Here is a 72089-nt window from a genome sequence, read left to right as displayed (position 1 = left end):
TTTACTAAAATATGATTTTTTTACAATAATATGCTCATCTTTTTGCCTTTTACCTCTCGTACTGACCATTTCAACATTTTAAAGAACTAATCTCAAACAACCAAAAAATAAACAACTTGGTAATTAAATCATTAGTATTTTAGACTTAAGAAGCAATAAAATAACAAAAAAACAACAAAGAAAATGAATTACATGTTGTTCTAGGATTAAAACAATAATATCTGGAGAGTGAATTAGGTGTTCCACTAATAATGTCAAATAATACAAATAGTCACACTAAGCATATATAACATAATAACCAACAATGTAATTAAAATGCTTGAAGTAAAAAGATAAGGACATAGAGATTGCAAACTCGGTTTTTAATATGGTTCGACAAGCCTTCATTCACACCTCAAGTACTAACCGCACTTGAGTCTTATATTTTTTTACTAATCCAAGTGAAAGACACAATGCCTTTGATAAATCCACACCAAGCAATTTCTCCATTTGAAGATGTCCTCTCTTCAAGATTTTTTTCTTGGTGACAATACCTCACCAATTGCCAATAGTTTATTCAAACTCTCAAGTATTTACAATTATGATTTGTTTATAACAAGATGCATTCTCTTAAATAGTAGATTATGCAATTAAAAATTATAATCTCTATAGCTCACTTAATAGCAATAAGGATGATTAAAGGAGGTGTGCAAGTGTAATAAGGGTGAGATTGTATACTCTTGTGCTAAAATATGGAGATTTAATTTAGCACCACTTAAATTATCTTATGATTGATGATTTTTAGTAGGTTTTTCTTTTGGAATAAATTCTATATCATGTATGTTTATGTTCATAATCTAGCTTTTATTTTGCATAAAAGAGAGCTATATGTATGTGTGTGTGTTTCCAAAAGAAACTAGCCTTATGAATGTCTCTAACAGCTAAAGCGATCTACAAATCCATATCATTTGGTTGATCAATTCCTTTAAAATTCCCAGATGTTCATCACTAATGAACAACAGTTGACCAATTCACCTGGTATGCTCAAACGGTTGATTAGTTTAGCTTAAAAACCAGTTTTGACAGTTTGAAACCTAATGAAACTTGAACCGTTTAAAAGGCATATCAATCATATTTATGCATGCAATGTGAAGTATATGAGTTCATTTTAGTTTGCTATTGTGTAAGATATAAAGATTTAACAATAAACTCTAAAATAAATCTTTATTAGCTAAGACTTCACTTACTTTGCATCTTGGACTCGTTGATAGATTTTTTCATTCAATTCCATGTACTTGTTGATGTGATCTTCATATAAAACCCGTTTAAACTTAATCTCATCCTAGCATATCATTACTCCAGCTTCCATTTAATTGTTATAAAAAAAATACAAGATATTATAAATAATAGTACGTGACTTATACATCAACAATTCCTCCTTTTGTATGATGACAAATAATGTATACTTATAGATATAAAAATATATATATATATATCTCCCTTTATATTTTGCAATAAAGTCCCTTAAAGACTTAAACAATAATATTCAATCTATAAATATATCTCTCCCTCTTAATTATGTAAACATGTGTTTATAGATATAAAGATATGTATCTCCCCCTATATCTATTTTTAGATTTAATGTATATCTATTTTATATTTTCTTATGTTCTCTCTTTCTTTGTCATTAATAAAAAGTAAATAGGGAAAGTTAAAAATATTAGAGAAATGAGACATAAAAACATAACATAATGTTTAAAATACAACATTCATTACACACAAGAAAAGAAAGTAAAATGAAAAGCACGAAAAACATGAGAAGTTGATGGTACAATCATCTAGGATGGTGGATAGCAAGAGAGTAAGCTAGCCATCATATCCTTGATATCTCGTAGCTCGCCAACTATATGCTCTTGATTAGAGAGGATGTGCGCTTATGATTCTTAAAGATAACTCACATCAGTCTTAATATAAGCTAGACGATCATCCATCCTAGATCTCTATAAGCTAGTAACAACATCTTCAGGAGAGGAAGCTGGAGGTGGTGTCTCAAACACATCAGCAAGCTTAGCATCACCACCAATATTTTGCTATTCTTCCTTATCATGCTTTTCTTTAGCTTGAGCACCAATTTGGTCTTTAGACATCCAAGTACCATAATTGGTCATAATATACCGTATCTTATTAAGTGTCCCAATATCTATTTCCATTCCATTTGAGGATGGATTCTTGTTTGTACCCGTGAGCAAGATATCAAAATACTAAAAAATAATAGATATGCATTGACTATATGGTAGAGATTTTTATTTTTGATCATGTGCCATAATGATATTCTTTATCATAATATAGAGGAGACTGATGCAACATTCTTTAATCATACATTCTATCAAATACATATCCATAAAAGTGACCTCATTATAATGCTCCTTTTTTGGTAGAATATTATATGCTCTTATACGGTGAAGAATCCTAGAACGTAAAAGCAAATCCTGGATTTTTTTTTTTGATCAAATGTAAGAAATTTATAGATCAAAAATGTTTGCAAGACAAGCTTGCGGTACAAGCTGGAACCCAGCAAAACAGAACATAGATCATAGGAAAGTGCCAGGGAACACACTCCCTAGCACTGGCCAGAACAAGAACAAAGATACATAAACATGGACAACCCCCATGTGGGCAACACATAAATACAGAAAGGGAATAAACTTCCCATAAACAGAAACTGAAAATCAGCGGAATACATGCTGAAAACAGCAGGCCTAATCCTAACAACTCCCCCGGCCAGACCAGCTAACCGAGGGAGAGAATTGACAGCATAGCAGCGAAACAAGCACTGCATCAGCACCCATGCAAAAACAGCAGAAGCTGCGTGAAGCAGCACCCAGCCAACCCTAAAGGCCATAACAAAGCTCTTCTGTAGCATACCGGAAGAGCATACACTAATACAATCCTACGCCAGCTCAAAAGATGGAGTAGGCCACCCAGCTGCAGCTTAAAGAGGCGCAACAAACAACCTGCATATAGCAGCAACAAACTAACAAACCTCTTAAGACAGAGGTTGATAGAGCAAAGGAACAGGCAATGAGAAGACATCATCATCGGCAATGAATCTACCCAATGCAAGCCAGAGAGGAATCCCCGCTGTCCATGTGAACGAAGGTAAGCTCAGGCTGCATAAAGCAGCAACAAACAATCCACAGTAGACAAAGAAATCCTCAGCAAGCAGGACTCCACTCATATCCAAAGCCACATCCACTGCGGTACACAAGTAGAGCACACAGAACCGCCAGATGGGCCAACTAGAGACGATAGGGGCATTCAAGCAGACTAAACTGACAGCATCAGCCGGAGCAACAGGATGAAGAAACCAAACGGTGGCTTACCAACATCCCAACATAAGGCTCCCTGGTCCACTAAGTAGCACGTTTATCTCCAGCGGCTAACAGCAGTTCAGATAAGCAGCAGTAGACATGAAGGAAGATAAGCTGAGTCACCAACCACTTCAACCTAGCAGAAAAGCCAGGGAAGTACACATCAAGGGCTCAAAGAGACCCAGCATATCAGGCTACATAAAGTAGCAATAAGCTAAACATCCATTCAGCCTAATCTACAAAGCAATGCACCCAGCCAAAATTACCGAGCCGGGAGGTAGATGAAACCCTACCGTAGTCAGGCGTTGATGAAATCAACCCATATACCAAGAGAATAAAAAACCCTAACCCCTTTAGTGCTAATGGAGAAGGCATCACCGATGGCTGAACAGAACAAAGAAAAACAGGAGACCCTATCGGGTCCCACAAGAAACAGATCTGGAATAATAAGAAAGTGGAGAGAAAGAATCAAACCTCCATCTATTTCAGAGCCACCAAATCATAAATAAAATCCCTTTCAGCAGAGACAGGAGCCCGATCTCTCCATGGTGTGATTGACTAGCGAAATCCCTATCATCAGGAAATTCAAGCCGTACACCCAGTTGACCATTATGCTGTGCTATGACCTTATCATACATAAAATCTCCAATGGTTGGTATGCTTTTAACTTCATAAACCCTAAGACCTTCATTGTTTACACCCAAAATATTTTCTAAAGTATCACGATCAAATTCAATTCGTTTATTTTGCAAATGATTGACTATTCTAGGCTCCATATTGATTCACATATTTACTAAAAGCTATTCTAATAAGCTTAGGATATATGGATTTTTCAAATGAAAAAGATTTTGCTAACCTATATAATCAAATATTGTATCTATCCTAAAATCACTTAGCATGCTTCCTAAACCTCTTTCAACAGCTATGGATTGATTAGTAAAAGAATTCGTTAACTTCTCTACATTATGACTTAAAGGGATATTATGATCATTTACCTTTTGTCTCATTGATTTTATATTTCTAGTACGTGTCTTAGGCGTTATGTAGAATTTGAGTGATTTGAAAGATGGGTTTCAGTTTAGGGTTAGGATTCTTCAATTTAAGGATTTTAAGAGTTTTTGCAAAGTGACAATAGTATTTATATTGATAAGCAACTAGTCAGCCAATTGCCTTAATTTGTTACACTAGTCAATTAGTTTAACCTAAACCTTGAATTTTTCTATAATTTCTTTTGATCCTTCCATATAGTTAAAATAAATTCTTTTGATGTAAAAAAATTGTCTAAAACATAAATAAATAAGAGAGTCAAACATTTAAAATTTAGGCAATAACAAAGGTTTTGCCTTATGTTTCAATCGGTCAGCTAGTTGTCCCAGATGTATGAACTAGTTGACCGGTTCACACAAATTATATATTTTTAGTTTTGATCAAAACAAATGTCTTATAAGACTAAAAGAATATTTTTTTTCCAACTTGTAGTCTCAAAAACCAAACCCATCTGAAACTTCAAAAAACTATTGTTCATCCAATACCTAACTCTTTGTTTCTCTGTTTCAACTGGTCGACTAATTTAATTTGTATAACAAACCGGTTGATTGGTTCATCCTAAATTTGCATCTAAAACAGTTTTGTACTAGAACAAATTTTTCATGCAAATATAGTATACATTTCATCATTTAAACATTCAACTTATCTCCAATAATATATACACAAAAAAAAATGCCTCAAATATCCTTAACATAAATAAAGCCTAAATTTCTTCATATTTCGTAAAAGCAATCTTTACCTAATAGATTTGTAAAAAAAATTGCAAGTTAATGTTCTATGTTAACAAACGCAAGTACAATGTCACCTTTCATCATGTGATCTCTTAGTAAGTGATTTCTTACTTCAATATACTTTGTACGTGAGTGTTGTATATGATTTTTAGATAGACTTATAGCACTTGTGTTATCACACATAATAGAGACATGCTCAAAATTAAGTCTAAAGTCTTTTAAGGTTTGTTTCATCCATAAGATTTTAGCACAATAACTACCCACTGCAATATATTTCACTTCAGTTGTTGATATGGCTAACAAGTTTTGTTTTTTGCTAGTCCAAGACATTAGAGACGATCCTAGAAAGCAACATGTTCCACTAATATTTTTTCTATCAGCTTTACATCCCGCAAAATCCATATCCAAACAACTAATTAAGTTCAACTTGTATCCTTTTATTTACCACAACCCTAAGTTGATTGTACCATACAAATATGAAAAATATGTTTTACAACACTCACATGAGATTCTTTTGCATATGCTTGAAAACATGCACATAGACAAACACTAAAAAAGATGCTTTCAACCAATCATACCTCAATATTTTTTGATGTTGATATTCTTACCATTTTCATCCATATCAAGCTTTGTTGATGTCGCCATAGGTGTGTCGGCTTTCTTTACTTGTTCCATCCCAAATCTTTTTAGTAAATCCTTAATGTACTTGTCTTGGTTGATGAGGATGCCATCTTTTATTTGCTTGATTTACAATCCAAGGAAGAATTTTAATTCTCCCATTATACTCATTTCAAATTCATCTTGCATGCATTTTGCAAAATCCTTACAAAGAGATTCATTAATAGCATCAAATATAATATCATTAACATATATTTGTACAATCAATATATCTTTATATTTTTTCTTTGTAAAGATGATGGTGTCAATTTTGCCAATATTGAAACCATTTTAAATGAGAAAAGACTTTAATTTAGCATACCAAGCTATAGTAGATTGTTTTAAACCATATAAAGTATTTTTGAGTTTGAAAACATAATCGGGAAAATGAAAGTTTTCAAAACCTTAAGGTTGTTCAACATATACCTTTTCCATGATAAAGTCATTTAAGAAAGTGCTTTTGACATCCATTTGAAAAAGTGTAAGGTCAACATGATATGCAAAAGGCTAAAAACATTCTAACAGATTCTAGTCTAGCCACGAGTGCAGAGGTTTCTTCAGAATCAATACCTTATTCTTAATTAAAACCTTTGGTGACTAGTCTAGCTTTGTTTATTATTATTATTATTATTATGGTCCCATGGTTATCTATTTTGTTCCTAAAAATCCATTTTATTCCTATAATGGATTGCTTTTTAGGTTTAGGGACTAGTTCCCAAATATTATTTTTTTCAAATTGGTTTTGCTTATTTTGCATGGCTAAGATCCCATTTGCACCCTTTTTGGCTTTTAGAAAGGATTTGGGATCTATATGTGAAGCAAATGCACAATGCTCATTGATGTTTCTAAGAGATGCTCTAGTCTTAGTTCCTTTAAATGGTTTACCAATAATTAACTTAGGAGGATGAGATCTTACATACCTTAGTTCTTTTAGTTGCACAAAAGATTTACTTGCAATATCTTGTTGATGACTTGTGTTTGGTTCATTCTTGATCATCTCTTTATTATTGTCCTTCATAGGTGTCCTATCATTAAGACTCAAATGTTGAACACTTTCATTTATATCATCTAGAATGTCATTAATTTTGTCTTTATGAGTTTCCTCAAGGACGATATGTATTGATTCTTCAAGATAAAATGTTATATTATTATAAACTATATAAACTTTGTTAGAGGAGGAATATCTAAGAAAAATACCAACATCGGATCTTGATTCAAACTTTTCCAAATTGTCTTTGGTGTTAAGAATAAAACATTTTGAGCCAAAAACTTTAAAATACAAGATATTGGGTTTCCTACCTCTCCAAAGCTCATAGGGAGTCTTTTTGAACTCTGGTCTCAAGATAACAAGGTTTAGAACATAACAAGAAGTGTTTACGACTTCTACCCATAAACATTTAGGAGTATTAAATTCATTTAACATTGTTCTTGCCATTTCTGGAAGAGATTGATTTTTCCTTTCTGCAACCCCATTTTATTAAGGAGTTCTAAGTATTGAAAAGTTATGGTGATATCTTTTTTCTTCATAAAACATTTCAAACAAATCACATATTAATTTACCACCATGATTGCTCCTTATGTTTATAATGGAAAACCTTTTTTTATTTTTAACTTTCTTTGAAAACTTTACAAATTCATAAATAGTTTCATCTTTTGATTTCAAAAACAAAACTCATGTGTATCTTGTAAAGTGATCTACAATCACAAACACATATCTAAAGGTTTTCCAGTAGAAATGTGATTTTTGCTTTTAAAGATGTGTTCACTTGTTTACCTATTCGGTAAGCATCACATAACTTATCCTTTTTGAATGCATTATGAGGAGTCTTTTAACAAACTTTTTTTTTATATATGTTTAAAAAGAATGTCCATACTTATATGACATAATTTTCTATGCCAAAGAAAACTATCATTAATGCTAGCAATAAAGTAACTTTTTATCCTCATGTATGCATCAATTTTAATCTTATAAATATTTTCTTTTCTATTACCAACAAGTAAAACTTTGTCATTTTCAAGGAGTAAGCAACATGCAATGTCAAACATGATTTTGTAGCCCTTATCACATAATTGAATAATACTTAGCAAATTATGTTTTAGATTATTTACAAGAAACATGTTTTCTATTAAGGGAGAATATTTACCTCCAATATTACTAACTCTAATGATCTTTTCTTTTGAGTTATCTCTAAATATGACTTTTCCACCTTAGATCTTGGTTATACTTGAAAATAATGAATTATTTCCGGTCATGTATCCTGAGCAAACACTATCCAAGAACCATTCCCTATATTCCCTTGATTTTTATACACACAAAATTAAGATGAGGTTTTTGGTAACCATACATTCTTAAGTCCTTTTTGATTAATGATGGTTCCTTTTGGAACATAAGTTGTGTTGCCAACTTTTTCCTTCTTCATAGGACATGCATAAATCAAATGACTCTTTTTCAATGAAATATATTTATGACCTAGCCTTTTAAACTCATCATACAATGATTCAAAGGTATCATGTAGTTCATCATAATAGAGGTCAGATTCATCATCGAAGAAGATACCTAATTATCGCTTTTTATTTCCATGAAACACATGTTTGTAACATGTTGTTCATCATTATTTAAGCTAGAGTCTGAGTCATCACTCTATGTTGCTTTCATTGCTTGCTTGTGATGAAAAATCTTCTTATTGTTTTGAAGGAGAGGGAAATTAACCTTAATATGTCCTGTCTTGTTGCACTTGTAGCATCTAAGTGCATTTTTACTAGATTCTTCCTTATTTCCATCATTTTAAAAGTTCACAAACTTTTTACCCTTTACTTTTTTTTTTCTTAAATATTTTTAGAATTTTGTTGTTATAAGTGCAATATCCTCCTTAATTTCTTCATTATCATCACCACTATCAATATAGTGTACAGTTTTGAATGTCGAATTCTTTTTTGGCTTCTCTTTAAGTTTTTGCTTTTTCATTTTGATTTCATGAGTTATTAGTGACCCAATGGGCTTTTCTAATATAAGTTTAGTGAGATCCTTAGCTTCCTAGATTGCCATTACCTTTGCTTCTCAAGACTTTGGCAATGACCTGAGAGTTTTGCTCAGAATATCGATATTAGTACAAGTCTTACTAAGAACATCCAAACATTATTGATAGTTGTCATTCTAGTAAACATACTAGTTATGAATTCATTTGGAATCATTTTGAATAACTTATATTAATATACAATCACATCAATTTTGGTTTTTTTAACTTGATTAGTACCTTCATGAGATTCTAAACATTTTTACTAGATGATATTATATTAAACTCATTTATATTCAAGGAACAATACAAAGTGTTTATAGGTTTAACATCCATAAAAAAATAACTTCTTATCATCATTGATACACTCACTTCTAGGTTTAGGAATTATTATATCATTTTAAATCTTAATAGGCTTGTGGGGTCCATTTTCAATTGAAAACCATAAATCATAATCAATGGATTGGAGATAGATAACCATCATAACTTTCTAATAAACATAATCATTGCCATCAAAGAAAGATGACCTAAAGGTAGATGCTCATTCATTTTGAATATTATAGTTAATGATTGTCATTTTACTCAAGTTTAAGCATACTTATATATATATATATATATATATATATATGAGAACTAAGATTTGATACCAATTGTTGTTATATGATTAAAGCAATAATAACACTTAGAGGGTGAATTAAGTGTTTCACTAATAATGCTAAATAATGTAGATAATCACACAAAACATATATAACATAATAATCAACAATACAATTAAAGTGCTTAAAGTAAAGAGATAAGGAAAAAAAATATTGCAAACTTTGTTTTTGATTTGATTCGACAAGCCTACATCCACATCTTAAGTACCAACTGTACTTAAGTATTAAGACACAATGCCCTTGATAAATCCATACCAATCAATTTCACCGCTTGAAGATGTCCTATTTTCAAGATTTTTTTCTTGGTGATAATACCTCACTAATTGCTAAGAGTTTATTTAAACTCTCAAGTGACTACAATTATGATTTGTTTACAACAAGATGCACTCTTTCAAGAAGTATAATATACAATTAAAAATTATAATCTATATGGCTTACTAAGGACAATTGAAGGTGTGTAAGTGTAATGATGGTGACATTTTATACGTTTGTGCCAGAATATGAAGATTTAATTTAGCACAACTTAGAGTATCTTAAGATTGATGATTTTTAATAGGTTTTTCTTTTGAAATAACTTTCATACCATGTATGTTCAGAATCTGCTTTATTTTGCATAAAAGAGAGCTATATATATATATATATATAAATATATATATAGAAACTAATCATAGGAATGTCTTTGACAGCTAAAATGGTCTATCAGTTCAATTGACCATATTATTTGGTCGACTGGTTCTTGTAAAATTTCCAAGTGTTCATCATAGAAGAATAACAGTTGACCGGTTCACTTGGTATGCTAAAATGGTCGATCAGTTCAGCTTAAAAACCAGTTTTGACACTTTCAAACCTGGTAAAACTTGAACTACTTAAAATGTATATTAATCCTATTTATGTATGCAACATGAAGTATGCGAGTTGATTTTAATTTGTTATTGTGTAAGATATAAAAATTTAACTATAAGCTCTAAAATGAATCCTTAGTAGCTATGTCTTCACTTGCTTTGCATCTTGCACTTATTAATGGATTTCTTCATTCATTTTCATATGCTTATTGATGTAATCTTCATATAGAACCTGTTTAAACTTAATATCATCCAAGCATATCATTAGTCCATTTTTTATTTAATTGTTATAATAAAAATACAAGATATGATAAATATTAATATGCGACCCATAGCTTAACATTACAAATATAAAAATGCTAAAGATTACAAATAAAAAATGAAAATGTTACGAAGACGCGAAAACAAACATGTAAGTAAAAAAACTAATGTAATATGACCCAATTAACCAAAAAAATATCTTTAAAATACTATTATGGCCTAATATTATGGAGGCAAATAAAAAAAATTTAATGCCAATTAACCCTATATGATTTATTTTGTAATTTCAGAATTACTCAAACCTAAGTATGTCGAAATAACCCTAAAATTAATATTTGAAATTAAGAAACCAAAAACCTGAAGAATATCAATTGCAAGCATATTTTTAAGACCCAGCCTGGTGGCTGACCCGGTCCAAGGCTTGAGTTTTGGGTTTTGACTGGGTCACTGGGTCGACCGAGTGAATTTTTTATTTTAAAATCAAAACGACGTCATTTTGATAATAAAAAAATAAATAAAAATCAACGGGTTTGCAGTCGGGTCTTGACCGGGTCAACCTACCGGGTCAGTCGGGTCAACTCGTTGGGTCAGCTAGGTCATACCAGGTTTTTTCTTCCCTTGTTTTTTTTTTCAACCTGGTGACCTGCCGGGCCAGGTTGGATTTCAAAACTATGATTATAAGTGTATATCTTTGAGTTTTTGAATTCAAGCTATTGTAATTTGAAGCCTGCGACTCAATTTTTGTAGATTACTTACTTCTTTTCTTTTATATATATGTATGTATGCGTACAAGCACGCATTACTAACTTTCTTTTGACAGTAATGAAATTCAAAGACTTTTTTTTAAACTATGTCATAAATTTCATAATTGAAAAAAGAACACAAAAACAAAACGGAAACTTAAAGATAAAAAGATATAACTTGATTTTAAAGTCATGTTTTAATACTAATTGAGGTGAACCTAAATGGTAATAACCCTAGAACCCACAGGCAAAAAAGAACAAACCCAATAAAGTTAAAATTATATTTGGTTGATTAAAGCTCGATATAACAATTACTTAAATCAAGGCATCAAGACTATTAAAATGAAAATCACACATAATATTATAAGGAATTGTAAATTAGAAATTTAAAGAAGACGCTATAAAAACAATTATTCTTCAATAAATAAAGATAGTTCAATGAAAAAAAATAAAAATATAAGAATTTTATCACACATAAGCACACAAAATGCGACAAAAATAATCAATATCAATCTAAATAGTAACTTGCAAAAGAGTACTTATAGTATTGAAAAAGATATAATCCTAATGGACCAAAGGGTTGGCATTAAACCCAATTTAAAAATAACTTATAGTATGTGAAATAAAGCCTAAAGTATTAAAAAAAAAAAAACCCAATTCTAAGACTTAAAATACTAAAGTTGTACAAAATAGTCTAAAAGAGCAAAAAATTGAATGTTTCCATCCATAAAGGCCTTTTAGCCGACCTACTATCTTTGAAAACAAGGATAATTGTTTTTGCCCTTTTGTTTCCATGTAGAACGAGAAAAACTTCCAGATACGCTTGTTGCCACCCCTTAGTTTCAGTGTAGAATATGACTCCTTATTAACTCTATTCCTTTATCAACTAAGAATTGTTAAGTTGCCAAACTTATCTAATATGAACAATTTTATTGCCTTAAATGTTTCCATATATAACAAGGACTCCTAACTGATATGAAATCAATAAAACATATTAATTAATCAAGGTTGTCTATGCTCTATTTGGACAACCCACCATTGTGAAGTAATTAGGCATGTGTTGTAGATAAATTAGCCCCCTCTTACATATAAATTAAATTGATTAAAGTGTGATCATCACTTGTTGTAGTCTCTTTAAAATTTATTTTGGCTCAAATACTCTGAATAAACCTATTGTATGCATAATTTAGCTTTTCCCTCTTTAATCACGTAATTGGTCTAATTAGCACTTCTAATGGGTTCTTTGGTGTTGAAGGTTGCATTATAGACTAATCCACATCATTAGGGCAATGTATTATCTATTAATTACTCAAATACTTTCAAATAATCTATGTTATGCTTAATATCTACTATTTTATTATATATATATATATTACTATTGATTAAGTTAATCTATAGTTAGGATCAAAACATAACATTTTTCATATAAGATAACTTGGTAAGTTCACGTCTATGGATCACTTACACAACTGTCAAGTGAGTCTTTCAATATACACAAGTGATCTTTCCATATGAATTTCTCAAATAGATCAATTCAATGTATATATTATTTAACAAACACCTACATAATAATTTTAGGTATCATTAATATCTTACATTATGAGAATAACTAATTTTTTTATAAAAAAAAAGAACATAATATATACCGATCTCAACAACTTTAATCAATATCCAATCTTAATAGAGCATTGACCATAAATATTTATAAACAATATTTTGATACAATACGAATTCTCATATTTATAACCACTTTATAATTTTCTTTGCAAATAATTTGTCTCAATAATTAAATCTTTACTCTAAACTTATTAATCAAACATAAATGAATAATAAAAATAAAAATTGTATTTATTAAAAATAATTTTTTTTTACATAAAATAAGTTAGTATCAAGTATAACCAACCATTTGACTACATGACACATACATTAACAACAAGATCACCAAAAGGTTATATACATCTCAATTAATATTCTATAAAATTACAAATCAAATACATTTCGTCAACAACCCATTAAACTAAGAAAACTAGTTTTGAAAATAGAGAGAAATAAAGTGTTTCAAATCAAGAAGATTTTCAAAGCTAAAAAGAAATACAAAAACAAAATATCCAATAAACCTGTAAAAATCTTCAAGATCCAAATCAACTTAAGCAAAACCAAGAGATTCTTGACTTTCAACTTCACCATGCTAACTTCCTTATCATTATATTTCAAAGAAACATGAAATGGGATAAAGTCACTTGAAAACATGGAAATAAAAGCATTATTTTCATATGCAAGATGGAGGACCAATTGATATGGTCTTTAATCTACTAGGATTATCTTCATGAATTATTGTAGCATAAATATTTGAATGCTCTCTTGGTTTAGTGGAAAATTTGCTACATCGTGTATAAATATAAATTACTTTTATTTTGTTTTGCAAAATCAATTAATATAATCCCTTTAATTTTAAAACTAATTAATTAGTTTCTTTTGTCCACTTTATTTTTATTTTTTATTTTTTTTCTTTAAAATATAAAAAAGTAAGTAATATGAAAAATTGGAGAGAGAAATTATTTTTTAGAACAAAATAATATTAAATTAAGCATGGTAAAATTACATAGAGTAATTTTGTAATGTAAAGAGAGGCAAAACCATAGTTTTGTAACCTAGTCCGATCCGACGGGTTGATCCAGGATCAGGCCAACCCGGGATTGGAATCGGGATGAGTTAAATAAAAATAAAAGAGAAAAAACTTGGTGTGACCCGGTTGATCCAGTGGGTTAACCTGATGACCCGGTTGATCCGACAAAACCCAGTCAAAAACCTGGTTATATTCCATTAACTTTGATGTTTTTTGTACTGAAATGATATTATTTTAATTTAAAAAATAGAATTAATTTTGAGAATTCAGTAATTAGGTCAAAACTTGAAACTAGAACCTTGGACCAGTTGGCAACCGACCTGTTCTAAAAACTACGGGTAAACTACGTAGCAAGGTTGTCAATTTCGTTTCGTTAGGTGTTTCATTTTTTTCAATTGGAATGTAATATTTCAGTTTTGGAGTGTTTCGGCGTGCCGTTTCGGGGTGTAATGTTTTTATATATATATGCAATACAAATATAATTCAATTTCAAGATAAATTAATAATAAATTATGCAATACAAATATAATGTCAAACAAATATAATTTTAAAATTTAAAATATTTCTAAATAGTCAAGATAAAATAGATTTTTAACTTAAAGTAATTCAACTTGAACAAAATATCAAAATATTATGAAATTAAAATGTTTTAACACAAATATTTTAAATATAAAGCTAGGTCAATGTTATCAAAACTAATGAGATCTAATGCATTCTTTGTTTTGCTCAAATTTCCTACAAAGTATAAACTTGAAAAAAAAACATACAATATAACTATATATATTAGTGATAAATTTAATTTAAAAAAATTAATATCATTATTAACAAATCAAGATTTGAAATGAGATAAAAATTATTCTAATTTTAAAATTAATATAAAATATTTTAACGGAATGCAATTTGCAGCCTTGCTGTACGGACAGTAATTTATAAAAGAAGTAAAAAACGAAACCGGCATCCAATTTCAGTTTCTGCTCAACACGGCCTTGATTAGAAATAAAATAAAGCCCTAATTAGACACCAGCAGTGCCATATCATACCATGGAGGACTCAGAGGGAGTTCTAAGCTTCGACTTCGAGGGCGGCCTCGATTCGGGCCCCGCCAACCCCATCGCCTCCATCCCAGCGATTCCATCCGACAATTACGGCGCCGCAACCGCAGCTGCCCCCAACACCACAAACACAACCACCAATACCACCAACAACAGCAACTCTGGCGCGGCGGACATCCAGGCGGGGCGACGGAGCTTCCGGCAGACTGTATGTCGGCACTGGCTTCGAAGCCTTTGCATGAAAGGCGACGCCTGCGGTTTCCTTCACCAATATGACAAGTCTAGAATGCCTGTATGTCGGTTTTTTAGACTTTATGGAGAGTGCAGGGAGCAAGATTGCGTTTACAAGCACACCAATGAGGATATCAAGGAGTGCAATATGTAAGTAAGCCACTTTCGGTCAGTAAATATTAATGTAAATAAGGACATCCTTTGAATCATCAGTAAGAAAATATGTGTGTGTTCTTGTAGGTACAAGTTGGGGTTTTGTCCGAATGGTCCAGACTGCAGGTATAGGCATGCCAAGTTGCCTGGACCTCCACCTCCTGTCGAAGAAGTTGTTCAAAAGATTCAGCAACTGAATTCTTACAATTCTGTGACCTCTAACAAAAATTTTCAACAACGGAATGCTGGTTTTTCTCAACAAATAGAAAAATCTCCCAATACCATCATAAAACCATCAGGAACGGAGTCGGCCAACGTGCAACAACAACAACAGACCCAGACACCACATCTTACAAATGGCCAGCACCAGCAACCCCAACAGCCTAATCCTTTGAACAGAATTGCAACGCCTTTACCTCAAGGAATATCTAGGTGTGTTCAGAGTTCTGAGGTCTTTTATTGAGTTTTGTAAATCAATTATTGTATTTTGTTTTTCTTGGATATTCTGATTATCGTTATTAAAACTACACATATAGATGACTTTCTGTATCAAAAGTCTATGATCATCTAATAAAGCCCATTATTACTTCAAATGTGAGAGGCCTCTCTCTCTCTCTCTCTTTCTCTCTCTCTGTCTCTCTCTTTTAATTTGCCCTAACTGTTCACCTGTGTAAGTTCGCTTGAAGGTCCCCAAACCCTATAATTGGCAAGGATTAATCCTGTGCATTGAATCCTACTGATGCTAAAGTGAAATGGCTCTTGGCGTGCCTCAGGCATGAAGGCATCCAGCATCTCTTTATGTTCCATAGAGGGTGGAACAAATGGGATAGTTGCATCATTGCTTGAAGAGACATGCATCAGCTGTAACTATTCTTACTGTTCAATTTACTCCAGATTCTAGTCCTGTATTTCTAACAACTTCTCTTGCAGTCAAGGCCCTTAAAACTGTTTTCAAAAGATCATCTCCTAATCTTTGTTTGAAAAAAATAACCCCTCTTATGAAGTGAATGTTTTGAGAATGTTGCTTATTGTGTTTCTGTAAAAAGTTAGTGGATATATTTCATTGGTACTTTTCAGGCTTCTCTTTACTTTTGATAATGCATTCTTTACTTCTTAATTTAATGATGTTTTGCAACTTTCTCATTTTATCATTATTTTTTCCTAAACAGTGTTGAGATATTAATTAATGCCTCACATACAGGGACAACTACTTTTCATGTCCTGATTCCTTGGGGCATAGCTGTTTGCTGTCAGATAACTTAGTCTAGTGTGATGGTATTTTAAGCTGTTGATGCAAAATGACTGACACCCACCAATATGTAAGTAACAAAGAACTCATGCAGGACATCTTTGAAGTATCTGTTCTGACAGGGTTTGGTAAAGAATTAGGGCATTGAAATTGGAGATTTAGAGTATAAGAACAGGGGATTTAGGGAATGGAATTTGAATTGGTATGAAAGTAAAAAGGCCACCAGCTTTCACATTACTAGGTATTCTAGGAATCACACCTAGAAGATAGAAAACCTAAGCAGGCATCACACCTAGGGTTCCTAGGAGTCACACCTAAGATTGATTGGATGACACACCATTAAATTGTAATTGCTGGAAATGTTATTCGTAGATCTGGTTCTCTTAACAAAGCATACCAGCATAGCTGCTTATAGACTCGTACACCTAAAGCATTATGTTGTTGAATTCCAGGACTTGAATCTTAAATAAGAAAATACTACCATTTCTATTTAAATCTACCTAATTAAGGACTAATAAGTCACTTGAACATAAAATAAAAACCTAGACCTAGATGACTTTCAGCAGAAATTATAAAAATGCCCTTCAGTTCAATAATTATAGAAAGAGTGTAATCCTGCTTCCTTTTGTTGTCTGCATCATGTGTGATTCCAGAAATTACAGAAACATCCTTGTGTCTGATAGTTCCACAAAACTATTATAATCCTGCTTATTTGATGTCTGCATTAAGAACTTAATAATTCATAAAAAAAAAAAAAAAGAACTTAAGCAGAATTCCTGATTTTTATTATTGAATCACCTTTCTCTTTGTTCCTTTTACTCTTTTGATCAACCAACCGTGAAACTTCTAAATTCTTCTCATACATGACTTCTCGTTTTAATGTCCACAAGGTGATAAATGAATTTGCAAATACATGCTGAACTTGTTCAGTTGATGCATTTTGTATTAGTGGTTGATAATTGTAAAAGTTGTGTTCATCCTTTGAAAGTTGGCTGTTTTTATAGAAACTCTATTTTGGTAGGATTTGCTGTAGAATCAATTTTTCACTCAGATTGCTAAGGGAAGAAGTAGCTACAAGGGACCATTCTTCCTTTGCATCAAATGACACAATAAGGTTCCTTAGAGAATTTGATGAATGCATGGTAAGTAATTGATGTTGCAAATGGTTTTAATAAGTGCATGCCTAAACAACCCAAAATAGAATGCTAGTTTGTTTTTCATGCTCTGTATTTTTATTGCTTTATGCTAATATTCATCCTCTCACCCATCTATCTACAAACTCATTGAGTTATATGTATGTCTGTGTGTACATATACATGTATCTGTGTTATGGTCTGTTTTGGATTAGGAGGTGGGGGATAATTAGTAAGCTTTTGCTCATGTTTGAAATTTTTTGACTGGATTAGGTTCCCATGTGAGTCAGCTAAGAGTGCTTAAGACTCAGTTGGTTTGTGTCCTCAAGTCAGTAGTCCTATTTTTAAATTGTTTGGTAAACAAAAAAGATAATTGGGCTCTGCAATACAGTTTAAGCCTTAAAACAGAATTTTGGGAATTTGAAATGTGTTCTTAAACAAGCTTGTAAACATGAACATAAAAATTCAAGCTGTAGATTCGTATGTAATGGTGTATGATTCCAAGTTTGAATGATCCTAGGATGACTGCACTGATTGTGTGATTTGTAATGAGTTGCAATGGATGGGAGAAAATGTCACTTGGAATTTGGCTGATATAATGGACGATGCAGGAAAAGTAGGAAGCAACAAGTAATAATAAAAAGAGTGGCTAAATTTAAGAAAGATTGAACTTGATATGAGTGAACATGGATTTTGGGGGTGTATAAACTTATGATTTTGATAAAGAGAGAACATCCTGAAAAGCTGTGAATGAATTGGGATGACATTACAACTAGGAATCAGAGTAAGAAACCTACAATAATAAGAACACTTAAATTAACTATAGCTCTCGCATTATGTTCCCAGGTTAAAGCAAATTATCCCTGTTTTGGCACATCAAGCATATAGAAGTCCTAGATAGTAGCCTCATTTTATGATAAAAATTGTTGAGCAATTAACATGTACTTGCAATTTGTCTCACCTGTTTGATTCCCAGGCCAGTATATCATAAGTGAAGCCCTAATTTCCATTGTCAACATTTGTTGCCACCATATAACTTTCTGGAATCCTTTCTTTGAGACTGCATTATACATTTAGGAAAAGGATAGTGTGGGTAATCTGATGATTTTTTCATAAGTTGCTTTATGTTCTCCTTGTGTCTACTTCTTGATTTTTAGTGACATCATAAAGGGGGAGGCATCATAGATTGGTGGGGAATCCCAATTGTCACTGGTCAAGAAGGTACAGACATCATAGTTTGGTGGAGAATCCGAATTCAGTTCAACAAGGATACCATCTTCAGAATAATGACACTGGAAACATTATGATGCAGCCTAGGGGCCAAAGTCTGATTTTCAGTGAATATGTGAACAAGGTCAAAGCTGTAATTTCAGCGATTTCCATGTTTTGAACTTTGAGCAAGAGAATAAAGATTTAGTGCTTGCTAATAAAAAAAGCATTCCTAAAACATAGAGGAGGTTCCTCATTTACAATTAAAATATTTAAATTCTTAACTTAGTCGATATAAGCTTTTTGAATGGGAACAAGAAACCTTGATTTAGAACAACTCCTAGTTAATGCCCTTATAATATTGGGTTGATAGAGAAATGATGTCAAAACTGCTAAATTAACAAAATGAAGGATTAATTAATAATAGCTCCTCTAATGGGAGAATAGTAGGAGTATGCACTCAACTTTTATTATGCTGATACCTAAGAAAAACCAAAGAACCAGAGTGAGGGATTATAGCCCTATAAACGCTGTCAAAGCTTCATGCATAATTTTGTTGATGGTGTTATGAAATAGGCTTTCATGCAGTGTTGGTGTTTAGTAGATACAATTTTTGATCCTAGAGTGTTTGCATGGTTCGTTAGTTATAGAATGCTGCTTTGGTGGCTAATTAGGTGCTAGATGATGCCAAAGAGTAGGAGGGTAGTGGCGTTGAAAATGGGTTTTGAGAAGGTATATGATTATGTAATTTAAGATATTTGAGTTTATAGAGGAAGTCATTGAAAATGGGCTTTGAGAAGGTATATGATTATGTAATTTAAGATATTTGAGTTTATGGAGGAAGTCCTTTGGAGCTTCTTTTTCTAGCATCCCTTTATAATTGTTCTTCTTTCAAGATTCCAATTTTTTGCAATTGGAATTTCTTATGATCCATCATAAGGTCAGTTATTGAGACCATGTTATCAGCTGAGGGGTGTGTTGCTACACTAAGGTTAGAGGGGCTTCTAGTACTGGTTAGTTTGCGTGAAGCACAAAATTTCTTAATGGAAAAATGGCTATGAAGCTTTCCTCTTGAACCTCATTTCCTTTGGCACAGAGGCAGTCACTGAATATGTGTGGTCTTCAAAGGAACGATTGTTATTCCCACACTAGGATGGCTAATCATGAATGTGAATCCTTGTAAATTCATATAATCGGTTTCTCCTTGTTTTTCCTAGTTGGTAATGGTTCTTGTATTCATTTATGGGAGGAACTCTGGATAAGGGAACATTCTTGTTTTGATAGCTTCTTTTCATGTGTATCACCTTCTCAGTTTGTGTAATCTGAAATCTCAATGGATGGAAAACACAGGACCTCTTTCTGTTGCTGCCTTTTTTTGTTTGTATTTAGCATTCATTATGATACAATGAAGTTTAGTGACTTGTTGCAAGTTAGAAGCTTCATATGTCTCTTCTCCTAACATTGTGCTGTGTGTCATGCTGGGAGTCACCTTTACCCTGCCATTGATAGCTTATGTGATTTTAGACTATTTGTGTGTTTTGGTAAGAGCACAAGACAAGTGTGATGCTAGCAGTTATATAGGCTGTTTGAATGTGGAGGAATTCTAAAACTGTTAGGACTATTCCAATTCAAGATTGCTTTTAAAGGATATGATAGTCCTTTTGACATTGCAATGGGGCTTAGCTCTAGAGGCTTTATAGGAATCTCTTTAGCTGACATGAGGTGGGACTGGAATGCTCCCCTGTCTTTAGTTTCACCTTTCAAGGAGTACATCTTCCTAGTCTCCTTTGAAATTTTATTCTCTTTTCTTCTAGTACATTTTCTCATATACATGATAAAATCACCTTTATTATGGTGAGTTGCATGGGATATATGGCATCAATTGTTTGAGATGGTAGAGAACCTTGGATATCTCTAGTAAGGTTGCTGGTTTCCTGTCAATTTCCTATGAGGGTAATGGGGAAAGGAAAGACCATAAAATTGTTATGCGTTCTGTGGCCTATGCTAGAGCTTTTAAGCTCAGTTTACATAAAGAAAAGATAGAAAATGTTTCTTGCTTCATTATGGTGTCATGCTTCAGGTACTTTTAGAGGGGTTTCTTTAGCTGACTGAGGCAAGATTGGAATGCTTTATTGTTATAGTTTTGTTATGCTTTGTTTCTTAGATTGGAGGATGGCCTGTTCTCCTATAATTTCTTCTTTTCATTTATGAAATCTTTTATTATCTACAGAAAGGCGGTTTCATTAATGCTAACACCCTAGGTTCAAGCTTAGAAATAATAATTAAAAAAAACATAAAAAAAAAGCATAAGTTGCAGGTCTAAATAGTTGTTTCTTTTAGCCTTCACATGGTTTCAATGAGGTTATTTTGATCAATTTTTATTTGAAAGTCTCAAATTTTGGAATAATGCTTTCAAAGTATAGAATTATCCATTCCTAAGACAACTGAAAAGGCAGGGATGGCTAAACTATAGGATAGTCTGCTAAGTTAGATCATCTAGTTGAACTGACCTGTAATTGATGGCCATATACTTCATAGCTTGTAAGAACTAGAATCAAATATCATTTCTCTTTCCTTCGCTATGCCAGAATCTACCTGGAAAGACAGGAAATGAAGTACTCATAGAAGGTACTGAAGGAAGAGTGAGGACATGGAGTATGGTGTCATGATGAGTTGCCGATGAACTGTGATTGTCTTACTGGTTTAACTTTATAGATACCTGGCTTAAGTTTTGTGACTGACTGGTTATTCATTGTTGGTGTTTTTGGGACAGAACATGGCAAGTTAATGATGAGACTAAATTTCTGTTTGACAGGGGTTTTTTAGGGACGAAGGGGATATTTTTTGTGCAGTAAATTACTCATTATTAGGAAACTATCCTTTGTATTTGTGATTTGAACTGGTATGGATATCAACTATTAATTGTGCAGTGAATCATAGGCCTATCTGCCTCTCAGCAAGGCTGCAGGTGTCCTTGTGCTTTCCTGGTATGGTGATGAAATTCAATGAATGGATGGATGTTTAGAGCTGATATCCTTTCAGTGGCGAAAGTTTATCTTCTATGAGTTTTATGAGCATTGTGCTTTTAAAATTGGTGGTTTATAAGGTGCCATGGTTTGGGATTTTTTATTTTCTATTAATTGAAATGCTCATAAAACTAGGGTTTTTTTTGCGCCTTCTGCTTGTATACTGTTAGAATCTATTGAGAATAAGTGGGAACCGGCTTTTCCCTGACTTCCCATATAAGTGGTTGGTTGTTAGCATGTGTGTTTTAGGTGTTTGAAATTCCTCTCAGCTTATTACTTAATTTTAGATGCAGTTGTTATTGATAGTATAAAGCCTTTCAAATGCGTTTCCTTTTGAACATCATTAATTGTTTTCAGTAAGGCAACACATCTTTCATGCTGATTTACCATTTTATTTTTGCATCTTGATTTCTGTCAATAAGCAAATAAGATGGGCGTGGAGAGGTGAAAGTGATTTAACTGATTTACAGGGGAAGTGTCTCCTTCATCCAGATTAACTAAGAATGCAAAGTTTCATTATGGTTTAAGCTGCAAAATTCTCTGGTGATGTCAGTTTCTATTTCGCTACTGATTGAGAATGTGGGCTTGTGTAAGTAGGAGTTTCTTTGTGCCACTGGACCTCATCACCTTGAAGTCCTCATGCTAGTGTTTAGGATGTTCTGCATGCTGTATGTGGGTTTCTCTGGTTGCCTGGTCAAGCTGCTAGTAGCCTGTTCTTGGTTTTTATTAATACATGAGTTCACTTTATTTCTAATCTACTTTTTGTATTTTTTCTGTTTATTGAACTTCTACTGTGTGATTTGCTTTCCTTTTAATTGTACTATTGCATTGCATTGAAAAAGACATTGTATTCTACCAATTATAAGCTGGGGGTTGATTTCAGTATCTTTCAGCACACCTTGTTTATAATTAAATTGCAAATTTCTCTTTTCCATAATTGAATGCACTAACTTATTTGTCCCATTTATGGAATTTAGGTACTTCATTGTTAAGAGTTGCAACCGTGAAAATTTGGAGTTATCTGTGCAACAAGGAGTATGGGCAACTCAAAGGAGCAATGAAATTAAACTGAATGAAGCTTTAGACTCTGCTGACAATGTGATTTTGATATTCTCAGTAAACCGGACTCGACATTTCCAGGTAAATTTGGAATTGATTATTCAGTGAGTTATTTAATTTGGTAGTTTGGATCCCCAACTTTCCCTATAAAAAATTGTTTTGGATTGGTTTTGATTAAAGGCTGCTACTTGGCTAACTTGGTTTCTAAGTTGCATCAAGTTGCTCTTGTTTGCTCTGACTGAGATGCTAAACCTGAAATTGTGTATGGTTGATAGGGTTGTGCAAAGATGACATCCAAAATTGGTGCTTCTGTTGGTGGGGGGAATTGGAAATATGCACATGGAACTGCGCATTATGGGAGGAATTTCTCAGTCAAATGGTTGAAGGTATTCTTTTTCCTTCTACATCTATTCTGTTTCTCTGAATTTGTTTCTGCCTTGAATGATAAGACATGATACTGTAATTATAAAATGACTATCAGTGTTTTAATCCGAAGTGAAGTATGATAGATAAATTGAGAAGAAAGTTGTTTTGATTTCAATTGGAGTTTAACAAATTTGATTGATGTGAAAGTTTTGCGTTTTATTTCTCTCAGAACTTCATCTTGTTAGTTATAAATTAAAAAGGATTTATGCAGAAACCTCTGGCTGAAACCAGGAAGGTTTACTGCATGATTTGGGACAGGTTCCAGTTTTTATCACACAAATGCTTTATGGAGGGCTTTGGCTTGGAACATTGGAGATTTAAGGTTTTAGATTAAAGAAAAGTGATACAGGGTTTGTAGAATTGCGATTGAGTTATTAGACAATTAGCATAACATTGTAAATAGATGATAGATAACCTTCTGTCGTGTTTACTTTTAGAAATAAATTTTCCAATTTTATCTCCACTTTTTTCATTATTCTAAACTCAATTTGTCCATAAAAACAAGCTGACAAACTGGTAGTTCTATAAAACAGAGAATGAGGTCTTGTTTGGATTGTTTAAAATAATGAATGTCAAAAAGATTACATGATAGATGAACCAAAGAGGGCCTTTGTTTATTAAAGAAGAGAATTTGGAAAACAAACTTTTAGTAGTTTTCTTGTTTTCTAGAGAACTGGAAAAACCAAGACACATGCTCAAAGTAAATACTAATTGGCAAACACATTTGTCATAGTTTTCTGTTTTCAAGAAATTTTTTCTAGACAACTAGACTCATGTAAGTACTACTTAAAGCATCAAACTAAGTGTTTAACTCAAATTACTCCTGCTTGAGCCAATTGCTGGGTTTTTCTTTAAAAGAGGGTATTCTCTATTAAATTAAACTATTACAGTAGCATGTATAATGGGAATCAAAACTCGTAATGCTAATTAGACCTGAACTAAATAATGAAAACTTTTATTCTTATGTGGAATAAGGAATAGAACAAGAAACTCAAACCTTCATCATGAGATGATATTTTATATATCCTAATTCCTGCTAGAATATAATTACTTAAATTTCACATAAAAATTAAGCTGATAACATAGTCACTTAAAAGTAAGCTTAAAATCCCCATGTTGTTGAGGATGGGTTAGGGACATGTTTTGCCCTTGTATTTTTATATGGAAGTTGCTCCTAATTTTATTTTTATTTTTTAATAGATTCTACCCTTGTTTTGTAGGTTATGTAAAAAATCTGCCCCTCTATCTAGTTCCTTTGATTGGGTGCCATGTGTTAAAGATTTGTGCATAACAGCATAAGAAAATTACATGTGGAAATTTTAAAAATAATAAAAAAAGAAATAAAAAAACCAATTTTGAGTATTGAGGAAATTAAATTAAAATTATAGGAAAAAAAATGGGTTTTTCAAAATTAGAAATTATAAAAATAATAAAGAAATAAATTAAATTATATTTATTAGGTAAATTATCTTTTTTCCTCAAATTTAAAATAAAGGATGGATTTTTTAAAAGTAAAAATTAAATTAATATCTACAAATTAATTAAAATGTTGTTGAAGAAATTAAATTAAAAATATTGGTTAAAGTATACAACCTTATTCCAAAAATTTTAATTCAATTTCTTTACAATTCAAATTTGGGCCTTTTCTTTATCCCCCTTCACTTTTTTTTAGAAACTTTTTGACCATTTGTTAAATTTTCACGTGTAATTTTCTTATGCCTTGATGAATTGATTTTTTTACATGTGGTATCAAATACAATAGAACTGGATGTGAGGCAAACAACCTTATGATACTCATAGTAGAAAGGAGAACTCATAAAAAAATCATTGAGAAACAAAATCCATAAAAAAATAACAGTACAGGGGTAAAAAAAGGTGCTAACCTGGCACAGGCAATATCTTGAAAAGGGGTATCAATTACTTAGGTAACACTAACTAATTTTGGACTGGTTCTTTGATGAAAATCTGACAAAATATATATCTTGAAATGCATATAAAGGTACTGTATTTTTTAACTTGACTTGGAGGCTGCTTTAATTAGAAAAGCAACAATGGATTGTAGAGAACACTAGATTCCTAAAAGTCATCATGCATATTTATTTGTTGTGCAGAGTCCTGACTCCTGAGTGGCCTTGCTCATGATTTTGGTGGCTTCTCCATGTGAACTGTAACATATGGAATATGATTTGTTTTGAATTCACAACTGTCCTTTCTCCAAATGTTATATCATGGCTAGCAGAGAAACAAAAACTGACTGCTGCTGCTTTTCAATTTCATATTATCATGACAGATTATGTGCATTAGATGCTTGTTATTGAATGTGAGAATTCAAAATCTGGGGATAGCCATTAAAATTATAAAAAATCTCGATACATTAGTTTTTCTATATGTTTAAATAGCACAAATATATGACATAGCTAATTGCAATTTTCCTTTTGAAGTTGTGTGAACTGTCCTTCCACAAAACTCGCCACTTGAGAAACCCATTCAATGAGAACTTGCCGGTGAAGGTACTGTCTTTGGTCTTCGTCTATTATTTTTTTTTGTTCTTCTTCTATCCCTTTGCATGAAAAGATATACTGTGTATACCATGTTTGTGAGGACTTGCATTTTTCTGCTCTTATCTTATAAAGAATGAACTTTTGAGTAATAAGTTCATGAAATTGGATTCTAAGAAATCTGCCTTACCAAATAAGTTCAAGTTCCCAACTACAGGAATTAATATTTGATTGTTTAGGAATATTAATGTTGTATGATTATTTTGGACTTTCTGAGTATTATGTAGGAATATTATTATTTATTATTTATAAGTTAAAATAGGAATTTAGATTATTTTAGTTTCTTCTTGTATTAGGACTGTAATAGGTTTTCTTATTTATATGGTATGGTGCTTATCAAAATAAATAAACCTAGATATTAAGAGAATGTTGAATATTAATTATCAGACGAAAACTAAGTTTCTCGTTGAGAATTAGTTCTCTGGTTTTGTGTTCTCGTTGGGGGTTCTACACCACAATGCTTGTGCATCAGTGGCAGTCCTAGAATGCCCTTCTAAATGGCTTAAGAGATTGCTGCCAGTGTATGCCATCACATGGACTGTTTTTTTGGCCTGGCAAACTCTTATGGATTTGATATGTTCACTTGAGAACAAACAAGCTACCATACAGCTCTTAACAGCTGATTGTATCCAAAGGACATTTTTGAACCTGGATCACACCTCCTGATGATAATATGCCACATGATGTTAATGACACAACCTTGGTCACCTCTCTTAAATGTGTGGTGTTCTGTTGGTACTTATAGGACATAAGCATTATCGCTAATTTTCTTTAGAATCATACAAGGACCTTCACTCTTTGAATGAAGCTTTATATATCGATACCTTTAGGATACTTTCAAGTCTGATGAGTATTTGATGATACCGAATACCCACTTTTCAAATCTATATTTGGAAAGATTGTAGAAGTAGCCATAGATCCAACATGTCAGTTAAATGGTGGATAATCTTGTTTATGGTATGTCTTATCACCATAGATGCACCAAAAACCATAACTTTTTTTTGGTGCAAGCTAAGCTAGGACAGCAATGCATTAATTCTTGAAACAATTCTTTGGAGCTGGACAACAGTTCATCAATGTGCCTTATAAGCTTGGCATGTCACAAGGATTCTTTCATAGGCTGGAAGATTAGGCTTTAAAGACCCTGGAATTTGAGGCAAAGGATGCAACTCATTTGGTAGTTAACAGGTGCAACATCAGAAAAATCTGACAACCACCTAGTTTCCTCTAGGATCAACATGGAGAAAGGGACAGCAGCTGATTTAAGCACTTCTCTTGCTATACAGAAAAAAACACATTTGATTTGGGCCAGCTACTTGGAAAAACACCAGAGATGCGTATTGTCATCAATGCCCTTGTAATTTTGATGTCAAGTTAACTCATTGGCCTGAAAACCATTTTCTTTCCCAGAGAGAAGTCCACATGTTGATCTCAAAGACAAGATCAACCAAGAATGTGAGGGACTTGCACAGGAATCATGTCGCATAATATGGAATCACCAAAGGGACCACAAGTAAAAGTAGCAATGTTTTGAGTTACCAGAATGGTTTTGTAGGTTATTTAAAAAATTACAGAATTACCTTTAAAGGCCTATTCAAGTTCCCAACGATGTTCCTTTTCATCAACCATATATGAAATCAATGCTTCAGCATTATAACCTGTCATAGAATGCCTTAGAAACCACTGCCAACTGGACCATGAAAGGGGTTGTGTTTAGGCCTGGCAAAATCTAATTAATTTGAATTAAGTACCCTAAGGCACCATATCAGCAAGTCATGGTGCTCATAACTTAACACAAATGCCTGAATGCAATGGTACAGCTGCCAGTTTTACATATTGGATCAAGTGTGGCAATTTACTCTTTGATTTGTTAGCATGGGCAAAAATCCCTATGTAGAATGCATGAAACTTGTGTGAAATTTTTAATGGAATTAAGACAAAAAAACATACAAAAGGCCTTCTACTTCTACGTGTAATAGTGAATTATTACTGTTCTCATTGTTATTTTTGCATTAGTGCAATCATCAAGAAATGTAAGTACCTCTGATAATTGATCTCCACATTTGAAATCATTTATATTAATATGATTTCAGCGCATTTCTTTTGCTATGATTGTTTTCTTGGTTGAAATTTCACTTATTGGAGCTACAAGCTGTAGTCAAGTCCTAATATTAGTCCAGCTAGTCTTTTCAATTCTTCATTGATGCTATAGTGTGTTTGCTTATTCCAAGCAATATTTGTACTTCTCATGAACGCAGATTAGTAGAGATTGTCAAGAGCTAGAACCCTCTATTGGCGAGCAGTTGGCAGCCTTACTTTATCTGGAGCCAGATAGCGAACTTATGGTATGCTTGTTCCATGGTTTTGTTCTTTCTTCTAAACACAGTGAATCAGATCAAGAAGTACTTGAACAATTCAGAAAAATGAAAATGAGATTGAGAGTGAAAAAAAGAATGATGTGTTGTGCTGTTGCCCTGTTTTTTTTGGCAATTAAATGCAGTCACATTTTGAAGATTTTGCTCTTGATTATCTTAAAAAAGTTTATTGTCCATTTGCCCTGCATTTAGAATGTGGTAACAAAATATGAGAACATAAAATAGAAGTTACAGTCATGTAGATGCATGTAAACATGTATATTGGGTTGTCCCACAATTGGTAAGGGATCATGTGAAATTAGACAAGATATTAGGTTCACAGCTAACCAACCAAATAGGTTTTAACATGGGATGGAGGATGTTGCTTTTTTGCATGATTGAGATGACCACCGTATAGTATTTGTACTTGAACAACATTTTCTATTATAGTTTTCTTAAATATTTTCGTTTTTGGTTGTAGATCTTGAAAAATGATCAATCAAGCACATTTTTCTATAAATGCCCTCTCAAGGGTATATAAACCATTGCTACATAAGTGATCAAATTTCTGGAACAAATATATTGTATTGATTGTTTTGTGAAATCTACAAGAACTGGGATAGAAGACATTTAAAAAAGAGGAACTCAGTGCAAAGTTCAATCAAGTTTAGATGCCAAAGCTATGGTTATTTCTTGAATGATTTGTATGATAAACAGGGTAGGTTTGCTATCAACTTAGTGGTTTTTCACAAACATAAATGGGGTGTCCCTTTGGCTTGTTGGTGATGCAGTTTCTTCTCATTATTGTTCCATTTATGCGATGCTCAATAGCGAACTAGGTGTGATAGGTGAAGGTTTTTAGTGTATCCAATAATAATAATAATTTGTCACAAATAGTTAACCAGGTGGATCTACTATATTTTAGTCCTTACTAATTTAATGATATTTCACTTTGGCATTAATAGTTTAAAATTTGTTACTATCACCCATATAGTTTCCAAAAGATTTCAGTGAGGCTCCCTAATGTTAAATAACTATTGAAGCAAACAAAAGTTTCTCTTTTCCAGTTTTCTTTCACTTTTCATGAATGACTTTTGTGGTTTTAAATGTTTACAAACTTGAGTAAAAATGTCAGACCCTGCAGCTGCTCAAGGGTATTAATCCTAGTATTCAAGATTTCAGGAACAAGTTAGCATCAGTTTTCCTTTTTCTTCTTTTATGTTGTATAAATTATCTCAATTGTGGACGTCAGCTCCTTCCATTTATTTCTCGTCTTTGATTTTGTACATTTAGTATTCTGTGGTTGTAGCTGAGGGTTTAGGGAGGTGGGGATCCATTAGCTCAGAACCAAAAACATTTCTTTTGTAGAACTATTTTTTGTATTGATGAAACCAGTATGCTTAATGGGTGGCCTTGCCAGACCCAATATTGCATTGGATCCTAGGGTGCAACTCTCCAAATTATGGAATGCAATGAACTAAATGTAGCTAAATAATGTTTCTTCTGGGGTGCAGGCAGTCTCACTTGCAGCAGAAGCAAAACGAGAAGAGGAAAAGGAAAAGGGAGTCAATCCTGACAGTGGTGGTGAGAACCCTGACATTGTCCCCTTTGAGGACAATGAAGAAGAGGAAGAAGAAGAAAGTGAAGAGGAGGACGAGTCCTTTGGGCAGCCTCTTGGACCAGCAGCTCAAGGCAGGGGGAGAGGTAGAGGAATGATGTGGCCCTCTCACAATCCAATGGCCCGTGGGGCTAGACCCATCCCTGGCATCAGAGGTTTCCCCCCCATGATGATGGGTGCTGACGGGTTTTCTTATGGAGCTGTTGCACCCGATAGCTTTGGAATGCCAGATCTCTTTGGTGTGGCATCTCGTGGATTCCCCCCATATGGTCCTAGGTTTTCTGGTGATTTTACTGGTGCTGCATCTGGTATGATGTTTCCTGGGCGGCCTTCCCAACCGGGGGCTGTTTTTCCAGCTGGTGGATTTGGGATGATGATGGGTCCAGGACGTCCTCCCTTTATCGGGGGGATGGGTCCCACTCCATCAAATCTTCTCCGAGGTCCTCGGCCAGGTGGCATGTTTGCACCGTTTCCTGCGCCGTCCTCCCAGAACAACAGCCGGTCTGTTAAGAGAGACCAGAGGGTGGCTGCAAATGATCGAAATGACAGGCATAGTGTAGAATCAGATGTGGTCAGGGGTGCAGCTGGGGAATCAAATGACGAGAGAAAATACCTGCAGGAAACATCAAAGGCTTTCCATGAAGATCAATTTGGTGCTGTAAATAGCATCAGAAATGATGAGAGTGAAAGTGAGGACGAGGCACCAAGACGGTCAAGGCATGGGGAGGGAAAGAAGAAGCGCCGAGGTTCCGGAGATGATGCTACGCCTGGCTCTGATCACTAACAGAAGGCATACTTGATTCTACTGGAGCATAACTAATCAGAAAGGCCTACCGGAGAACATGCGCATCCTCCATCTCTCATCAGCCTTCATTCGAATGTGATTTAACTGTGGACTCTGTTTTTTTTAACTCCTTTTGGGGCATAAAAATGTATGGAGAAATGATTTTTTGTACTGTTTTTTTTTTACCCTTACAAGTTTTTAGGTTGACATGTCAAATATATATAAATTGGTGTATAACTAAATGAGTAGAATGGTGATTAGATATCTAGCGATGTCTATAGGGGATGAACATTATACACAGCCCTGGCGGGGATGTGAAGCATAAAGAGATAAAAAGCAGGGAATACAGGGCTAGACGCTGACGCAGCCGTTGGCACAATCCTTACAGTTCATATTCCTATAAAAAAAGTTCCTTCTTTCTATAATTTCCGAGGCCCTACAATCCTTCTGTTGCTATGATTTATTCAAATAATTGTTTCTGGGTTTTGCAAACGATCGTTCCAACACCAAAATCAACAAAAGGGGCAAGGAGATCAGCATCAAAGATTGATGGAGAAATAATGCAGGGGAACTCTTTAAAAGCTTTTTTTTTTTTTTTTTTTGGTGGAATATATCTTACTCGTTGCGAGTGAGTATTTTTTTTTTTTTTTTTGAATCGGTGGGGTTCATTCCACTCGATTTTTGTGGATTTTTCAAAAAATTTTGACCCTTTTGACATTTGAACAAGGTTTTACTTTGCCTCCGTAGTGTACTTTACATACTAGGTATAGCGTTGCAAATTCAATCAACAAACAAGTTTAAAATGTATCACAGAATTGCCATTGTAATTAAATTAATAACTAAAAAGTTCTTAAGGTTAAAGAATTAAATATAAATCCTCAACTCTATGCAATTCACAACTGCAAATTAAATTAAATTAAATTAAATGGGATCATCTTCTTTCCTATCTTTTCTTTCTTGCCATCACATTTGTAACTACCACCAATTTTGCAATTATGTTGTGGTACACAAAATCAATCAACAATCACACACACCTCTATTTCTAGACATTTCTTCTTCTTCCACCATTATCACATATTTTCCCTTTTCTAAAATAACAACCAAGAATTATGCTCACACCTCTATTGCCGGATAACATATGACATCCATGGTATTATACAGCATTTGTTGTATCTCCAAAAAGAATTATTTTTTTTTTTTTTTGCTAAAAAATAAATTTTTTTGTATGTTTTGGATGTTTTGATACACTGATCTCAAAAATAATTTTAAAAATAAAAAAAATATTATTTTGATGTATTTCATTACAAAAAACACTTTGAAAAATAATCACGTCTCCAAATAGGCTTTTAATAAAGTAAATCATCTATTCTATCCATCTAAAAGATGTAATCAAAATATTTTTAAGAAAGCCAACGATATGGGTAAATAATTAAAGAGCTAGAGGGCAATCAAGTTATTGGTGTAAACTCTGGTAACTCATAAAAAAATGTGATAAAAAAACCTTTGTTGTTTTGAGTTTTCATGCATGCAACAAAGAACTCATTTTCCTCTATAAATTAGATACGAAACAAAAGGGAAATTAGGCCTGCTTCTTTCCATATCTTTTCTTAGAGCACTGGGCATAGTAAACTGATGTATTTAGATAGGTAAAAGCTATTTTATTTGACATTGTCATCACGTTAGGCTATTATGAAACAACAAATAATAATTAGATCAAATTTACAGCATGATTAACCATATTTTGAGATTATGAGAAAATAGTGAAAGTTGTTGGAAAAAATGTGTATAGATTCAATTAAAATATTATGAATAAATAATTTGTTGGTTTCCAAAATATATAAGCTTAGCAAAATCAATATTGTTTTAAAAAACTTGTGGGAATCTCATGAATCATGTTATACAATCCATAATCGTTTAGGATTTGTGCAAAAATTCTTTAACAAACAATTCTTCTTTCTAGAGTTTAATCAACTTTTCAATGTAAAGTTGTTACAAATCATAAAATATTTAATTATCCAACTTCAAATAATAATTTATATAAATCACTAAATTAGGAATATCTTAAAACTTGTTTAGAAGAGAGAGATTGCTATAATTTTAGTATCATCTCTTTATTTTCTCTACTATGCTTATCTATATAAGTGTATCTAATGTTTAAAGTGTGTTCAATGTGTATATTGAGAAAATTATGAAGCATAACATTCTAGTGTAGGAAAAAAAAAAGATTACCCTATTAATAGAAAAATATAGCATTGTCGTCTGAAAAATATTACATATATTATTTCTACGTATTTTTAGAAATTTATGCAATTAAGTCCCTACTTGATTTTTCTTGGTCAAGAATTGTAATCGCTTATATAAATTACATTGTAGTCCTCAATTCTAAAACTTATTTACAATTAAATCAGACTTAATTAATTATCTCATTTTAATTTTTTACCTCTAATTCTTAATCTGTATAACTTATTAGGTATCTAATATGTTGATCCAAATATAAATTACTATTCTAAATAAAAATATAATTAAATAAATTAATCAATTTAATAAGACATGAATTTGCTCTTGGGTAGTACTTCTTTACAATTCTTGTCTTCAACCTTTTCCTAGTAAGTTACACTCAAGATGATCTTGATAATTCATTACGACCCACACCTTTCTTTATGACGTGGTTGAAGTGTACTAGAAAATGATGGGCACATATAGTGTAAATGAATAATGGTTAAAATATTATATGGATAGAGATTTCAACAAATACAAGCACTCCATTAAACTCGTCAACGCTAAATGATAACCAAAGAAAGTCTAACTACAAGCTATAAACAAAAACTTTCTAGGAGGCAACCCAAGTTTCTTAAATTCCTTCATTTTGTTTTTCTATTTTTTATTTTCTTATAACTTGCATTTTTTTTTCCTAGTTCTAGGTTTATTCAAGTTTAGAGGAGCTTCATAAGCATTTTAACCTTCATTTTTAGAAATTAAAGCTAGAAGTTGCTCTTCTATCCTTCTCTTTTTCTACATTGGGGACAATTCTTAGTCTAAGTTTGGGGGTGGATAAACCATTTACATCTCCTTGTTTTATTTTAACAATGTTTAGCCATATTTTAATGCTTTTCTTTGGATTGATTATTAATTGGACTTGTGTATTTAAAATCAACCATATAGTTAACTATTTCATATTTTAGTTGTATAAAGTGTTGTTATCTTTTCTTTTTTCCTTTTGGAATCATTAGGCCATTTGATAGTTATTTAAGATTATAAATTTATTTACAAACAAGAATGAGATAGCTAATTGTCTTTTTTGCTAAACCATACTTTGTATACTTTGACCATTATTTTTATATTTTCTTTTAAAATTTAAAAGGTGTCCCATTTCACATTCTCAAGGCTATGTGTACCAATGTTTAGTTTGTAAAAAAAAATTCCAAAGAATTAAATGAATTATGAATGTGTACTTGTTATGTTTTCTATCTATAATATTTATAATTTAAGTAAGTATATCATTTAAGGTGTCTTGATACTTAGTTCTTTAGGCCATATGATTTGAACATAATCAAAGTAAAAGCTTAATATATGAATCACTTAGAAATATTAAAAGGATGGAACATTAAGAGTCATGATATAAAACAAGAAAAAGGGCTTGAATGACAAATAAGAGCAAAGCTGTTAATGTAGGAAAAGTATATAAGACATAGTCTAGGTTGAAAAAGTTGATAAACTATAAATTTTGAGGTTATTTTTAAGCTTAGAAGTTTTCAAAACTAGAAAAGCTTAAGAATGATTAATGGTTAAAAAAATATATAAGATAAAGTAACAAAGAATATCTTAAAATTGAAGTAGAGTATTTTTTATTACTAAAATGAATAAAGTCTAGTTAATATCTCTTTTTTATTTGATTTTATGTTAGATATTCATTGCTAAAGTTTTTAAATATTTTTTTAAGCCCTTGTTTGAGAGAGAAAAAAAAGTTTTGGAGAATTTGGTGAGTGAAAGTGTTATGACCTAGGAGCTAATAGATATTAGCTTATAAGTGTAAACACAATATAGTTATTTAATGAAAATATTAAGGCATTGTTTTATCTTTTAAGTTTATTTTAATTATATTATGTACTAATTTATTTGATAAAGTCTATATTATGATATTTGTATGATATATGGTGTGAGCCATACTCATACACTATGAATAACACTATTAAGTGTCTTTGATCATAGCTTTATTGAGACTAAATATTAATAAAATAGCTGATCATGATATGCATTAGATCTTTATCATAGAATGATAATGGATATTCTCATTTTCATAGCGCGTTGATACTAAAAATAATATGTAAATGCTTATTAGAAAATGTATTCATCAAACATGGCTTATATGATAACCCATTTGATATTTACCAATGATTTATGTTTTAATTACATTATGTACTTACTTATTAATTTAATAAAAGTTTATATAGTGATATATGTATGATATTTGGTGTGAGACATATCTCACATATTTTGAATAATGATATTTAATAAATAAGTTTATATAGCTTTATCAAGACTAGATATCAATATAAGCAATAAGAGTAGTATGTACTAGATCTTGATCATATGATCAAATAGGAGAATCTCACTTTTATAGTATAATGATACTAATTATAGTGTATAGATGCTTGTTAGGGAAAAAGTTTATTGGAAGTGACCTATATAAGAACCATTTTGTATTTACCTAGTGTGTGTAAGAATCTTGTAGAGATGGGTGCAACTAATCCTTTAACTTGAGGTTATCAGATTATCTTGTATGGAGAACCATTTACTTTGACACTTTTAGGGTGGACTCTGAAGGGTTGCGTATACAATAGTGATTGAGTATACATTAAGATATATGGAGGTTTATGAATAATTAATATAGGTAGTGGCAGAGACAAGGGGCTGGCAAGGGCCTTCGCCCTTGCAAGTAAATTATTTTTCCAGTCTCTCCCTTAACAATATTTATATTTTTAGCCTAAATAATAAAACAATTAAAACTTTAGCTCCCTTTAATTATATTTTCTGGTTCCGCCCCTAAATATAGGATTTGTCACTTCTAGTAAAGGAAGTTAATGTCATTAACTATTCATTAAGTGTATGATTTTAGAAGAGTTATAAATCATATTCCATATAAAGTATATCTACTAGGTAATGAGAATAGAATAAGAAGTGGTTATATAAGGCATGCATATTTAAAGCCCTAGGTCAATTCATGACATTATATGATAAAAAGGTTGAAATATATGGTAACCATACATAGAAAGGGTTGAAAGATGTCTTGATTGATTGTTTCTAATCATTTTAAGTGTCATGACAGAATGCTAGCTCATTCACTTGATTCATTGAAACAAGATGCATGTATAAAAATATTCATTCATATTTGATTGAAAGAATAAAACAATTGTACTTATACTAGGACTATAATAAAGCCTTACTACAAACACGATTGAAAGCCTAGAGGGTCACACATACAAAAGAAATTGAATGTCAATGTAGTACAAGGAAAAAAAATACTTCTTATTAGAGTTCTAATGAGACTAGAACTCTCTTAAAAGTCCGGACTCTATACTAGTACTAATGAGATTTGGACTCAAAACTAGTCTTAATAAGATTAGAGTTTAGAATCCTACTATAACTAGATGTCTAGTTTTGTCCATAAAACTAGAATCTTAATAAGATTAAGATTTATTCCATGAGTCCTAGGTTAGGCTATTCGAACTAATACGAAACTAGTTGGGTTTATAGGCCTTAAAAGCCCACATGTTAGGTATTAGGCTTTATTATTTATATGGGCTTGTAAATCCTATGTTATTGCCTTTGTAATGTGAACTTTGTGAATATAAAGATAAAAAAAATCCATAGTGAAATTGACTATTTCTAAAAAAACTAAGATTATATTTGGAATTAAATATGACACAATGATAACCTGTACTGAGACACTAAGACTATAAGTAACTAAACCCCCACCCAAATGCACATAAAAATATACAAACAAAAAGTATATAAGATATCACGAAGCCTGGTTAATTATTCGATAAGTTATATTAGTTTAATGAAAAAAAATGATTAAAATCTCTCTCACACAATAATAATTGCAATCAAAATATGCACCTAAAAATATAAATACAATATAGATAACCGTGTTTATAATAAGTAAAAAGTCTCAAACAATGTTGGAAAAATAATAAAAGAGTTTTTAATAAAAAAAGAAAAATAATCATAAATTAACTAGGAAATTAATGTAATTCTCGCACAATATCTTATGGAATTTATCACAAGGCATTTTTAATGTTTAATTGCTTAAAATTTTAACCCAATATAAAACAAGACCTCCAAAAAAAAAATCTAGTAAAATTTCAGCTCGATCCAACAATTGAATAAACAAATATACTTGTTAGAGTAAAATTACATATTGGAAAAAATAAGCCCAAAACCAACTCTAATGCCAAAATTAATTACTCGCCATTATGAAATAATTAGGCTTATATTGTAGATAAATCAAGCCCCTCTTGCACATAAACTAGATTGACTAAGGTTTGATCATCACTAGTTGAAGTTGTAATCTTATTGAAATTCACTTTAGCCCAAATATTTTAAATAAGCTCATTAAATGCATCTTTGAGCTTCTTTACCCTTGATCTTGTAATTGGCCTAAATAGAACTTGCAATTGATTTTTTGGTGTAGTCTTGAACATATCATCTCATTTCTCCTTAAAAGGATTTCTCCATGAATTGTCATCTGCATCAAACAAAAAGAGATTGGAAATATTGAAAGTAGCATTATCATTATTTTTTTCAAGGATTTAAAATGGTTTATTCTCCTATCAACATCGATTTAAATCTTTTATTTTTTCCAGTAAATCTCTTTTTTTACATACACATTCAAATCCAATCATCTAATTAAACAATAACCTTATTTTCCCTTTTATTAGCTTTGAATGTATATTGCTTTATTTTTTTTTTCCCACCTTACATTCTCATTTAAAGTCTTTACTACTTATACTTTTCTATTGTCATCAGGATTAACCCTCTTAACATACCAATAACTTAACTTCCCTTGAAATTTAAGATGTTTTAATGACTTATTATCGATATGGATTACAAACTCTTTAGGTCATAAGTAATGTTGCTAAATTTTGAAAGTTCTTACTAAAACATAAAGCTCTTTATCATAAATAGGATAATTTAATATTGCACTATTGAGCTTTTCGCTAAAATAAGCTTTGAGCTTTTTTCTGTAATAATATTGATGGCATGACAATCAATATACATCCTCCAAGTCTCATTCTTTTCGAGTATTAACAACATTGAAATTGCACATGGAATTATATTTCCTCTTATATATCCTTTTACCAATAAGTCTTCCACTTTCCTTTGAAGTTTCTTTATCTTCTAAAAATTGCTTCTATAGGCTAGCTGATTAGGTATAGATATTTCAGGTACAAGATCAATTTGGTTTTTAATTTCCCTAATAGGTGGCAACCCACTAGGAATCTCATTAGAAAAGATATCCTTAAGATTCTAAAACAAAGAAATACAAATACTAGGAAGATAATGATCAAGGTCATTGGTGTTAAAATACTTTTTATACATAATTAAAATCATAAGCATGTTAGAAAAATAAGCATTCTTAATTTGACTTCCTTTAGCATAAACACTAACATATTTCTTTATTTTTCTTCCATACTCTTTTGTTCTCTCCATTTCTTTCTTCTCTCCTCTCTTATCTAAATCCCTACTAACTTTTATTTTGGCCAAATCTAACCTTCTTCTCTCTTGACTCATTTTATTTTCACTCTTTATCACATCATCACATGGTTGATATTTTTCTTCAATTTTGTTCCGTCCTTTCAATGTTAATTTGTCTTCGTACACTTGTTTAGAAGATAATGGTATAAGTGTAATTGTCTTCACATCCCTCTTAAGAGAATAGATGTTATTAAACCCATCATACTTAGCTTTTCTATAAAATTATCAAGGTCTTCCCAATAATAAATGAGTAGCATACATAGGCACAACAATACACAACACATCATCCTTATATTTTCTAACAAAAACTGAAACTAAAACCTACTTAGTAACTCATATTTGTCCATAATCATTCAACTACTGAAGTTTATAAGGCTTTTCATGTTTAATATTGTTCAGATTTAATTTTCTAACAAGTATAGTACTAACAAAATTAGCAATTTAAACGTGGAACTAAATATATCAGTAAGATTAATTTATTTTTTTGAATTAATTTCTTTGATTTTTGTAATTAATTTTGACATTTGTGATTGTTGTATAAAACTAAATACCAACTATTCAGTTTAATTTAAAACATAATTGTTTCATTAACAATTATATAGTTTCATTAATAGTCATAATATTAACAAACATAAAATTTCAAGTTTAATAAGCATGTTACTACATAGAGAACACATAAAAAAAAAACATATTTTTTTTCATTTGTTTTCCTTTTTCATTCTTTTAAAGGTTTATAGGGCTTAATTATATCTTAGAGGTGTTTTCTTTGTGTGAGATAAACAAACACCTTAAAAATAATATTTTCATGCCTCTAAGCCATCTTTATTTGGTTTCATATTAAACAATTTATTTAAAATTTTAAGATGTTTTTATGATAAAGACAAATATGAATTCAAGCGTTAGGGTTGCTAGGGATTTCAAATTCAACTAGATCATTTTGATGGTACAAATTACTCAAGGTAGATGGATACGATGGTGTTCATGCTTAATTCAATAAAGATTTATTACATTCTTGACCCAAACTTGCTTGCACTACTTGAACCATAAGAAAATGAATGTGTTGCTGTAAAGACTAAAAGACTGAAACATGGGGAAAATGAAGTGCTTTATCAAGGGTATATTCTGAATCACATATTTTCCAAATTAAATTCACCAAAAGAAATTTAGCTACCTTATAGATACTACAAGCAATAAAAATCAGGTTCTGATTGTTTTTTTACTTTAAATTTTTTGAAATATGAGATTACTGACAACAAGTCAATCATGGATCAAGTCCATGAAATTTATTGCTATGGCTACCACAAGTAAAACATCAGAATAGTTAAGAAGTATGTTGTTAGATATTAAGTTGTGGAAACAACTGATGTAAGCTATTTCTTTATACTGTGATAGTGAAGCAACTATGTCTCGAGCTTACAGTAACATTTACAATGGTAAATCAAGACATATAAGCATTCGATATGGATATATTCGAGAATTAATTGCAAATGGAGTAATCACTATTGTCTATGTGAAATCTATGAATAATTTAGCGGATCCGCCCACAAAAGAACCATCTAAAGACATGATAAGAAAAACAACTAGTGGAATGGTGTTGAAACCTATTATTAAAGATATCGGTAATAGGAACCCAACTTCAGATTAGCAAGAAGCTTATCTCTAAGTTTAATGTGTAATAAAAAGTTATTGTTTAGTATTTATTGGTCACTGATAATTAATTTTGAACTCTACGCTAATAGTTTTCAGTGCGTTTTATTATATAAAAGAAGATGGGTGTAGGCTTTTAATGAAATTTAAAGTTTGTGTCAAATGTAATAAAGAGATGCATAATTCCACCTATATAAATATAGAAGTGGTGGTGTTTTTTTACAAGAGTTAGGCTTTTTTTTCTTGTAAATATTCATAAAAATAAGATTTTAGCACATGGCCATAATATTATTAAACAGTTGTAAACCTTTTAAGAGTTTGGAGAGTATGATATCTGTAATATCTTTGATTCTACAACAAAAATTTTGTTTTAATATACAAACATCAATAACTTTAGTAGGATTTAAGTTATAACACTAATTAAAGGTTTAAATTGTAAATTACCTTATTGTAAGTATAATTCTATCAAATGAAAATATATTCATTACAAACTAGTGGTGGGTGCTGTGTAGTTTGTAAATGAATAAACAAGGAAAAGAAGTATATCTCACTTTGAAAAGAAACACTCCCTCTTAAGTGTTTATAAGTGTGAGTTTCTATTGTGTAGTAAATCAAGTAAAAGTCATGGTAAATAAGCTCTTTTAGTAGGCTTTCTAATGCTATTATATGGATATTTACAATATAAAAAATAATATTTGGCACTTGAAACTTAATATCATATAGTTTCATTAACAACCATACTATTAATAGACATAATATTTCAAGTCTAATAAATATGTTACTACACAGAAAACATGGGTACAAAAAAATATATATTTTCTTGTACCCTGGAGGTGGTCTTTTCTTATTTTTTTTAGAGGTTTAAAAGATTTAGTTGTATTTCAAAAATATTGTTTATGTGGGACAAATAAACATTTTAAAGACAATATTTTCGCACTTCCAACTCAACTCTTTATTTGTTTCTATATTAAACACTTTATTTACGTATTCAGGATATAGAGGAATTGACACATGAGCCCTCTAACCCGGATGATGTCAACTTTTCTATTTTTGAAGATGTCAACTTTGGTTAAATGAATGATGGGGAGATTGAACCATGCATTGCTTACATTCGTGACAGCAATGGAGCAAAAAATTACACCGTGAGCCCTGAAGCCGATATGATTAACAAGATTGACAGCCATGGACACTCAGAAGCCTCTAACAATCAGAATGGTGATGTGGAGGAAGACGAGTGGGTGGGAAACAGTGAGTCATCTTGAAGATCAGGGCTCAAGTTATTCACTGGATGGCAGTGTCTCATCTGTCAACAAGAATTCCTGGGAAAATAATGTCTCGGGGAGTGCAATTGAATGGGAAGAAAATGCATGTGATGAAAACCCTGAGGTGTTCTGGAGACTAGCTTCTAGGCTTCTTCTCGACAATGTCATAGCCCTGTGAATTTGTAAAATCTGGCTGAACTTAATCCTTTCTGTGCTGGTTTAGATGACAAAGTGGATTTAATTTTCATGTCATCATCTCATCTTGGCTCAAATTTAAGAAAGTTTCAAGGAGTATGCTGTGATCTGGGCAAACCTAAAGCGATTTCTCCTACTTCATCATGATGTCCCAGATGTTTCATGTTAGTAGTAGGCTCATGGTGGGAGGGCGTCAACCTAAAAGTTTCCCCTGGAGATATGTGAAGCCTTACCCGCATCCAGCCATACATTAATATCAAAAAGGGTTAGAGAGAGAGAGAGAGAGCATACATCGTATTCTCAAATAGCTTGATTTCATAGTTGACACTGTGATTAAAGCATGAAATCTCTCAACACCTCATCCTTCCATTACTGCAAACCACAAGTTACACACAAAGAGGCTCCAGGAAACCAAAGCAACACAAATAGGAATAAGAAATGAGCGTGGAGGAAGAAGAGTGGATCAGGCCAGCATAAATACCAGTCACTCTACATATTAGTTATGTCTCTATTTTGAGCAGAGAATTGAGGGATGTGCTATTGAATCGTTGAGCAAAGCCTCGGATCACAAGCACGATGACATCCCGTAGATGTCGGGAGTTGACCATCAGGTCTACTTCATTCTCACCATCCACAACAATCCTAACCCGATGCTGATCACTTCGGAAAAGATCCACCTGCAAATTCTTTTAGCCTTAGCTTTTCTGTATTATTGAGATAGCAAAGACAAGTGTATGAAGCTAAAACTCAGTACAAAAACTGTTTTTGTCATGTGGGAAGAGGGCAACATAAAATGAGATGCATCATCACCTAGAATCAGTTTTTTTTTTTTTTCTTCTTTTTTTAATAGGGGCAATTTTTTAAATATTTTTTTACCATAATAAAGTGTTTCTAAATTTATTTACCAAACTGCGGTACTTTGAAGCACGTAGATTCTACCTCGACAATCCATGTCATCTTTTTTTTCCCCTAAGATATTAATTAAAAAGAATACAATAAACATTACGTTAGACTTGTTGATTTTGTTTGTAACCTAGGTTTTTATATACATGACGAGGTCAACATCTTGTTTTAAACAACAGAACTTTTACACACACACACTGCTTCCAGATCTTGGATTCCCAGGCATCGTACTTCCCAAACATGTTTTTTGTCCCTTAGCTTGTGCTTGAATTCCCAGTAACCTTAACATAAACATGGAAACATTTTCCTTTTTCTTTTTTTTTTTTCAATAAAAAATTATTCTCTCTTGCTTCCATCTATCATTCAGTGCCGGAATTCCTAACAATCCTTATAACCGAAAGTCCCTACATGAACTTTAGATGTATAACCACATACCTTCAAAGCTATCCCATCATTAACTTCCTTAGTCCTTACAACTGATCCACAAAATCATTGCATAGATACTCTACAGGCCTACGCAGTCTTTAACTAAATCTTCTAATAGACATCCAAAAGCACACGCGTGTCAAGATCAACTAGGGTGGATGAATTTCCAAGATACCATTTATTTTATTAACACATTATTAGTTATTGAAAGAAAAAGAATGATATAGCAAGGTGAGCCCTACATGACAAAGTTATCTTGGATTAGATTAAAAGTACCCTATTTTGATAAATAACAACAAGAAAGTATGGTTTATTGGGGAAAAAAAAAAAACCTCCACCTGAAAGGGTTGTATCCTATCATCTGCAAAACGTGTGGAAATGCAATCTATTTATTGCATCTATAATCTGTACCCAATTTGACTGAATGAAAAACTTAAATGAATTCCTCCTTCAAACCATGATAGCAAACAAGTTTGGAACAATACTGTGTGCCACGGAACAAACTAAGCAGGATGTAAACAAAACTAATGAAGTTTTGACACAAACTCACATGAAAGGGAGGAGCATAACTTCCACGAATTTCAGTTGTTGGAAATGAAGTCTTAGAACCTGGCTTCACAACTTTCACTCGTTTTCTATTAACTTCTAGTATTCTTCTCTCAAGACTACCCTCTCTGAGAATCTGCAATATTAACAATGACATTAAAATGCTAGTTTAGTTTTTACCATTCTCAACTTTAAGCACAAAATTGCAATGAAATGGAGACTGGAGAGACCTTTTTTGGAGAAGTGTCTTTGTTACATAATACCTGTATTCAAAGACTTGCAGTCAGTTCAGGAACCATGTAGTAAAAGAAGTGTGTGTGTGTGTGTGTGTAAGAGAACTGCTTTGCACAGTTGAGACTATTGCAACTGTCCACTTCAAGTGCTCCTTTCATGTTGAGCAATAACATATTTGATCAAAACCAAACAATAATAGTAAACATGGTAATTCAGGCAATGCCCCCTTTTTTCTCTCACAGAGTACAACCTCCCCACCCCACCCCCCGCCAACAAAAAAAAGCTGTCCAGATTTCATCCACCTGTCTTTCTCCCCTCAAATTAAAAGAGTTCTAGCACATGAGATGTGTGGCATAACTTAAAATGCACCTTTACCAAGCCTTTGCAACTCAACAGTAAAGAGGGAGAAAAATCTCCAATAAAAGAACATAGTATACAAGAAACTCTTGAGATACTATTCTTTTCATGAAGTTAACACGTCCTTAGTTACATGTTTTACCAAATGCAGAAGTGTAGATGTACAAGAAACGCAGCAACAATCGACGAGTTTAGAAGAAATTAAATTTAGCATAATACTCAAAATATACACACCTCAAATTTCACAGATCCAAGTTCAAGCTTCTGCTTAACTTCTTTTAAAACATCAGGCTCTGAAAGTTGGTCATATCAAAATTAGAAAAATAGAAGACAGACTATCACAGAATTGAGAGATTATACAGATGTGAGAAAAAATATAAGCAACACAATGGTATGACATGGACGGAAAACACCACACATAAAGTTTGTCATAGGTTCGCTCTTGGAGTGGGACAAAAGAATTGGCAAGTCAAATCTTGTCTGGTCATAAATCAAATTTAATGCACACATCTCATTTCTTGATCAATACATTATTTCAAGTTTGCAGCAATTTGTCCCTGGAGGACCGCTCAGTTAAGACTAGCCATTTCTACTTCGAGTACTCAAGTCCTTGATCAATACATTATTTCAAGTTTGCAGCAATTTGTCCCTGGAGGACGGCTCAGTTAAGACTAGCCATTTCTACTTGGAGTACTCAAGTCCAGGCAACGGGAGGGACAGTGGATTTAAGGATGTGAGAGGGATACCTCCTATTGTGTAGTCCAAAGCCTTCTGACCTCTTGTTCCAAAAAAAATGTGTTCTTTTTTTAATTCAGACTAGAACAAGCCACAACCTAGCAGGTTTCAGTTAAACTTTGGTCACAATTTCATGGCACATGATTGACATGCCAGGGAACAAATCAGAAATTTTATGAGATGGGTGTCCAGCTGAGTTCAACCAGTTTTTTTTTTTTTTTTTGTTAATTAAGGCACTTTCTAAATCTTTCTCCAAAAGAGCAAGGCACGTCAATTTTGTTTTCTAACAAATTTAGAAGAGTGTATATATATATATATATTAAATCTCAAGCTTTTGGATAAGCTTCAAGTATTTATCCTCATTTCTGTTGCTCCCATGTAAGATATGCAAGTAACTTTTTATTTTTTTAATTGATAATAACATGAAGATTAATAACAAATTAGTATTTAAATAAATATCAAATTAATTATTATTATTATTATTATTAAACACAAACTACTATAACAATGATAATTCTACCGATCAGTTGTCTATTTAGAATCTCCTTAAAAACATGGAAAAATAGCTATATGTATGCATATAATATTCTCTACTTATGGCATTTTTCTCAATACCACTTCCTCTCTTTTTCTTTATTTTTCTTTATAAATTTTATTTAACATACAATTTAGTGCAATGTTTTTCAAATTTTCTTAAGAATTCATACCCACTCCTTTTAATTACAAGTACCGTGGAATTTTTTTATTCATTTTTAATTACAAGTAGTGCCAATCCATTGATTTGTTGAATTAAATCTATATGTTCTAACAAGTAAAAATTGTTTTATTAATAATAAACCCCAACAACGCATAAATAATCTGCTAGCAAATATACAAACTAAAAAGAAACAAAAGAAAACCCTCAGCATTGCTTCACTTTATTTTCCTTAAAACTCTTTTCTTTTCAAGTTCAACAGCTTTTCATTTTGCAAAATTCCAGGAAAGTCCCTTACTCTCCCACCTAAATACCCAATCATAAAGCTCAACCTTCAACAATTATTGAAAGATAAATGCTATGATTCATACCAAACCCAAAATCAACAATTTTATCAGTATTATGGCAAACTCAATTATTGCAAGCCTCAATTTACTATTCAAGGAACGTTCTTTTCTTCTTTTAACTGCTAATCATTTCATCTAAATAAAAATAATTTCTTCACAAGTCTAAAGATTGATTGTTATTGCGCTTGATGTTTACTATGAGAAACAGAATAATTTCATATGAAATAGTTTTCCATCAATCATAATAAAAATAAATCTAAGCCATCCTAAAAATTAAGCCTAGATATAGCCAGAACCAAATCCTAGATTCAACAAACCTAAGGCTTCCTATTTTCCTTTCTCAAAATTTCATTAGAGTATATATATAGTCAAATAGTTAATCAGACATGTTTCACACATACATTAGTATTTTTTTGGTCATGCATTGTTCCACGGTTCCTTCTAAGGTTTAGGCTAGAATCAGAAGAATTATACGACTGAAAAAATTCAAATCTCGCTGAACCTGTATAAGTGACATGGAATTTTTTTTTTCTTTTATCAACAATAACTTGCTTTCACGGTTAAAATAAATAGTGTGAAAAAGAAAGAATAAGCAGCAGATGGAATTCGTGGTTACCAACTGCAGTTGCCTCTGTTGAGGCAGACACCGGTTGCCCCTCAACACCATCCTCTCTCACAGGAGTATAAATTGCCACCAACCTGTACCCCACATCATCCACATTAGCTTCGTACATCCTTCCCACCTCCCCTGAAATATAAAATAATTTTTCAAGTCAAAAACATGTTTACGTCAATATCATCACTTGTACTCAAGTGCAACCCAAAACCATTAATGTAACTAAACAAAAGAGAATATTGTCTACGAACATGTTTATGATGAGATTTTTGTTTGTGAGATTCCATCATTTTACCGAACAATTTAATGCTTTTTCAGCTGTCATACCTGGAATGGAAATCAAATCAGGACTACCAACCATCGATCTAAGCCATTGAATTCTACTTTTTCCTTCTTTTCCTCCACTGTAAACGCCTCGAACAGCATATAAATTGGTGTGAAAACCTCTTCCCTCAATCTCCAACTTAGCTATTCTAGGTATCCCTAAAACCAAACAATAATTCAGTAACTTAAACAACAAACAGAAATCATGAGGGACAAATACTTCATAATCCAAAATATAAGAATGCAATCAAGTGTTTAGCATGCAGAGAACATAGCCAACAGCAGTACAACCAAATCTTAGCAAAGAAAACATCAACAAGAAAAAAAGAACAGAAACTTTCACCAGTAAAGATCTGGCATTCAAAATTTAGAATTATATCCAGCTTACATGTGACAAAAATCCAAGAAAAACTACTTGTAAAACCAAGAAAGATATAAAACGACATAAAAGGTTCACGAGTGAATGGTTTACAAAATAACGGGATAGTTTGAATTTTGAAATACTCTCTCTCACACACACACACATATATATGATAGGATTTCACTTTTAATTAAACACAGAGATAGATGCATAACATTAATTTTACAGCGTTTGAATTAAGCGATAGCACTTTAACCTGAATAGAAAGACATCCATGCATGTTGAAATAATTGCAATATTTGTGATTTATAGTCAATTCTTGTAGACATTCACTAGCTAGCCAAAACTGTCAGAAAAGTACAGTTGGAGCAATTAAATCAAGAAATTAAATTGTGTTGCTTAAAATTCACAAGCAATCAGAATAAGCACGTACACGCATCTCATGGAGTGATAACATAAGTTTGAAATCAAATCAATGAAAACAGATTAAAAATTAAAATAATTTCCACTGACCAAGAAAAAACATAGTTTCAAGTCAAGTGATTGCACTTCAAACCTGGCAATACAGGACCAATCTCAGCATATGCTGGCTCACTTGACCTTCCAAAGACATCAGTCACAACACATTCACATTTGAAGCATCTACCAATGTCCTCTAGCCGTAACTTGTAAGAGCAGGAGCGTTGTGCAGGCAAGTGCTCAAAAGAGTTGCTATCCCCTGTCACTGATGAGCAGAACCTGCAGCATCTGTGTCAAATACGAGAATGACAATAGACAAGGACCTATGATGAAATTCAAAAGACTAGAAATATTTGTGACTTCATTGCATAAATGCCAAATTCTGAAACAAAAACCAGCCATCAATTGTTATGCAAGCCATTTCACAAGTAAACGGAAATTATGCCATAGCAATTTTGGCAGCTATTTACGTAGATTCCCAACAGAAATAACTTCGTTTAAACATGTCTAGATAAGAATTTTGGTTCCAATAAAAAGAAAAATCAAAGTAGATTCATGTTGCTCATGTAAGTTGAAGTTTAAAACACTGCAATTGTATTTACCATTCATAAAAATCCAACTTTTATTGGCTGATGTTAGAAGTTTAAAACACTTCTATGATTTTTTCTATATTTTTGCTTATGATTTAGAAAAAGAATGCCTAACAGTAAGGGTTATTGTTAGAATATCTAAAATCATAGAAGAAAAACTCTGATAAGAGAATTTAGCATTTCACCATTGATATTTGACTTCTTTCTTGTACTTGCTCCAAACACATTGCTGGGTTTCAGTCTTTGGGATCACTTCAACAGCAGTAAGTACATCACCTTCGATTGCCTTGCCAGTGAGAGAAACCATTTCCACTTTTGGAAGTTCTGGGGAAAATAAGCAATATAGTTTAATTTGCATGATGCTCCCAATGAGATGAAGCCACAATGCAGTATCCAAGAGAGCATAACATAATAATGTTCGGCAACCATGTCAATATCAGCAATAGACTGGAAGAGAAGAATGTCATTCAACAAGGAAAGTAAATAATCAAAGATGGGGGACATGATTAAGGAAAAAGGCTGTATATCAACAGAGCTCCAGATAGGATACTAAGGTTCCACTTGCCTACAAAAGAGAACAAGAGGCCTTATTCACCAAAATTACTTTGAACTAAGAACTTTATAAGTATTTTTGGGAAGATGAATGACTTAAGCACATGGATTGCTCTTGCGAAGGTTTAGGAGCTAGTCCTGCCTTTCTCATAGATTTTGTCTAGATTAATTCACTATTCCATTTAGCAAAATAATAATAATAATTCACGAGGAACCAGAGCTCGTGAAATTAGCAAGACAACTGATTTTACTATGTATAAAAGTTGGGTTATGTATTGTTACCATCAAAAGTTTTTGAATAACAATAGTAATAAATCTTGATTGTCATTAGAAGTTGAACCACAAGTTTGTAATGGTCTTGCCGAGAACATGAGCAAGGTTTGAAGAATACTAAGTTACACCAACTCCTAAGAAAGCAAGCAAGGAATGAAAAACTAGAAATGTAAGAGAAAAGGTATTCTTATGATATTTTTTCCACTCATAAATTGTTAATCCCACTTCCACTTCATCTTTAAAATAACTCTGGAGTATCTTATTTTCATAGAATCAAATTTTATTGAAATATTATTTTCCAATCACTTAAATCAAAATCAATTCAAATAGAGCAAGAAGTATATAAAAATTGAAATTTTCAAAATTTTAATTACTCTTTATATTTTTTGAAATAAATATTCAATTGGTGGATATTATTTGGAAACACAAAAATAAAATTCTTTAACAAGGAAAAAGAATGTAGTGTGAGTGAATTTTTTTTTCAAAGAAATTAAATTTGATGTTAGATAATAATTAAAAAAAGAGGTAAAATGTAAATACTGATTTCTAAAAAGAAGACTGTCAATTAACTATATTTTATAGATAAAAATGTAATATCAACATTTACTATTATCATATGCGAAGAATACAATTTACAGCATCTTGGTCTATGTAAGTGATAAAAGTAAATTATGAAGTGGGATTAACAAACTATGAAGTATGAATAACATTTTTGTGGACCCCCTTTATAATCCCTTAATGCAAGTAGTATTCTCATGAAAACCAGAACTCAAGCAACATAGGAATTAACAAACTCAAGCAAATACGATCCATGTTTTTTCTAATTAAATTAAGGATAAAATCCAAACTTTTAACAACATGCAACATTCATATTTCCCAACTCAAATTAGAAACAGATTCCAAAATGATATAATCTCCGCACTTTCTAATTTAGATCAAAGTACAAATCCCAGACACGTATCCTTTTCCAGACTTCACCAACTTTCCTAGCTAGATCGGAGTTTAGGTCGATTGAATTAAGAGCGTATTTGGGAACGCGGTTGAAATCGCATTCCCTCAAAATTAATTTTTTTTTTTTTTATGTTTTCATATCATTTTAATGTGCTGATCTCAAAAATAATTTTTAAAAAATAATAATAAAAAAAAAAAAAACATGATTTTGATCATTTCTAAACGAAAAGCACTTTGAACCGCATCCCAGGCTTTAAATCCATTCAGAGTACACTTTCACAAATGATATATTAAATGATAGTACTAATCTAAATAAATGAGTACTACAATGAGATGATAATAGCACAAGGCTAAAGCCTACTTGCTGAAGGTTGTTGTTCAAGAACAGTAAATTCTTTATTTCTCTACAATGAACTCCATGTAAATTGCGTTTAAAAAAAATCAGAAAAGCACAACACCATATATCTAGGAGACTCACTCCCTTAAATTTACAATTTATCTTTGGAGACTTCTCATTCTTTTACACAAAAAACAGGGAAATTGAGACCATATTAACCCTTGTTAACTATAATATAATATCACCTACCTTCATTTTCTATGTAATGTTTGAAAAGCAACATAAAATTTTGAGGGAAAATTTGCAGCATTTTGATCTACAAGAAAACAGAATCAACACAACAACACAACTAAAGAGTTGGGGAACACATGAACTAGTAATAAGGTCAGCTAGTCCAACTTAGTCAACATCTACAGTAAAAAATGTGCTCACAATTTACCAAGTAGATGCAAAATGATGTTACCCATTCTTTCCCAAAATACACACCTGGGAGAACAAGGCCAGTTGGCTCAGACAACTTAAGCTCACCTACAACTGAATCTGAACGAACAGGTGTGTATCTAAGAAAAACAGTGAGACACATTAGGATACTGTTATATAGGCTTAATAACCAAAGGAATATGGGAAAAGTGTTATAGAGTAAACATTCAAAGGTTTGGTACATCAATAAATAATTAGTTTAAACTTTAAAGCACTTTCTGCCAGCAGATACCATGGTTAAAAAATAAAATAAAAATAAAAAAACAGTTACCCAAACAACAAACGGCAATTGTAATCTGAATCTGTGACCTCATAAGTTCTATAGGTTGCCCCCTCAATAAGAATGACAGCTCCATCGTTTGTCTCTCTATACCAGCTGAAGAGGCTCAATCCCTCATGCCCACCGAAATACTTTCCTTCTCCAGCATAAACACCCGAAGGCAGCTTCTTCACATGAACATTAGAAACTACCGGAAGGGCTGCCATTTGATATTAATTTCACATGTTAAAGAGCAAAATTTAAGGAAAAGAACTAAACAAATGCAACATCTTGGCATAACTTGGGCCAGAGCATGGATTGGTATAATTAATGGAGTGTATGTAATTCAAAATTTAATCAATTGTACCACAGTTCAAAAAGTAGCCAAAATATGGTAGGTTCATTACATGATTAACAGAAAACCAAAATGCATGCACCTGTGATGAAATTTATGGAAGGTATATGGCTATCTGTAGCCTTGCATAAAAAGGTAGGTATTTGAGTTGACCATTGTCAAGGAACAAATGAATTTAAAAGTATGAATGAGTACCAGGGTTAACTGGAGAGTTGGAAATTGAGACCAAAGGCTTTCCACACTTGCCATCTGCACGAGTAGGCAGCCAGTACAGAGCCAAATAAGCTCCCACATCTTCAATTGATGGAGTACATGCCCTACCACGAGTGCACAATAATCTCAGAAATTTATGGTTAATATGGGTCTAACATTCTCAATTCTTGGAACCCAGTGTATTATGTATGTACTTACAGGGTTTTACCACATATAAGAACATGATCACCAGCATTTGCTATATCCAACAATTCAGATTTATTTAACTTGTTCCTTGTTCGGATCCAAATATACTCTCCAGCACCTTCCTGTCCACCAAAGTATGTTTTTTGCGGGGTAACTTCCTTGTCCTCGTAGCAATAAGGAATCACAAGTTCCAATCCCACTGGATCAGCTGTTTAAAAATATTAACATAGAAGATATATATTTGAGTACAATAGCATTTTTATAGAATGACAAATTGCTAAAAAGAATTGGTACTGAAAACACTAAAATATCAAATTAGATTCAATAACTTAAATCAGGAATGTAATGAAGCAGCATGCCCAAGTTAGAGGACAGATGCTAAAGATACATTAACAAAAAGCAAAGAAACTTGCAATTTTTTTGTATATATTTCAAATGCCCTTTATTGTATCAAAACGTTACTAAGGATAGGTGAAGTCTCAATACAAGAACAAAGAAGTGAACTACAATCCACGCAGTGTATGCCATTGAAAACCAATAAGAACTAATTTGTTACGAACCTTGGCTTTGGAAAGAAGTGGTTGCAGCAAAAGATTGGTTAGAGCATAACATTGGCTTGAAATTAGCATGTGAATTGAAATTAGCTGATTCAGTTAGTAGCAATTAGGAAGGTAGTTACAGGAAATTAGAGGCAAGTCAGGTATAAATAAGACTGCATGAGATTAGTGAGGGCAGGCAACGAATGAAGTAACAATTTCTGTATCAACTCTTCTCTTCTTCTTCGTGTTCTACTTCTTCTTTTCCCTTATTCCTTTCTAGTAGTAACTGGTTAAGGTTGAAGCCTAATAATTGGTATCAGAGCTCTAAGATCCAATCAAGATGGTGGAAAATCACAAATTGAAAAATGTTAAAGAACATTGCAAGAGGTTGGATGAAAGAATGCAAGGCCTTAACGAGGAATCTCATGAATCAATGGCTGATCAACAAAGCAAGTGGCAAGAACAATGGCTGTAGCAAAACAAGAGAACTGATCAGATCAGTTTGCAGATTGAAACATTATCAAATTAGTTCCAATTGTTTCTTGCTACTCAGATGGAAGGAAGAGATGTTGGTGTATGATAACAACTAACTCAATATGTATGCCCTTCCAAAGCTTTCCATCAAAAGCATCTTTCTGATGTTAATTTATATTCATGCAAGTAAAAATTAATGTAAACGCATGTGCCTTCTTGAGAATTATGAATTGCCCTTTATGTAACCTACATATCATGCAAACATGGCAACAATAATTTATAATAACCCCAAGGTCCACAACTCAAAGTCAGTCCATGAGTCCTTGCAAAGCTTTTCCTCAAGAGTAGCTTTTCCAAAACTAATTTAGATCACAAAGTAAAAATTTGATGTAAGGATGCAGCCCTTTTAGAGAATTATATACCATCACCTTATGTAATCTAATTATCAAGCAATCATAACAACAATTTGGGCAGTCCAATCAGGTCCAAAGATCCTTTTTAGATGAACAAAAACTGCAACTATTTTTATTTTATTGTAGGCAATAATTTCAAAGATGTTGAAGTCCATAAAAAGATTATAGATGTGTTTTATAAATCCTAAATTATGAAAGTATGACTCACCGGGTGCAATAACATCAGATAATATGGTCTGAGGGCTTCCTTTTGCACCATCTTTACGAATTGGAGTGTAAACAAGTTCGATGTGTTTACCGACATCCTTTAAAGTCAAATCAAGAAACTCTGCAATATGTTAAAACAATATTTAGTATCTAGTGAGTGATTTCAAGAAGACAAAACAAATTAGTAAAAAAATAATAAAAAAAAAAAAATTATATTCAGTATTGCTTGACAAAAACTTACCATCTTCACTTAATTTCTCCTTGATACCATCACTTTTCACTCTATACCATTCGTGGAAGCAATCCCCCTTCTCTCTGAAATTCAGAAAAGACTTTAATTTTAAACAACTATTAGGTGAGACCTTAAGATTAATTTATATTATTCTTTAATACATCTTCTCAAGTGAAAGCCTTTTAAGTTTGAAACTTGCAAAGACTTGCCATTATTTTTGTTTAATTTTATCAAATTAAATTAAAATAATGAGATTTAAACTCGTGACTGCTTGGTGAATAAGGTTTTGAGATTATATCAAAGAAGTATCTTGACTCAAAAGCATAAGTTGTTAGATGAGATCCTAGGATATGATTTATATTACTCTCTAACAAAAAAAAAAATAGGTCACTAATGTCAATAAAAGAAAAGGATAAATTATTCACTAGAATTCTCACCCTCCACTATAAGATGCAACAAAGCTCAAGCGTTGTCCTTCCATCATTGATCCCAGAAACTCCAATGATTGGCAATTTGGAGGACCTGCACAAGATTTTAAAGTTAGAATCACAAAACTAGACCTTGTTGAGTCAATTATTACACTCATAACATTAAGTAGTAAATAGGATTAGAGGGGGGAGGAACATTAAACCTCAAAACTAAATGCTTTACAAGTTTATAAAAATGCTGCCAAAAAAAAAGGGTGCAACAACGGAAATAAATCCCATACCAGGTATAATAGGTCCCATCTGTTCAGAAAGTACTATAGGACCACGAGCCCAATCACTTCTCACAGGCTCACAAGAAACCGAGACAAAGCAGCCAATGTCATCAACTAAAAGCACGTATGATGCAGTAGAAGCACCTCGAATTTCAATTTGAGTGCCATCTGAGCTAGTCTGCAAAACAATAGCTTGGTGAATGAAGCATACAGCAGTCGACAATCAGATCTAGCAGAAAAATGCCAATTCTACCATGACGTGATGTTCCTCCTTTTTGCTACACAATGTCACGTGGAAATATGGCAATTTCCCTTCAAATATGAGAAATTTACAAAGTTCATACATGCATAAGAAATAATTACCCGAAACCAACGGAAAACTGAATTCCCCTCTTGCCCCCCCCAATATTTTTTGTCAACAGTTAGCATAGTTCCTTCAATAGCAGTTCCAACTATTTGTAGAGAAAGCAATCTTGGACTTCCTAATCATCAAAGAAAACTTGGCGTAAGGAAATAAGTTTGAAACAGAAACAATAAATCAGTTTAAACATAAGTATTGGCTATTATTCTCAACAGATAGTTAAATCCATAGAACTAGAACCAAAAGAAACTAATATAACTTCACTACAATTTTCATAAAATTCAAAATTTTATCTTCAACCTCAATTTACCAGCTTGCACTTTTAGGTTAAATTATTTTTAATATGATCCTAAATATCAAGAATTCAAATCCTAGTAACTCCATTTATTTACAGATTAATTTCAACAAAAAGTAGTAGCGGAATTGTGCTTAAATGCCAATAATCTTTGAGAGAGTGCAGGCTAAGAAATAAAAATAAACCATTGGCCTTCACCTAAAAACTTTAGTTTTATTGCTAATGGAAAAACTTCACTGAATAATTCTGATTTATTGTGATTTACATTAATTGCAAAATTATTCTGCTTAATCTTCTTGGTTCACAGACTTGGACAAGCAAGCAAAATTGTCAAAACCTGAGACAAGAAACTTACCTGGTCGAACACGTTCTATCCCCATGCAAGTTCTTGGCTCGCCTACTATTCCATCATCACGAACTGGAACATATTGAAAAGATATGAATTTACCAATTGCATCTCTAGTAACACGACATTGAAGAACTCCAGAACCCTCGAGTATCAAGGATCCGGTATCACTTTCAAACTGAAAATTTCAAACAACAGTTAAAGTTATTACAAGTGTAATTCTTGAAAAAAAAAAATGAATAAAATGAATCAGACACGCACAGTAATTTTACAATTTACAACTAAAAGGAAACAGAAAACAAAAGGCTCAACTCATTATGACAACTTTTCTAAATAAAGGGATAATTGTGTGGAATGGCGCAAAAGAATCCAAATAGCTAACCGCAACTAGTTTGGGATTGAGGCGTGATTGTTGTTGTTATTAGACAAAATGATACTCAATTTTTCTTAAAACAGACGGAGCAATAAAATGGATTTCAAGATATAATAATAATAATAATAATAATAAACAAAGAAAGCTAATAGGAGACAAGAAAATCATTTAGTACATAAAACCTGATAACATTACAAGATATATATTCCAGAACACATAAGCACAAAAACAAAACAAAAATGAACACCAGTAATTGAAGCATGGTTTGCTCAGACTCAAATGATTAAATTCCAAATATCTACATTTTTCTAGAGATGCAAAAAAGACTATTGAGAATTTATATGGCAAATAGCACATAGTTAAAAACAAAACAAAAAATGCTACACCTTGCAGAATGAGTTGTAAACCTACAAGCTGGGTAGAAAAAAAACCTATAACCAGCTTCAGAAAAGCCTTGTGAAGCCTCTAATGCCCATTCTTCTAGTACACAATGCAATCCACACAACATGGAAAACATAAATAGCTACATTTTTTTTCCAAAAATAATAAAAATACCAGCCAGTCAATATGAATAAAGAAAAATTTGAAATTCTACGAAGGCTGCAACATGTAAATATGGCACATACTAAGGGATACATATAGGTATAGTTGTAGATCAATAAAAAAAAATTAATGGGATAAAGCAATTTTGAGAGTTTGAACTTATTTGATTTTCACAATTGAGTGTCCAATCTTTAATTTTGTTCAAATAGGTGTTTAATCTTTTTATTTTGCATAATAAAATATCTAAGTGGATGTATGTTAGCAAATGTTAACGTGTCCATAAAATGATAACATGAACGCTAACACATAAAATAACATTTTGGGCTAATATCACTAATGAGATGTCACATCAAGTAAATGGATGGAAAACTTCCTTCCAAAAGCTAGTTGAAAATTAGAAAATAATTATTATTAAATATAAAAAAAAAACTAAATTTTAAATATATATATATATAAATTAAAATAATTAAAATAATAATTGTTATATATATATATATATACATATGCTAGAGTTTGGAAGGAAATTTTTTAATTTATATATATTTAATAATTTTTTAATTCATACATATTTAATAATTATTATTTTTTTAATTTCCAATTCGGTTTCAGAGGAAATTTTCCCTCCCATTTACTTGCTGATGTGGCATCTCGTTAATGACATCATCCCTAATAGTATCTTAGATGGCAGTGTTCATGTCATCACTTAATAGATGTATCAACATTTGACTAACGTAGATCTGCGAAATAAAATGAACGGACACCTATTTGAACAAAATTAAAGATCAAAAATTCAATTGTAAAAATGAGGGAAGTTCTTTTTTTTCTTTCAATTGATGAATGATTCCATTTTGGTTTATATGTAAGAATACATTCAAGGAAATAAAAGAAGGATATCATGAAGATGATTTTCCTAAATGGGTACAAGAGCATCAAATACAAGAATGATTTCAGTTGCATGATTACGAAAGCACCTTCTCTTATATGCTAAAGTTCTTCTAGCAAGCATGTTAACAAAACTTCAATCTCATCTAATCATCATTAGGAACACAGGTCCAAACAAGTGAAAAAGAAATCAACATTACAAAAAAAAAAATAAGGTTGTAGCGCACATGGTTTAGATTCAAGTGTTTACCTCATGAAGATACCAATTATATTCACTTTTTCCTTCATGACCACCTACATAGCCATATGATGCCGTCAATATTCCACCTTCAATGTAGTCGCCCGAAATTGATAAGAAATTTAGGCTTGGAGGAAGAGCTGAAAGAAGTGAATAAATTAGATGTGAATTTCAAAACAGAAATTTAACTTGTATCAAATCCATATTCAACATTCTTTTGCAAGGCAGAGGGAAGAGATTTACTTACTCTCAACTGCTTTTTCTGATATAGCATATGCTGGTTCTCCAGATTCACCATCTGGAGTCATAGGAGTATATTTCGCAACAATGTAATAGCCAACTGCTCCTAGGGGTATGCGGAATGCCTAAATTACGGAAAAAGTTCAACTATAATCATGTAACAAAAACAAAGCTAAAAAAGACACTGATTCATTATTTATGTGCGCATATACAGGCATACAGATTTACCCACCTTTGCAATTTTTGCAGTGCTCAATGCATCTAGACTATTCTCACCATCCAATGTCGAAGAACTTGTTTTAAACCACTGAACTCTGCTAGAACTTTCAGTCCCTCCAGTGACAGTTCCAGTTACAGTGACCTTACTGTTTTCTCGTAAATGACCAATTATCTTCACATTCTTTACTTTTGGAGGAGCTGAAATCAGGAAAAAGAAAACCATCACTACGAATATGGAAGTTAGAACCTTTATGCAACATTATAAACTGCAAAAACATAACAAAAATACCCAACAAAAAATACTGTAAAAAATATTACTAGCAATGGAAGAAAACTATTATACAAGGAACTTCATTAAAGCTAATTCACATTGTAACATTGTTATCAAGAATAGAATCTAGAGAACCATACCAAATTCAAAGAGTATATACTTACCGAGGACACTTAACAAGAACTACTTGTACATTTATATTCAACTATGCTGAGACATTGACTAGTTTTCATTTTCACGAGTAAAAGTGAATCTACTTTTTTATATTTAAACTAGCACATTCGCTTCAGTTATTTTGAATTAGGGTATCACGGACTGAAAGAGGTCCAAAATTGAATTTATTCTAGCAAAAGACCCATTACTTGCCAACTGATATGAACTTCAAATCTATCAGACATTTTTCACTAAGAATGAATGACCAACCCACCCCCCGGCAGAAGAAAACAATAAAAATAATCATGACAAAATTTGTCATCATTATTTCAATCTACCTCGCTTCACTGGGAGAGACAATATTGTAACAGATTCCCCTTCCTGTCCTGCAAAGAGTGCAAATTATTATGCTAAGTTTTTTAATATAATCTATTAGAAATCCAGATGATGAGCAAACATGTTTGTTATATCTTCAACAACAAAAAAGTTAGTGGACCTACCTTCAAAATTAATGGGTGAATACACAAAAGCTAAGTGTCGCCCAACATCCTCATTGGTCAAAGCATACTCAGATGTACCAGTTGATATGGATACAAAATCTCTAGGAATAGAAAAAACAGCCAAGAAGATTGAAATAACCTCTACCAAAAAACAAAACTTGAAATGAAACAGCGGTGCATCCCCTAGAATACACAGAAACAATCCAAACCCAAGTTGGAAACAGACAAGGAGGAAAGAAGGCTTTGGATATGAAATGTTATGGGCATAAAATCAACTGAAGTGTAAGCTCTTACAACAAGAATAAAAAATAACATCAAGAGAATAAGAATAGCAGAGTAGAGCATGAAATAATGAGTACACTTACCCAGTGTTCTTATTCTCACGTAACCATTCAAACTTGCTGGGACCTTCTTTCCCCCCAAAGTAATTCCCAACCCCTTTTACGATATTTCCTTCAACAACATCTCCAATAATTCGAACATTACTGACCGATGGAGGAGCTATCACAATGAAACATAATATAATCTTTAAGTATCCAATGCCATACTATTTGCATTTAAAAGTAAATGGAGAAACTATTTAGCAATTATAGATATGACTACTCAAGAGAGTCAAACGTCGGAGGATGAGGATGAGATCAAGCATTCTGTGTTTTCTATGAAATTCTAACTAAATTCTCAAGTCAACTGTTTGAGGCTAGAGGAATCACTTCCACTATTGAACTAATTATAATTGTTGAGCATAAAAAAAGTTGGTAATGCAAAATATGAGAATATTTCATTACTCTTGATTTAAAAAGTACAATTTTCAGGTACATTCAATGAATTTGAATAAATGAGAGAATACCCCCTCGCCTTTTCAAGGAATCGTACTAAGTGTACCTACATTAAGCAAGGAGATGTGCATCTGAAATGGAAAGTATGAAATAATTTTTATTTCATAAAGAAAGTTCACATGCACCAATAAAAACTCTCAGAACAAAGAATATCAATTGTCATGGATGCCAAAAATAGTTGACCAAAGGAAACTCATTTTGATTAAATTCAATATACATCTTGGAGTGGGTCACTCTTTTCTCTTAGGATATTTCTTTGGGATCCTTCCCTGGTAACGGAACTGAGCATATATTCAAATAGGGAATTTATAAAATCTAGAATTAAAAAAAGAAAAAGAACAAGAAGAGAAAACAGAAAGTACCTAACTAATCAAAAAATTTATCCCTACACACCTGCTTTAACAAAATCAGTATATTTATATTGAGGTTCCCCTTTGGCTCCTTCTTCTGTGACTGGCGTGTACATAAAAACCAAACTTGAATCAATGTCATCTAGAGTTAAACGATACTCCTCATCTTCTGCTCCAGCAATAACCGTCGGGCTGCTATTCCATCTTCTCCTCAGCCAACTGAAAATGGGAATAGTATACTTAAATTGCATATTTTGACTTTGGGTATGTATATCCTGAAACCATGTTATCAACCTTACCTTGCAACACCTTTCCCCGGAGTCCCCCCACACCATGCAATCTCAGCATAGCCTTTGATAACATTTCCTTCCACTAACTCTCCTTGCACTTCAAGGTTCACAACCTTTGGAATTCCATTTCCTTTATAAGGTGGAAACATGAGGTTGAAAGACAGTATAATGCGAGTTACATGGTTGAAGAAAAGATTGAAAAAACGTTAGATTAAAGGAAAAGTTATCATGTATTTTATACTATACTCTTTCTGACTAATAATAACAAAACCTATAATTTCTTAAATGTTTGCATGTATGTTTGTCTGTTTCTGCATTTTTAAAAAGGCTTCTCTATAGTGAGTGCGATGCCACTTTGATGTAAATCAACAAGTACAAATTACAAAACTATCCAGATAAAAATAAATAACATCATGTTAATAAATTGGAAGCTAAATTAACATGCAATTTATCCAATATCAACCATCCATTTACAAAAATAAAAAAATAGGAACAAAACATACCAGGTGAAACTCGTGAAGATATGGCAAAAACAGGAGGATACTTTATTTCTCCCATTATGGGAGTACATTCCACTTTCAGAAATTTACCAATGTCTTCATGCTTTGGCCAGTATACCTGGTCATCATATGATGTTATCAGCACGGCAAAAAATGAAGATGTCTGCTCAAAAGTTCATTAAATGGCAGGAATCAATTACCTCTCCAGTGGCATCAGGGATAGCAGAAAAGCTTGAAAGTGCTCTTTCTTCCACAAACCATTGATACTTTAAGACTAACTGTGGATCGGCACTTAGATTGTTGTCTTGAACAAAAACAAAGTGGCAGTGGCAAGCGTCTTCTTCAAAAGGTTGATCTACCAACGCATCTTTGAGCAGATAGCCTGGAGGGAAATGCTCTTTCCATTGCTCATATAGAAAGCAAAAGGTTGAATCTGTTCAGCAGACCACAGTTCAATTCAAAAAATTTCATAAAGGAACCTTCATGAATTGGCATGATCAACAATAAATACTAGTTGCAAGATAGCTTCACACGTCACAGCAGCCTAATATTCACATAGTGTTATGTAACATGGCAGTGGAGATCCACAAAGTCACCCTTGCTTATGTTGCCTTATAGATTGGTATATGTTTCATAGTCTTTGGAGGTCCAGCTATTTCCTCAACGTGAACACATTAACTATGTATTAATTCTGATTACATTGCCTGCTCAGTAGCCTTTGCAAAGCAATCAAAGAATCAAAACAAGAGCTAGATAGAGGTGTTAATCAGACATAAGTTCTTTTATGCTTGATTTTGTGACAGTGAGGCAGACATAGTGAAGGATTGCTCAGCATGTTGATACAAACATAATACAACAATGAGTGGACTGGTCTTTGTTGTGTAAAGTAACAGCCACATTTGTCAATTGCCTTCTGTTGCTTAACATGTGTGTCAGATAAGTGCTTATGGAGTTGGAGCATGAAGCTGTGAAATTTATTGCAGGTATAATTGAGGTGGGCATGAATGCATGGCGAGAGGTATTGTTCCCAAATAGGGAAGCAAAGGATGTTTGGCATTGTATCATATCAGCTACTTTCTGTTCCTCTGAGGAAACACCACGAAAGAGCATTTAAGGGAAAATTATCATCTCTCACCTATTTGAATGGCATTTGTTTCAATACCATGCACTATTGACATGTGGAACAGTCTTTTGTTAGTGGGGAATATTACTGAATCCTTATTGAATATTTATTTTGTTTGGAAATTCACATGTGATGAAGGTGGAATGAAGTACCATGGCATGTACTTAATTGAACCTAGAAATATTAATTACCCCCTTCATAAATAATTTAAAAGATCCAGTTTACTTTTATTCATCATGTACAAATTCATGTGGCATGCACAACGCACATGAGTTAGCACGTCCACACTCAGGTAATAAGCCCTTAGGTTATTGATTTCAGAGCCGTGGCCTTAAGCATTGCTGTGATTAAGCATTCGGTCATGAGAAAGAGGATAGGAGAATCAGAGCAGAGATGATAGAAGAAGTAAAAGGAGAACAGGGAGCTTTTATATGAACAACAAACTCTAATGTAACCTCAAAAGAATGGTAAAAACAAAAAAAAACAAAACCAAAACCATCTAATAGATGATTGAATAAAAAAATTAGCTAGCAAATAGAAAATAATATAAAAATTCTAATATCCACCAAAAAACAAATGCAGTCAATTAATAAAACTATGCAAACCTAGCTAGTGATCCATTAGATATCTCGTGAAGTTGATACTTGCATACAGCATATGTGTGCAGTATGAAAAATCACCCTCCTATAACAAATTAAGCACAATAAAATGATTATAGTACATAAAAATCAAGTATCTAACATAGGGGGTTCTCCCCTGATCCAGACAAAATCAACATCAATAGAGATGTGCTGATTATTTGATGTAGTGTCTTAAGTCCCAACCATGCACCAACAAAGAATGTTTTGCAAAATACATACCTGCTGCTTTGTCAGGGCGACAAAGCTCCCAACCATATCTAATGCACAACGCTGTGCATGCTGGATAACGTTTTGCAATTGCAACCTCTTCTCGGGAAAGATCTATCAGAATTTCCAAGTTTAGAGGACAATGAAGAAAAGTAACGAAGTATCTTCAAAGCAAGAAAACCTAATAAAGTAAAAACCTATTTTAAGGCGGAGAAAAAAATAAGAAACAAAGGAAATTGAAAGCAAATGCAGATGCATGTTCTGTATACGAGGAACAAACATATCATTCAATCTTGTATAAAGGCATTTGACATATGGCACAGAATACCTCTATCATTAAACTTTTTCAAGGTAGGACCAACAAGCAAAATTGAGGCTGCTTCTAAATGGGGCATCTTAAGTATAGGATTCTCCTCCACTCGCAAATGCTGCAACACAACACAATATTGAGAATGTTACATATGTACTCTTGCTTGTGGGTTTAAGAAAATGAGCAACATGTTTCGGACAGTCCATAACCCTAGGCATTGTCATCTCACTATATTAACCTTAAATATTCTTAAACATGAGGAATTATTTTTTTTAACATAGTAAAAGATAAAGAAATCTTAACGATGAAAATGATATACCTCTATCAAAGAATCAATTCAATTCAATAGCTTAAGCTATTAGATGAGGTTCCAAGATATGATTTATATTATTCTCTAACACACCTTCTCAAGTAAAAGTTCTTTCGGCTTGAAACTTGCACAGGTCCAAATTATCTTGTGCTTAATTTTTATCACGTATATAAAGATAGTGAGATTCGAACTTGTGACCACTTGGTCGTCAAGACTCTAATACCATGTCAAATAACCAATTTAATCAAATAGCTTAAGCTATTAAATAAGGTCCTAAGATATGATTTATATTATTTTCTAATAACCTCCAATCGTCCATTATTTATTCACATTGCACAAGAAAGCCTTGAGACAAACTCGTGAATAGTTGCAAAATACTTCATGATTTCTAAACCTTAGTGTGAAATATTCATGATTGATTTAAAGCATTATCTCTGTCAAGTAAGAGAATCATATCAATTTTTCTGTCAAACAAATTACTTGTGTCAGTATTAATCAATTAATTGCACTCTGAAACTAGCTATAGGTGTATGAACCGAAACAAAACTACAAGGAAGGAAACAGAAGGATTGGCAAGGCAGTAAAGAATGTGAAAATACAAGACCATTTTAGCAACCCTGTCCCATGCTCCAAAAGTTAAAAGAACAGAATTAGACTTAAAACTAACCTCAAGGACAGGTAGATGTGGGAAGCTCTTCAGAGTTGTTATTTTGTTTTTGCTGGCAGCTAATACCTAGAGAAAAAAATACTGGTGAAAAAGTTGAAGAAAATGATTCAATCATGACTTTGTAAATGCTGGAGTATTGTTAGACAACTTGCACACCTGTAGTCGAGGTTGGCCAGCCATTGACAGAGACCTTAACTTATTTTGAGCAACCGAAAGAAACTTGAAATAAAAAGAAAGATATCAAACCACTAATTACTTTGAGTGCAGACAAAGAAGTCCATTGTAAATCATGAATTACAATAGCAGAGCAGCAAGACTTGAACAATTTAAATGCTTACCTCCAGGTTAGGAAGCTCAGGAAGGCTTACAAGTGACGTGATTTGATTCCCAGCAAGATAGAGTTGCTGCAGGTAATAGATATTTCATCACCTTATTAAATGAACCATCACAGTCTATAGTATATCTAATCATGAAACTTAATAGATGAATGGACATGAGAAACAAACCTGAAGGGCCTGGCAATTCTCAAGAGGTTCAAACTCAGGCCCCTTGAACTCATTGAAACTCAAATCAAGGACCTGCAAAAGCAGCATTGTCTATTATCAGTAACTAAGCTACTTTTATTTGCAAACAGACATGTCTAATGCGGAACTTTGGCAAGTTTTGAATTTTGCTAATTCAAAATTTGTATGCACAGAAATTGGCCATGTAGTGTTTGTAAAAAGAAATGGAATCATGATGAAACATGAAACACACCTTCACACGCTTCAGTATCTCAATTCCTTCCAATGTATGAAGGAGATTGTCTCTGAGATAAACAAACTGTCAAACACGAGTTTCAGTTAAACATTCTCTGTCACTAAGGTTAGCAAATATAAGCACCAATACATCCAGATAGCGCATGTTTACCTCTAGATTTTGTGTTAAGTTCACCCCACTTGCATTAAGACTACGAACTTTGTGTCCCCTAAGATCCAATCTCTGAAGCAACAAAAAAAAATCGCAAAGAAATTGGCAAGGACCAAAAAAAGTGGGGAAAAGGAAAAATAAGCAAACATAGTCAAACTTGTTGTGAAGCACACATTGAATCATTAAAAGCATGCCTAATGCTCATAGCTTCTAGAGTTCTCAATGTCATTCAGCCACATTACACCACTCTTTCACACGAATATTCAGCCATATAGGCTGTCGATGAAACATTTTACCTTGGTCAAGTTTTTGTAAAATATGTTACACAAAAGAAACAAAATAAAATCCAGAAAATGGTAAATTTTTTACAACAACAAGAAAAAATACCCAAAGTTTTTTCTAACAATACATGAAACAACTCCAGTTTCGTATGATTAAAAAAAAAACATTAAAGACACAATATTTGAACGTCACACGATTATTTAGCCTCTGGCATCATTATGCCCCTATGTGTTTTGAACTGTTTATTAAAAGAAAAGCTAAAGATGGCTGTTTCTTTTTCCACTAAAGAACTGTAACCAGTCCATTTTCTACAAATATACACTTTCATTTCTTCTCAAAATCCATTCTCAAGATTACTATGACTATCAAGACTTTAGAATATTGTGAAGAAGCATTTATAAACCAAGAAAGGAGACTGGAGTTCTGTAGTGTATTTGGCCTTTAATAGCAACCTGCAGCTATGAAATACAGTGTGTTTTCAGTTTCCCTCATCTTTTCGGGATACAAGGGGCACTACTAAGATAATGTTGGTTAATAATCATAATTATCGAACAGAAATGCCTCACCTCCAATCCTAAACGCATATTTAACACCTTAGAATATAGCAACAGCATTGTCATAACGTCAAAAGAATAATTCCAGCTCATAACTTGAAAGGAAATTCAACAGTTATGCTTGGACAGGCATCTAAAAATGAAACCTGAGTGATTAATTCTTATGTCTGTTGAACAAAATTCACAATTGATTATTCCAGTTTTTTTTATTTTTTGCACTTCTGTTCAGCTAAAAATACAAAAAGATGGTGGTGCATTTCTTCACCGAGAAAAGAGAAAAAATGAAGTAAAAAAGTAGACACAAGGAAATGGGTTGACTAGTTTCTGGGACTAATTCACATGCGATCGATTTTCATGTATCAAGATAATAGAAAACGAAATGTAAGAACAATCTATGTCTCAGTCTCCTCCTCTGTGCATACTGGATCAAGCATGTTGATTTCCTATCAAAATAATAGAATACAGAATGTGAAAAAGATGTGTCTCTGTCTCCTAATATGCTACAGGATAAATGTGACAGAGAAGATTCAAACTAAATCAAATTTGATTTTTAACTTAAAATATCTACTTATCAGTTTTGCAAAATCAAACTTATTTCTTAAACCATATATAAAAATGAGCTAAAATTTTATAGAAAAATACTACATATAAAATTATATCATAATAAATTTTCAGGACAAATGAAATTCAAGAACATTGTCAAAATTACTAGATAAATCTTGTCAAATCTATTAAACTAGACTTTTGTATATTATTTGGGACATATCTAAAGCTATATAGCTAAAATATCTCTGCAATAACTTGGTCTAAAAACTAAATATCTTAAATTTTTCAATCATATATAATAGATCTATTAATTTATCTATATAAGAGAGAATGACATATTTAAAATTAAAATTGAAAATTTGTTTAGAATGTGCAAAAATTAAAAATTCAAGTTACATGGAAAAATTTTAGCATGAAATTTTTTTTATTATTATTTTTATTTATTTATTATAAAATAATTATTTTTAATTTAAGTTTATTTTAATTTATTAGACATTATTTAAAAATTTATTTTATTATTAAATTTATATTAAATGATTACTAGTTCATGTAATTTAGAGAAAATTATATTATGGTTTTTTTTTTTTTAGCTCTAAGTCCAAGTTTTTTTTTAATATTTTTATTTCTTAAATCCAGAATTATCTTTGGGTTAAAATTCTACTATTTTTAGCTTTCATATTGTTATCTGCACTTTATTGAGGGTTGCTTGAGATTTGCAGAAAGACAACGTATGCCTTTTTCATTTTTATTTTCTTTTGAGAGTGATAGTAATAGTATGCTTACCACATCATCACCAGCTTTATTAATCTCCAGCTGTGGAAGAATAATGAAGCGAGAATCCCGGCTTTCAGGAGTACCTGCTCTTCTCCGACCAGACAAATTAGAACTCCTGTCCAGAGAAATTGACAGGGAGCCGGTTCTCAAACCACTAGAACTGGAAGGGGTGCGAGCAGATGGTGAAGAAAGCTTAGAAATTGTCTTCCTGCTCATGCTACTGCCAGTACTGTCCAGTGATGAAGAAGTAAGTCTTCTCGAGGAAGAAGAAGAAGAGACTGACAATGCTGGCTTAACTGAAGATTTCTTGACTGTCTCTGGCTTACGTACACCCGGCCCAATTGATGTTCTCAAGCTCTTATCCATGGGAACTGGCTTCCTAGCCTCGGAAACACTGCTAGTTCGAATCGTGGGTTTTGCGGAAGGCAAGGAACTCCTTCTAAGCTGTGGAAGGGACTGTTTCACTGGATCTGAAACAGCATTCGTCTTTCCGCCAGAACCTGTAGTAGTATTTTGGAGTTTCGTTGCAGAGACGGATAGCTTCTCAGGAGCCCCTCCAGTGCTGTTTCTTCTTGTGACCGGAACTGAACTGGTTTTGCGGGAGGATGCAGTTGTGGTGGTCACATTTGAAATTGAATCCGAAGTGTTCTTTGGTTTGCTCCTCTTTGGTGCCGAGAGATTTGAGGTGGCTGAAATGGTAGGTTTCGTGGTTTTGGAAACCTTCATGGAAGTTTCCACTGAGCTAACAGAGGACTGCTGCTTCTGTCTCTCTGAAGTCGGGGCCTTTCTAGCCCCCTCGTCACCTAGTGGTTCCTCCATTTTTAAGCTAAACAAGCCTGCTTCTCAATTAACCACCACAACAACAAGACATCCTACTGTAAGATTAAGAATGATCGAATTTAATTTTAAAAAAAAAAAAAAACCACACAACATGGATTAAGAAACTACTATTAAGACCCCGGAAAGGAAAGGAAAACAAAAGGAAATGAATTATTGATCGGTTTTGTATCGGGTTGTTGAGAAAATGTCAAAAAGTAAGAAAGCAAATTAAAAAAGAACAACAATGTTAGGAGAAAATCACAAATTTCAGGCAAAACCTGCTGTCATGCCATTATTTGTTTCGGTTAGGGAGTCATTTTCACTCCTCTTTAAAATAATAACGCAATATTCCCACAAAAAAAAAAAAAAAAAAAAAAAAAAAAACACCGACAAAGAGAACTCAAAGACAGACTAGAAACTTACATGCTAAAAGCGAAGAAGAAGATAAAGCGAAACATGTATCCTTGGATTCAAATGATGGAGCTTGGATCCAGAAACAAATGCAACTTCCTTAGCAAGACTCCAAGCTTCCTCTCCTCTCTGTGGATCCAAGTGGAAGGAATGTACAAAGCCAAACAAGTAGATCTAGCTAGTGAAGGAATTGCAGCTGCAGCGTTTCAAAAACATGGAGTGGAGTGCTTTACAAACCCCCCCACAACAAATGACGAATGCCTTCCGGCTTTTTCTTTTTGTATCTTTTTTGTTCTTGAAAAAGTAGAATAAAGTAAGAGAGAGATGAGGGAGGGGGGGTGGGGGGGAGAGATGGTTTATTTGTTTGAATTCGCGTATGTTTGGCTACTGCTGTTTGACGGTAGATCTTATGTTCTAAAATCTCGTTTAGCATCCAACCGTGCCTTTTAGACTTTTTAATTTTTTTTATATTTTAAATTAATATTTTTTATAATGTGATAATATAAAAAAATTTAAAAATATTATTTTAATTTATTTTTAAATAAAAATCATTTTAAAATATAACAACTACCTAACTCTTACCCAATATCTCAATAAAAAGAAAAAATAATTGTGTTTATAACTAATAATTTCTCTTGAAACTTATATTATTTATGTAATTATTCTGTTGCTCATGTGTAGTATTACAGTACATTATATTTTTTATAAATATATTTTATAAGAAAATTGATTAAATTGATTTTTTTTTACACATTAATCTATTAAAATTATTAAAAAATACTAAAAAATATTAATTGATGATTTTTCAATTCAAATATATATTTAAAATGCATTCAAATATAATTTTAAATGAAAAAACAAACAACCAGTATTAAAGTAAGAGGGTGTTTGGGAGTGTGGTTGTTGTTGCTTTTCAAAGTGCTTTTCATTTAGAAAAGCATGCCAATAATATTTTTTTATTTTTTAAAAATCATTTTTGAGATCAGCACATCAAAATGATTTGAAAACATCAAAAACATATTACTTCCAAGCTAAAAAAAAAAAAATTCAAATTTTATGAAAAGCGCTTTTCAAACGCAATCCCAAACAGCCCCTAAAAGCTTATTTGTTTATATGTTTCAAAAAAAATGGAAAAAAATTAAATTTTTTTTATTATTTTTATTTTAAATTAATATCTTTTATATTTTAATATTGTTTTAATATATTTATAAATAAAAAAATATTTTAAAAAATAACTGTGGTGAATGAACGTGTTCCAATAACAAAGCGTGTACCTATTTGTTTGTACCATGAGCGTCGTTGTCATCTTATGCAAGAAGCGGCATCATTTACTCGTGAGTAGATGGGGTCCCGCCGTCCCGGTGTGTCTAATCTTTTGCTTTGCTGACATGTAGGCCTCTGTTAATCAAATTCAAGTGGTGACTAATTATTTAAATTTATTTTATGCATATTTGGGACAGACAGCAATGTGTTAGCTCAGCTAAAACGAAAATTTTCTCTTCTGCTAATGTTTTTCAAAAGTTAGCTCACGATATGTGTAGAGAAAATGGGTTTACTCGTGATTGGGCTCTAGTTAATAATCCAGTGGCCAAAAATTCATGGTCTAATTATAAAAATGATAGTTGGAAACAAAACATAACGGATTTGCTACACGTTAAAATTCTCATATACTAAAAATATCATAATTATAAAAATTAATTTTATTTATTTATGTCTTTGCTTGTTAAAATGCCATTACAAAAAAAACTAAATAAAAAATTATTCTTTTCAAATAGAAAAAAAACACTAGAAAAAAATTGAAAAAAAAATAACTCAAACTAAAATAACACAAATTTTTTCAAAAGAAAATGATTATTGAATATTGTTTCTTTTCTAGTTGTATGTCCTTCTAAGAGGTTTATAACTCCTTAAATAACTCAAAAACTAACAAACTTAAAAATAAAGGAAACACAATAAAAGTCTTAAACAAAATAGGAAAAAATAAAATTATTAAGCATATTATTTAATTTTCTAATGAATAATATTTAATTTTTAAAAAAAGCCCATGCATTAGTCTTCTCATGTCGGAAAGAACTCATTCTCGAGTTCAAATCTCAGTCGGAAAACTTTCTGCACCACGAATATTTTTTGTACGTGAATCACTCTATTTTGAGTGTCTAACACCTTTTTCTAAGCTACTCATCATGGTCTCTAACACAATATCCTTGTGCGTCTCTCATTATGGGTCCATAACACTACATATTTGTGCGAGTTACTCTATCATGAATTCCATCAATAGGATTTCCAATAACAGCAACTGACATAGACAAAAACAACATATTGTTTCCAATACATCTCATTATAAAGGGAGAAACTTGGCATCCCCTCCTACACGAGCACATGATTTTTTTAGCCATGATTATTCAATAACACATAATAATTAATCACCAGGAATCATTAAACTTTGATACACATCCTCTATGATCTTCAACTAGAACCACAAGAAATCATTGGGCTCTGAATATTAATGGACACAACTGGCAATAAAGGATAATGAAGTTTGTTACAAGTCAAAACCTTTAAAAACTAAGAACACTATAACTACGAGGAGACTCTCAAAATACCTATTTTATTCATTCATATTTTTCCTTGCCAAAAAGTTATTACAATAAATAAATACAAAACTAGAAAACCCTAATGGTATTGAAATGAAAAAATAAAATAAAAAAATTACTTCTTCAAATAAAAAAAACAAAAAAAAAAAAAGAAGTAGGAAATTAAAATAGAAAAAAATAAAATTAACTAAGAAAAATATTTTATTCATTTTTTTTTAAATCAACCTATGATCATCTAATTCAAAAAAAGGATTCAACAATATTTTAATTTGATAAATTGTATCTTCCAAGTCGATTAACTCTTTGTCAATCTGTTTGATCATCCCTTCTTTTATATACTAAGCAATCAACAAAGACCATAAGACTACTTGTGAGAGGTTATTGATCATGTAAGTGAATTTTGGTTTAGGGAAGATAAAGTTGATAAGTGTCAGGTGAATTTAGTGAGTTGAAAGCAAACTTGCTAACTAAAATTTGTTGGTATAGCATGTATAAAAAAAATTTAAAAGTTGTGAATGAGTCTTAATTGAGGTCTTATTGATGATAAAGACAAGCTTTGGGTTCATGTGTTATGAAAATAACTATAGCTTTTTTTATGCTATCATTCCAAAGGGTAGCATAAAGGCTATCCATCCCTCAATATAATGTTTTTTAGTGGTTTACTAGATTGATGATCCACGTTGCGCTGCAAACCGATCAAAAAAATTTCAGCACATAAAAGAGTTGTTTAGAAGATGACAATGTTTATAAATAAGCAAGAAAAACATGATAGTGGACCCAATAAAATCATATAGCCTGATAATTTAATTTAAATTACAAACAACGATGGCAGACGAATCATAAAAAAAACATTTGGCGATAATCAACCAAACCAAATGAACTATAGATATTATACACAAAAGTAAAGGGGGAAAAAAAGATTATTGGCAAACCATTGTCACTTCACTGTGGACATCGTCCATTATAAAAAAAAGCTCACATGAAAAGTTAAGAAATAATCCATGTGAATATAAGCTATATATGCTATAAATAATGAATTTTAAAATATTATTTCAAAAAAAAATTTATCCCAAATTGAATAGATATTATCTTCTCATTTTAAGTTGAAGTATTTAAATAAAAAAAATTATTTCACATTGGA

At 32.2% G+C, this 72089-nt stretch overlaps 2 protein-coding genes across 3 annotated transcripts; one reads left to right on the top strand and one right to left on the bottom strand.

The window, feature by feature from the left end:
* The first annotated feature begins 14873 nt into the window (after nucleotides 1-14873).
* On the top strand, nucleotides 14874-31204 carry LOC118056828 (30-kDa cleavage and polyadenylation specificity factor 30). The gene is made up of 7 exons (XM_035069195.2): nucleotides 14874-15360; nucleotides 15451-15795; nucleotides 22958-23120; nucleotides 23315-23425; nucleotides 25907-25975; nucleotides 28282-28368; nucleotides 29892-31204. The coding sequence occupies exons 1-7, from the start codon at nucleotides 14969-14971 to the stop codon at nucleotides 30777-30779; spliced, it is 2055 nt and encodes a 684-aa protein (XP_034925086.1). The 5' UTR covers nucleotides 14874-14968; the 3' UTR covers nucleotides 30780-31204.
* Nucleotides 31205-41974: 10770 nt separating this feature from the next.
* LOC118056829 (187-kDa microtubule-associated protein AIR9) lies at nucleotides 41975-68682 on the bottom strand. Of its 2 annotated transcripts, none has more exons than XM_035069197.2 (38): nucleotides 68367-68682; nucleotides 67134-67963; nucleotides 64969-65040; nucleotides 64816-64881; nucleotides 64566-64637; nucleotides 64398-64463; nucleotides 64216-64278; nucleotides 64060-64125; nucleotides 63101-63200; nucleotides 62785-62886; nucleotides 61002-61234; nucleotides 60805-60919; nucleotides 60311-60431; nucleotides 60055-60230; nucleotides 59191-59326; nucleotides 58826-58926; nucleotides 58664-58711; nucleotides 57915-58099; nucleotides 57690-57807; nucleotides 57455-57582; nucleotides 55416-55584; nucleotides 54768-54886; nucleotides 54414-54582; nucleotides 54142-54226; nucleotides 53714-53787; nucleotides 53474-53593; nucleotides 51852-52047; nucleotides 51636-51757; nucleotides 51098-51305; nucleotides 50833-50906; nucleotides 48419-48557; nucleotides 47741-47922; nucleotides 46827-46982; nucleotides 46500-46631; nucleotides 44342-44400; nucleotides 43747-43779; nucleotides 43521-43652; nucleotides 41975-42318 (listed from the first exon to the last, which is right to left on the bottom strand). In XM_035069197.2, exons 2-38 carry the CDS (start codon nucleotides 67941-67943, stop codon nucleotides 42142-42144), a joined length of 5124 nt encoding a protein of 1707 aa, XP_034925088.1. In that variant the 5' UTR covers nucleotides 67944-67963; nucleotides 68367-68682; the 3' UTR covers nucleotides 41975-42141. The 2 variants fall into 2 exon arrangements, with proteins under 2 accessions (XP_034925088.1, XP_034925087.1); XM_035069196.2 differs by having other exon boundaries at nucleotides 67134-67960.
* Nucleotides 68683-72089: the final 3407 nt, after the last annotated feature.

This window comes from Populus alba, chromosome 1 (assembly GCF_005239225.2).
Source record: "Populus alba chromosome 1, ASM523922v2, whole genome shotgun sequence".
NCBI classification, from domain to species: domain Eukaryota; kingdom Viridiplantae; phylum Streptophyta; class Magnoliopsida; order Malpighiales; family Salicaceae; genus Populus; species Populus alba.
Note: the sequence above shows the minus strand (reverse complement) of the source record. Positions and strands in the feature narration are given on the sequence as shown.

Coding starts and splice junctions, on each gene's coding strand:
- LOC118056829 (XM_035069197.2), bottom strand. CDS start 67,943: ATGGAGGAACCACTAGGTGACGAGGGGGCTAGAAAGGCCCCGACTTCA. Junction 61,235..62,784: donor TCGCCCTGACAAAGCAGCAG/GTATGTATTTTG, acceptor TCTGCTGAACAG/ATTCAACCTTTTGCTTTCTA. Junction 58,712..58,825: donor TTCACCCATTAATTTTGAAG/GTAGGTCCACTA, acceptor CACTCTTTGCAG/GACAGGAAGGGGAATCTGTT.
- LOC118056828 (XM_035069195.2), top strand. CDS start 14,969: ATGGAGGACTCAGAGGGAGTTCTAAGCTTCGACTTCGAGGGCGGCCTC. Junction 23,121..23,314: donor ACCGGACTCGACATTTCCAG/GTAAATTTGGAA, acceptor TATGGTTGATAG/GGTTGTGCAAAGATGACATC. Junction 23,426..25,906: donor TCTCAGTCAAATGGTTGAAG/GTATTCTTTTTC, acceptor TTCCTTTTGAAG/TTGTGTGAACTGTCCTTCCA.